The sequence below is a fragment of the Anoplophora glabripennis genome, unplaced genomic scaffold (assembly GCF_000390285.2).
Source record: "Anoplophora glabripennis isolate ALB-LARVAE unplaced genomic scaffold, Agla_2.0 scaffold60, whole genome shotgun sequence".
Taxonomy (NCBI): domain Eukaryota; kingdom Metazoa; phylum Arthropoda; class Insecta; order Coleoptera; family Cerambycidae; genus Anoplophora; species Anoplophora glabripennis.
Window position 1 is genome coordinate 1196425 of NW_019416238.1, and position 72089 is coordinate 1268513.

The 72089-nt window shown below is 32.5% G+C and overlaps 4 non-coding genes across 4 annotated transcripts; 1 reads left to right on the forward strand and 3 right to left on the reverse strand.

Moving 5' to 3' along the window:
* Positions 1-27652: 27652 nt before the first annotated feature.
* Trnan-guu lies at positions 27653-27726 on the reverse strand. Its single transcript has one exon. It is a non-coding gene; the product is annotated as a tRNA-Asn (tRNA).
* Positions 27727-29595: 1869 nt separating this feature from the next.
* Trnan-guu lies at positions 29596-29669 on the reverse strand. Its single transcript has one exon. It is a non-coding gene; the product is annotated as a tRNA-Asn (tRNA).
* A 3004-nt stretch (positions 29670-32673) lies between these two features.
* Trnan-guu lies at positions 32674-32747 on the reverse strand. Its single transcript has one exon. It is a non-coding gene; the product is annotated as a tRNA-Asn (tRNA).
* Positions 32748-35921: 3174 nt separating this feature from the next.
* On the forward strand, positions 35922-35995 carry Trnan-guu. The gene has a single exon. It is a non-coding gene; the product is annotated as a tRNA-Asn (tRNA).
* The last annotated feature ends 36094 nt before the right edge of the window (positions 35996-72089 follow it).

A 72089-nucleotide genomic window follows, 5' to 3' on the forward strand; every position in this document is an offset into this window, starting at 1 on the left:
CTTGATATATCATATGTTGCATATTTCACATGGCCATTACAAAATTTTAAGTATTCAACAAAAATTGCAATTTATATACAGAAACATTTTCCTTTAAAATCAAAAAGTGCACAATTTAACTTTAAATCAAATTTCAAATGGGATAATAAAAATATCGATCGATAAAATTTTTAACAAAATTAGAAATAAAGGGTAGTACTAGATTATAGTAGTAGAAATTGAATTCTTGTTAATTATAAATGAACATTATGTGTAATATATTTTAATTTGTTACAAGTTGAATTTAATGTTTTATTATCCAAATCTAATATCACTTATCAACTAAAATAATGTCCAAAGTGCAAATTTAAAAAAATATATATAGAGTGCTGGAAAATCCCTGAACCGCGTACCCCGAGAAAAAGAAGTCTAGCTCTACAAATTTATTTACATATTGATAAGCATAGCCAGGTAAATATTGCAGTTAATTATTTTTTGTAAAGGCGCCCAAAAATCAGTCATATATTACAAACAAAATATGGTCTTTACTAAACATATTCAATCAAATTTTACATATCAACTAAAATAAGAAAATCAATTACAATTCATCAAATAAATAAACATAGTTAAATATTATAATCACATAAAAAAATTATATAATTCTAACATAACCTAAATTAAAATCAAAAATCACATAACAAAAATAATTTTACATAAAAAATAAAAATTTGTACATTATAAATATGTTTTCTCATATCCCGTCATAAAAATATATATTTTTTAACCCCTTTAAGGTAATTTTTATACCCCTCCGCTGAATAGGCTTGCGTAATCTTAAACAACAGCGTGCGCTGGTTGTTAACCACGAGCAAGCACGCATAGTTGTCAAATCTCTTATATCATAGTTCGTATCTGTTTTTTCATATTACAGAGAATAATGAAGACAAACACATCATCCCTGACTAAATACTGAGATAAGTTGACACTTTAAATACTAAAATCCAACTTAATAAAACACAATATACACTATACAAATTTTATTTCAATTCCAGTAAATGCATATTTCATCCTGAGAGTCGCTAAATTATCTACCGTATTACAAATACTATCTCGTTTTATTAAATTAACGTTGGTCTTTGTTTTTTTGCCAGTATGCAGTTTCCCACCCTGTTCTCATATCATATCAGGTGTAAAGTTATCTTACATAATCTAATCGGGTAAATAATGATCAGGCTTGGCCTGCTGGAAACTATTGGTCGAAGCACGTCGAATGGCAATCCCTGTCAGACAAACTTTCATAGAATCAGACTTCACGGCGTATAATAATTTTCATTTCAGACGTAACATTCGTAGCGTCATTTTGTTGCATTTTTATGTTGCTTTGGATTAATTTAAGGCAAATGTAAACAGATATTGTGTATTTCCGTTAGAATTTCATAACATTTAAATAATACCTGTTATATATTCTTTATACATATATGCATTCTTCTCTATTTATGTGCAGTTGTGTACTTTGTTGAAATATGTATATGTAAAGTGATCATAGTATAGTTTACGTAAGCTAGGTCAATGCCAGAGGTCATTGACACAGATATTCATAAACTAAACACAGGGCTTTAAAAAAATGTAAGAATATCTTTTATTAAAAACTTGTTAAATTATTTTAAATCTAATTATTTTAAAACAAAATACATACAATTAATAACTTTTGACCATACACATACCAATATTAGATATTTTATGAATCATACTAAATCCTACTACAATATTTGAATAGTCGGTGTTTCGTCCGCATTGACATAAAAAAATGTGCTGTTCAGTGGCGGTCTACACAAGAGTTTCAGTGCAGTTTAAAAATTGAATTTTAACTCGTATCTATTTGATTTAAGAGATAATAATTTGAGATTAACATGCTGGGGAACACGTTTCTACTATTACATATACTTACAAATTGTCCCCCAATTAAAGTAACATTCTGTAAAAACTATAAAAAAATTAAATGACTATTTTTATATTTACCCTATTCTGTCTCTAGTTTGAATTCTCTGCATTTTAGCTTATGATTGACTTTATTAATCTTAATGTAACTAACTAATGGCTGAATATCCACCGACATGTTTGTGCAATAGGGTAAAAGATATACGCAATATGCCACTTACGCACTACGTACGATTGTCTCAACAGACTTTACTGTTTGTTATGAAACACCCTGTACAGTATTTCTTAAACGATTAAAATTTGTTTTTTTTTTTTAATACAGCTATGGAAATTTTCTGTCAGTAGGTAGACATTTACGGAAAGGTTGATAATAATTCTAATGAAAAATTATTGACCGCTCTAATGTTGAAATCCACTTTTTTATAATTTTATTTGTTTCTTATTTAATATAATTTCCAGCAATAATTTACGTGTGCTTAGTTCACACGATAAGAGCGTATGCATAAATTTAACTAAAAATTTAGTTTTGTGTTTATACGAACGAAATGATAAAAGAATATCGTGCTATATTCTAAAGAGCATGAAATGAACTTGTACAGCTCGTAGCAACTGTAAATTCAAACATATACTCTACTTTTTATGGTTTCGCCTTTAACAATAATGTACACGTTAAATTACGATTTGTGGAAGTTTGTTGTAGTACTCTTGTCGTAAAAATGTTATTGTATTTTTCTATTTCATTTCACAAAAGCCCGTGCAGAAATAAATTATAATAAATGAGAACAGTTTTTATACAATGCCGGGTAGTGTTATAATAAAAATGTATTTTTTAAATTTTATATGCACTCTAGTTGAAGTAACTACAATAAATTTTTAATTACTTTCAATGCGTTTATTTCCAAATTTATAAAATATTTAAACAGGAAAGTTATTTTTTTATAACTGTAATACAAAACGGTAAATTATTCATTACATGGATTAAGTCACGTTTAAAGTAACAGCGACAAGAGTCGCGTCACACTGCGTCACGCAGTGTCGCAGGGTCCGAAAGAAGCATTCGTAATGGCAGCTTAAATTTAATGAAAAATGAAATAAAATTTTAAAGTAATAACACGACTTGTCACTGCTGGAAATACCGCATTGCAAAACGTTACAGAAATGTTGAAATTCTCTCAGTAAATAAAGATGTTGGATGGAAATTTTTAGCATGTACCTATAAGCAAATATTGCTTTTACAGACCGTCATCGAAAGTGATATTTTTCTGTCAAAATGGTTTAGTGATTTATCATATTCATTACATTTTGTAAGTTACTCTGGATCAATCTAGTGGAACGAAAAAATAATTTATACAATCGTCGACGTTTCGTTGTCTTATTACATCTCTGGGATTCTAAGAATAATTGTTTTTATTACCAACAAACCAACATAATAATTGTAATAGACTATAGTCTGTTTGGAAATGAAAGAGAGTAATAAAACCCCGAGATAAGAACCGGCCATGGGCGTGGTAATATTTCGTTTCAGGTAATTATCTGGTAACACTAATGCTAACAGGTAATGGGTGTACATTAGTATATTTTACTGGATACATCATAGGGCAGGAGCCAGTGTATTGTGACAGATCAATCCAGTCTTAGAGCTGAATATACGAAGACGTGCTAGTGCAGTAGAGTAAAATTCGACTTGTGTTTAGTGACTATTGTGTCAGTGGATATAATATTGTTTGGGTAAAATGTCGAGCTTATCAGATTACGTACCTGCTAAACGCGTGAAAAGATGTGCGCTGTCTCAGAATGAGAAGATTATTATATTAAATGTATTTAATGCATTGAAACACCAAAATCTTACCAACAGTGTTGACGACATCGTGGAAAAGTGTTCCAAAAAGACAAGGTTTGGAAAGTCGACTATCTACAGACTTTTAAAGGAAACCAAAAATGAACAAGATACTGTAAATCCCTTAAAATCATCTACAGGGAGGTCAAAAGTCGTTATAGATGATTTCTTCAAAAATATCATTCGCAGAAAAGTACACTTATTTTATTTTAAAAAAGAAATAGCAACGCTAAACAAAATTTTAAGTGAACTTTCAGAGGACAACGATTTGCCAAAAATCAGTAGAAGCAAATTATGGGCCCTCTTACGAGAGTTGAATTTTTGCTGGGAATAGCAGAACAGGAAGTCAGTTCTTATCGATAAAGATGAAATTATTAGTTGGCGAAAATACTACTTAAGATCAATTAGAAAATTCCGTGACGAAGGGAGGAATATTTATTATTTAGACGAAACTTGGGTCAACGAGGGATATACTGTAACAAAAGTATGGCAAGATAAAAATGTAAAAAGTTTTCGACAAGCATTTTTGGATGGACTTTCAACAGGGTTCAAGGCACCTTCAGGTAAAGGGCGAAGATTAATAGTGACACATATAGGTAGTGCCAGTGGTTTTGTAGATGGCGGTTTACTTTTATTTGAATCTAAAAATACAGGTGACTATCACGAAGACATGAACGCAGATGTTTTCGAAGAGTATTTTACACAGATGTTGGATCTTATTCCTCCGGGGTCTGTAATTGTCATGGATAATGCCAGTTACCATTCACGGCAGACCGAGCGGACGCCTACGACTGCTTGGAGGAAAGCCGATATAATTCAATGGTTATCCGGAAAAAACATTTCTTTTGAAACAAATATGGTGAAAAAGGAACTTTTGACACTTGTCAATCTTAATAAAGATCAGAAAAAATATGTTATCGATGAAATGGCAACAAATCGCCAAATAACGGTACTACGGTTACCACCTTATCACTGTGAACTTAACCCAATCGAATTAGTCTGGGCGCAGGTAAAAGGAGATGTAGCGCGAAATAATACGACGTTTAAATTAAGTGACGTGAAAATTTTGTTAAAAAATTCCTTGGAACGAGTAACTGCAGATAACTGGCAAAGATGTATACATCATGTACAAAAAGAAGAGGAGAAAATGTGGGAACTCGATAATTTAATTGACGTTACTGTGGAACCTATCGTTATCAATCTAGGAGACGAAGATAATTCATCAGAATATTCAGAGGATGAATTTTAATATACCTACTTTTTTATTTTCTTTATTGTACATTTATACAACACTACATTTACTCACCATAATTTGAATTTTCAAAATACATATATTTTTGTGTGGAATAAAAGTCTATTCATTAAATTTAAATAAATATTTTGATAATAATATTGAATAATTTTATTTGAATTACTAAAAACCCTCTTAACCCGGTTATGATGCTTAAAGTAGCCTCATGTTTTGAAATGCTGTTTTTATATTGTTTACTTATAAGAGAAATGGACCGAGAAATTGAAGCGGCATAGACAAAGACGGATTGTCGGGGATTAAATTTTAGCTACCTGCTACAATTTAGTACAGTCCGATCGCACAAAGTTTTTTTAAAAGTACACCTCATCTATACCGATAATACATAATATAAAAATATTGAATATAAGCACCAGTATTACATTTATTTACGATTTGCATACATAATAAGCTTTTATTACTCTCTTTCATTTCTAAACAGACTATAATCTGAACTTAATTAACTAACAATATAAATTTAAGTTGATCAAGATGACAATTTCAGGTGGGTTCTTTTTGTTAATCTTTGCACCTCTGTACCCGGTCGTTGCCTGTTACAGTATTACTTTTCACTTCCTTAGCCTTAACTAGGAATCTTTGAGCTGCCCTTGTTGTTCTTGGGCTAAGTTCTATGGTCCGCCTAGGTCCGCCCTGATGTTCATTTCGGTTTTTGTTGGATCTTAGACCACTACGGACGAAATCGCTCCTCAGTGATCATCTGAGACGTTCCGTAGTGGTTTCTGCAATTGCTCTCAATGCTTCCAATCGTTTAGCAGTTCTTCACTGTAGGCGCCCTCATTGACGCCTCTGCAAATGCTCCACCTAGAGTTTCTAATAACTGATCCGCCCCACAGCGCCTAGCCCGAGAATTACAACGGCAGGTCAAAGATACATAAGTTAGGATAAGGAAGTGAAAGGTAAATCTATATCGTAACTAGCAGCGACTGGGTAGACAGGCTACGGTATAATAACCTGAAAAACCATCGCACTTGTTACTAAATGTTTGTTAAAATTATTTTCACTTACAAACGTACCTACTACTTTTTTATTTATATTTCGTCTATTAGATTGTAAGAGCATGTATTTAAATTTTAAAGTCGTTCTTTCTATTTATACCTAGTTCTTGCGTGTTTTTTATGTTAATGTGTATTTTTTTATCTCTTTGTACCTATTTATTTATCGGGAAACGAAACATCATTTAAAATAATATAGGAATTTAAAATAAATAGAGTTATAGAAATAGAATTTAAAAGAATATTAGTGACAAGTAAATAGATGAAAGTAATCCCTCCAAATATAATGTTTACATCTATGTTATAAATTCATGACAAAAAGATAAAATAGAAAACATTTTCCTGTACTATGTTCTTTTAATATTTAAACGCTTTTTTGTTAGTAAAGACTTTATTTACAACAATTTAAGAAAACAAGAATGCGTTTTAGAGACAGTCGTCCGCTCGGCTTTTGTGTATTCATATAACTAGGAACGTGCTTGTTGCCTATTTGAGCTTTTGTCTCCCTCCATTTAAGGCTTGTTTTTACGGAGATTTTGGCAAGGATTTCTTTTATAAGAAGTGGTGATTAGTACTTTTCCCCGCTTGGCTGGGATCCAGCAACCGAATTCTGATGCAATGGCCAACTCGGAACGGAGAGGATGTATTATTTTGAAGCGGCATCTCCGTTACTTAAGTAAATTTTACATACGTATTTTTTTAATATACTTTTGTTGTTTATATACTTTTTTATTTATATTGAACTTACCCTATAATTTTCACTACTTTGTATATATTTTCACATGTAAAGGAACACCATGAAAAATGATTTTTTAGTGCAACAATATACACAAGTTCGAGATCTTATTTATACTTTGATACCCTAATTTGTGTTTTAACAGCTTCAATATTTTAAATAAAATGTATACATATTTATAGCTAAATATTTCCTGTAAAAATTGATGTCTTGAATTGATTTTTAAGTTATTTGGCTTGAAATAAGGTCAAGTTCAAATCAAGTAACAATAATTAACGTTTAGATTAAGTCAAATAGTTACATAAAATATTAAATAATGACAACAAATTTAAATTTTACGTAAGCTAAATTTTGTAGTTTTACTTAGGTAAGTACTTCAACCAACGACCTCAGAAAGGATAGACAGTGCATTGTCTTGGTTTGTTTTGTTCTACTGTAAATATTTTGAGAACTCAGCCTGCTATTGGCTAAAGACATGTGGTAAGGTGCGCGCGCAGTACCTGCTCGATGCTAGATGTTTATTATTGTTTACGACTGTCGGCCGCCATTAATTCTTTGCGTGCTTACTGAGTTTAACGTTGTGTTTACCGTGGATTATTAGTTTCTTTGGCAGAATTTATTGTTTTTGTGAATAGACAATGGGAAAATATTGTGTTATATGTAGATTTCGCTTTAAAAGTGGAGGCAATCGCTCTTTTCACAGGTAGGTAGATTTACCATGGGCGTAACAGATAACAGACGGTAGTTTAAAACAAAATTTAAAATAGAAAATTTTCAGTGCAATAATATTGAAAATATAAAATATTTTTTTAAAACGTGAATTGTGTGTTAGGTTAAATAAAAAGTAACGTGAATTGCAAAGGCAACATTATTCAAAAGGAAATATACCTAGGTAATTTGATTTTAGGATTCCTTCGAATGTTGAACGCCGAGACGTTTGGCTCTCTCGCATTTTGAGCTGCATAGGAAAGGAAAATAGTCCTAAAGATAGTGTTGTATGTTCAGATCACTTCACATCAAGTGATTTCTTAATAAGACCTGGTGGCCGAGTTTATCTTAAGGACACAGCAGTTCCTGAGTTCCCAAGTTCGTTTAGTCAAAATACAGGACCCCTATTAAAATTGTATAAACAATTTTTTTGGACATAATTCGGGATCATTTTGTAGCAATTCTCACCATAACAAATTAGATCCAACAAATCTGTTTTAAGAATTAAAGAACTTAAAAATATGTGTAATAACCCCATTTACTATTTCTCTTTCATTTATCACTTAATTGTCCTACTTGATATGCACATTATTGTATACAAGTATAGTATAGCTACCATACTATATGCAACTGTAACTGTAACTTTGTGATTCCTATTTGAACTGGTAAAAACTTTTATTAATTAGTATTAATTATCATATTGATGTATTGATAGTATTACTTTTTTCGGCAGTAAATGCCGTTATGGAGTAAAACAAACATGGTTCTATTTATTTAAAAAATAAGTTGTGCAAAACCGTACTTATCTTATCAACTTCCACGTCACCTGCTACATGGGTGTTGTATAACAATGAAAAATATTAACGGTCGATAGAAGGAAGCACAAAAAACAAGCACTTAGGTAGGAAATTCTGGAAGGAAGCCTAAATAGTTAGTTGAAGATAGGTAGTTGAAGTGCGAACAGTGTAGAGATCGGCAGTAAGACGATCGGCGGGCAGTGTGTCAAAATAGTGAAAAGTTAATTGGTTAAAGTGTCATTAGTTAGCAGGTAATATTCTTTAAGTACTTTGTTGTTAATTGTTCTGTGTAATCTTATGATTGTAATGTTTATAGATGTTTCATGATAATAATTCTTTGTATGTTTAGCTTCCGTTGCTTTATGCTCAAGGGCATATATTTTTCTAAGGTAAAATTGTTATACTGTTATATATATTATTAACGATTGCTCATTATTTATTTCATGTTAAAATATGTATATCGTCGTGGGCGCCCCCGACTTTACAATAATGACTCCTTTGTTTTACAGCTAACTTGTTTTTGTAATGATGACGTTGTTCGTAAAATATAGATGTCTCATGATAATAATTCTGTATATGTTTAACCTTCATTGTCTTACGCTTAGGGGCGTATATTTTTCTAATATAAAATTGTTACAATTATTATTTAAGATTGTTCATTATTTATGACATGTTCAAATATGTATTTTGTCGAGACCGCCCAGATAGTACAATAACGACTTCTTTATTTCACATTTAACTTGTTTTAAACAAGATCAGGTTATTCTTTGATTTCTTGTGTCCACTTTATGTCACACGTCTATACGAGCCTTGTTGAGTTTACTAACATTTTCGCCCGTGCGGAACGAATCTGGATTAAGCTCGATTGCCTCCCGTATGGGACTCCAGTGTTATGAAGGATCTTCCGAAATCTCAACTATAGCTGGATTGCCTCCCGTATGGGACTCCAGTACCTTCCGGCTCTGCCGGCTAACTAACACCAAACCTCTTCAGTTTTACTTGGAAGTGTGTATGACTAATATGAGGTAACAGATGACATTTAGTGACACATTAAATGAGACAGGACTTATTTATCATTAGCAAAGGTTCTCAATGTATGCCTTTTGTTAGTGGTTGTTTTGTATTTATCTTTGGGTGGTAAGAGCAACGATCGTGGGTTTCTCTGCCATGCTCTTTCCCCGCAGGAGCTCTAGGTGAGCCTGGCACTCTCATTTTATGTTAAATGATTGTTAATGTTTTTGTTGTTCTTTCTATTTGTCACATGTTTAATTTGAATTGTATGTAAATAAAGGTTAGGTGTATTTACTCTGCTTTTGTTTTATATAATTAAACCATACATCCCCTCTACAAAGTTAGTAGCCAGCGCATTCCGGTAAATTAAAAAAATAGATACCCACAACGTAGGTAGTCCTTATGACGATCACATATTTTTGGCCACAACTACGTTTACTTATTTTTTATCGAACCTAGGGTTGTTATATTACAAAGTCATTAATATTAATTTAAAACCAAATTAGGTGTGGAATCGGTAAGTATATATAAATTAGACAAATATTAAAATGTATCACCCTTTTTAACACACACGCCACTGCTTAAGAGTTCCCTAGTAAACAAAGAACTATCTTCATCCTTGTTTAATAGCAGGATATCTCAAGTTGTGGAAAATCAAAACAATTCCTTTGCAATGCATAGGGAATTACTTGTCTAGTCATTCTGAGGTCTTTGACTTCAACAACTATAAAATGGTAAACACATTGAGGATTGAGGAATTATTTATTTATGTATTTTGGAATACTACTTTTTTCTTTCACATTAAGAGTTTGGCAAATAATAATTCAGTATTTTTCAAACTGCTTGAAGTCATATTGTGTAATAATTGTGGAATAACAGACATATATTTGTTTCTGTTGTTTCTTTAACAATGTCCAATTAACTCATTATTTCTACTACACAGTCATATTAAGTGACATATTAAGTGAACGGGAAAATATCTTATAGAATTTAGAATTATTAAAATGAGTTTTAACACGGAATAGCTTTCAAGCCGATTGATAAACAACAGTTATTTGAAGTTGTTCGTGTTATAATCTTAGTATTTTCTATTTATTCGAGTAATTTTAACCCAAAATAAAATAATCCTTAGCAAAGCAAAAACAATTTTACTAAAATATTCCTTTAGCTCAAGGGTTTGTTTAATTAATTTTTTAATTTGTTTGCACAGCTGGAAAATATTAAATTAAAACATTTTCAAAAAACAAATGCAAGCACGTAGAGAATTGAAAGGTTTATCCGATAATACACCACTCGAACCCTCATCCTATTAGAAAGTTTCAAGGAACTGACAGCCCTAACTAGGAGGTTAAAATGTCAAATTAGTGTCAATACATGTCCGCTTTAAAACAGAATTGACTTGTGTTTGTGTTTTCTCCACTGGTCCCAGTGCAGAAAGTTCGACCTACAAAGCATCTGCTAGATTCGTAACTAAAATTTAACATTTGTTTGCGAAGTCAGTATTGTCAATAAGAAATTTAAATTTAACAATAGTTAACTTTACTAAGTACCTATAGCAAAATAAATGTATGTACTACTATCTCGTTTTATTGGCGTATATCTTGTATATCAGGTAATCAGCGGAAAAACAGATTTGGCTTTATAAGGGGGAAGAATATACCCTGTTTGATCTACAGCTAGCCACATTTTTATTCTACAAAATTCTTGTCTCTCTCTGTATCTCTTTCCCTTTCTTTCATTTTCTTCTTTTATGTGATGCATATGACGATACCGCCGCTTTGGAGATATATGCAAACATATTTTCACTAAAATAATCGAAGACGAAATGTTTATTATCGTATACATACCACAACTATATAGGTATTAGAATATTACATAGACAAAAAATTGAAAATAGAAATTCAGTACTTAGACGAGTAAGGGAGGTCAAGGGTGCAGGGGACAAGATTACATAGGCGTAGGTAGATACTACTAATATCCACAATTGTTGAATGCCATCCTTTCGGACGGCGATAGCCCACCACCACTCACTTACACCTACCTGATGTGCACGCCACGGATATCACACTTTATCACATCAATAATAATATAATAATACACTGAACTATACAGGGTGTCCCACCACGAACTCCGTCGATGGATATCTGGGAAAGCGCTAGAAGGATTTTTTTGAAATTGTGATGGTGTTATACGGACCGTGGGGTCTACCAAGCTAAAATATTTTTAAGATCATCGTGCTTCCGGTTATTCCGGAAGTCGATACCAACTTTCTTATTTTAAATGGACCCCATGTATATTATTACATTTTTGCAAAGAGCATCTATTTCTAAGTTGAAAACATATAGCACACTCCATACTTAGGATTAACCGTTTCCGAGATATTTTGATATTTAAGCAAAAATTGACAGATGCAGACTGACAGTTATCATGTTGATTGTTACTTACTTGTCACGGCCAACTTAAAATGTGCGAAACAAATGGAAACATCATTTTAAGAAAAGGGAAATGTTTATGCGTAAATAAAATGAAAACCACTGGGTTTAGGTATAGGGAAACTTTAATAAAGTTGCACTTAATTTTAGTGCAGAATGCGAATACGTTAAAAATTAGGGGTTTCCATTTAAAAATTTCGAGCTTTCCACAATTTCTGAACTTCATATTCGATATTTTTTTGCGCCCTGTATAAAAACTGGAAAATATTCATGTCAAATTCGATAAATTAGGTCTTGCTCTACAAAATGTCCAATTTGCACAAAAAATGGGGAAAACTAAAGTTTGCTGACAGTCAGCATCTGTCAATTTTTGCTTAAAAATCAAAATATCTCGGAAACGGTCAATCCTAAGTATGGAATGTGCTATATGTTTTCAACTTAAAAATAGATGCTCTTTCCAAAAATTCAATAATATACATGGGGTTCCATTTAAAATAAGAAAGTTGGTATCGACATCCGGTATAACAGGAAGTACGATGACCTTGAAAATATTTTAGCTTGGCAGGCCCCACTGTCCGTATCACACCATCACAATTTCAAAAAAATACTTCTAGCGGTTTCCTAGATATCATCCATCGATGGAGTTCGTGGTGGGACACCCTGTATATACTAGGGTGGTCTGAAAAGTTTCCGACCTAACAAAGATACAAGACATTTTTTCAGAATTTTTTTTTTATTTTTCAACATAGTCTCCTTGTAACTCTACACACTTCTCCCAGCGATGCTCCCATCTCTGTAACCCGTCCAAATAGTACTCGGCGTTTTTCTCTGCAAAATAATTGTTCACGAAGGTGATTGCCTCTTCATTTGAGGAAAATCTCTGTCCTCCGAGCGCAATTTTTAGATGAGGGAACAAAAAAAGTCGCTTGGGGCTAGATCTGGTGAGTAAGGCGGATGGTCAAGCAGTTCAAACCGTAATTCGTGGATTTTCACCATGGCAACCGCTGAGGTGTGAGACGGTGCGTTGTCTAAGTGAAACAGGATTTTCCTTTTCTGCAAATGTGGCCGTTTTTCCGCAAGTTCTGCCTTCAGCTTGTCAAGTAATGATGCGTAGTATGCTCCTGTAATGGTTTTTCCTTTTTGAAGATAATCGATTAAAATAACTCCATGACTATCCCAAAAAAAAGAAAAACGCCATCACTTTCCCAGTCGAAAAAACAGTTTTTGCTTTTTTTGGAGCCGGTTCCCCCTTTGCAGTCCACTGTTTGGACTGTATTTTTGTTTCGGGCGTATAATGGTGTATCCAAGTTTCATCTACAGAATTAATCGGCGCCAAAACTCGGATTTATTGCGCCTAAACTGCGCCAACAGAGCGTTGGAAATGTTCGTTCGAACACGTTTTTGGTCTAACTTGAGCAAACGCGGCACCCAACGCGCGGACAGCTTTCTCATGTTTAAATGTTGATTTAATATGTGACAAACACGTTCTTTTGACATGTTCATAACCTCTGCTATCTCTCTCACTTTAATTCGGCGGTCGTCTAGCACCATTTGGTGAAGTTTGGCGATGTTTTCGTCGGTAGTTGCAGTTTTTGGACATCCCGAACGTTCATCGTCTCCCAAGCTCTTAAGGCCACGTTTAAATTCAGCTACCCAAAATTTCACTGTGGTAAATGATGGTGCAGAGTCCCCATCACAGAATCCAACTCATCTTTGATTTGCGTAGGCGTATTGCCTTTCAAAAACAAATATTTAATGACAGCTCGATACTCGATTTTGTCCATTTTCATAAAAACACTCACATCAACTCACTCAAACGACTGTTACATAACAACTGCGCGTCCAAAATGGCTAATTGTTGAATTAAAATCACAAGTATTTGGTGTTCAGGCACATATATGTCTCTTAAAATTATTTGGATTCTGTTTAGTATAAACTTCCTTTTTTAATCTCTAATAGAATTTGTCGTCACTATGTTAAGTGGCATTTATGGTTTATGCTTTTAAATGTAATTCTTCTTCATTCAACAATAAAGCTATAATGTTAATATAAATTAAATTATTAATGTTATACTTCATTATAAATCGAGCAACCTCAGTCATGGAATGCGGTAAAATATAGCCACCCATTTCCTGTCAGCCTGGGATAAATACAATATCCTTCAACCCTTAAGCTCCAAGAAAACGTAATGCAACTGCAGAGATCGATATTTCAGAGTAATTGGAAATTTTATTTCTATTGGGATGAATGGGAAAAGTATTATGGAAATTTAAGCTAAGTGTAGAAACATTATTAAGTTTAAATATTGTATTTCTACTAAAACATTTTTAGATTTTTAAGAAACGACACGTTGTAATAATTTCTCCAGCAACAATAATAGCAGTGACAAAAAAGTTATAAATTACGAAAATAATATCTTAAAAACTATGTCAGTATTGAAACATTGATTGTAATTTTTCTACTTTCGATATTTAGATATTAACTACATTAAAGCATAGTTAATGTTTTATTGGAATCACTCTTTGTCGTTGTGTTAGAATGAAGAAAATAACATCAATGATTATATTTATTCATTTCCATAAGTTACTTCACGAAAGTAAACGAATTTAACCAAAGTCAACATTAAATTTGTCATTCTAAATATGGTTAATGTTTTAGAGTAGACCATCATATATCTAACTGTTATCTAACTTCGCCTATTTGGCAACTGACGTAACTGATAAGAAAGGTCGCTACCCTGATAGTAGAAGGTCCAGTAATTCATAAAGGGTCAAGTATTGATTAGTAAATATATACCGTTATTTTTCTTTCTTGACACACTTGCACAATGAATAAAATTAAATTATCAGATTTAGAAAATTACTTCATCTGCTTTCCTGCCAACAAATACCACTATTATAATAAATTCATACATTCAGCTCGCGATGGATGCAATGGAATAGCAGGGTTTTGAACGAGCCACACGATTCGGGCTCCCATTTTGCGTTCCAGTTTGTGGAGCAGTAAAACCTGGATTCGTGAAGTTTTTCGCCGCAGAGCGAATTACAAAACGCAGTGAGTCACGCAAATTCCGAAGGGGATCAAAACGGTTTCATAAAAACAGTGACTAATGTTTATATGTGTTAAAGTATAGCACAGTCGTTAAACAGCCAACATCGTTACAAGCTAAAAGATATAAGAATTCAGAAATACGATGTTGTTGGAAATAAAACGCTACCCATATTTATGTATAAACTAAACGATGTAAGTTTTGGGAACCTATTCTCCTATGCGTTTCATATTATTTTCTGTTTCATTAATTAATAACCATTAACTATCATCGTTAACAGTATTATCTAGGGAGAAATAAAAATCAACAATTTAAGATCGCATCCTCTTCTTCATACAATATTGATTTGGATGATCCAGGCTACAATAGTTTTAGCATCAGTAATGTCATAAGATTCGGACACACTTAATTGATCAAATTAGAAAAATATTTGAAATAATAAAATGTCCAGCGACGAGGACGATCAATTGGGTGGGTGCAAGTGCTTTATTTGTATTACTGAGTTTTTTAACTGTAAAAAAAAGAACACGAGTCCAGTGCTTGTGGATCACAATTTAGAAATTAGAGAATGAATCTAGTTTGTTGAATTACCATTGCTTAGTGGCATCAAATATGTAGAATTTGTAAGTCCACTGCGAAATAGAAACCTGACGTGTTATCATTAATTGTAAGAAAAATGTGCACTCTTTTCTTTCATAAAATAATCTTAAACGAATTTCTGTAACATAAGAATTACTGACCATTTAACGCTATAAATATTGTTAATAATGACGTTCAACTTCCACACAATTCAAAATTATGAGCAGTCATTGCGACATATTATTTACATTATATTTTTTTTCAAATATATCTTAACTTCTGCATGTGCATTTGGACGGTAGCTTTGTCATAATAACTTTATCTTTACATTTTCTTTAAGATGCTGCTGGGGGGGTCTTTAGATTCGATGTTAGTATCCATGTCTCTGGTTGACATAAAAAGAAAAAAATAATTCAGCTAATTTTTTTCTTTATTTAGTAAGTCGCTAGTGTTAAAAATATTTGAGTTAAGGACTCCATACACGTTGAAATCTATATCGATGTTGAAAGCATAAGGATAAGGTATCACGATACTAATCTCAACATATATTGACTGCCTCAATATTATTGTATTGGTATCAGCTGGTCTGACTCACTATCAAGAAACCACCATTAAAATAGTATACTAATTTCTCTCTTCTTTTGGAATCTTTAGTCCAATTATTATAATTTGTGAGGAAAGAAGATTCCACAGGCATCTGATGTTTCATGGTTCCGTGTCGATATCATAATAGTATATCTTATTTTTTCCAATTTTACAATACAGCATTTTAAAGTTTTTTAATATATTCAAAAGCAAAAGCTACACTAAAGAGAAAGTTGTGGGTACTTCTTTTTAAATATGGAAGTTGTTAGAAAGCGATATCGTATATTGCTTCGCAAATTATTTACTAGGTTACAATTGCATAATTTTCTGGGAAAAAAGACGCGTTTGTCCTAATACGTATTTCTTTTTATAAATGAGAATATTATTTCTAACAGCCATTGCGTTTCTTTTTGTTTTCAAAAAATGTACGAAATTAAATAGGAAAAAATGTTTGAATCTCAGAATATTTTTTAAATAAATAAACATACACGTACTTAAATGGACACAAAATGTTTGAGAAATCAAATAAATAAGAGTTCGGGCCAGATTGCTTACGAAACTAAAAACTACCAAAATTATAAAAAAAAACAGTATATTATAATGCACGTAATTTAAAAATAATCAACAACAACAAAAATTATTTATTCTCGGTACTAATGTACAAAGTTTGCTGATTATGATCCTTTGCAAAAGAAGGATATACAGGGTGATTTAGAACTTATCCAAAAAATATTTTTCGGACATACAGAGGACTCTTACTAAAAATACAATTTTGTAAAGAAAAAATCAAAAAGGGCAGTTCGAAAATGATTAAAAATACACTTCTGCACGGCACTGGAAACTGGTCCACTGTAAAACCTGTCCTCACACAATGCGACCGGCATGGCGGCAAAGTGTGATAAAAACAGACAAAAACTTTCCCAAGGAAAGAAATAAATAGAATTTTATAGCACCTACCTTATACCAGCACAATCAACTGCTTTTGCCATTATTGTTATTATTAATTAATAAAATTAATTTGTGGTTTTAAATAATAAAACAATTTGACATACCTGATGTTACAACAATTGTTCAAAATTTTATCCAACGACGGGTAAACACAACTCAGTTTCTACGAACTAACACAATTGTTGTCACCATAACACAAATGCTTCACCATAATACAAATGTTGTCTTGCTTCACCATAAATTAAAACGATATCCATCAATTCCGAGTGGCTATACACGCAAGCCATTTTTGAAACTAACTACTAAAAAACTATTGTAAACACCACAGATAACAGGTAAACACTATCGCAAAGACGATTGTAAAATCGGATTTCAGTATTCGGAGTCGCTGAGGCCACGTGCTCCTAACGCGTATTGCGAATGACGCTAGAGACTACAGTTGTTCAGCTATGTAATGGTTGAATGTACTACAACTTCAATAATTTTTTTCTCGGAAACTAAGGATTTTACAAAAAACTTTTTACGATATTGATTACATTTCTCATACTGCGTCTATTCCCAATTTTTTTGATAAGTTGTGAGTCAGCCTGTATTAGTTCTTTAAATCTATAAACGTCTTTTAGGTTAATACTAATTGGAAGTTTCTCTCTAAATGACTTTTTGGCTTATCTCAAGAGATAATAAATATTTTACTACTTTTTTGAGTATTAAGTTATTCCTATAGGACATAACATAGAACTGGATAAAATATATAGTGTAGTGCGTATTTATGTATTCTTTTAGCAACGCCGCTTTGTGATACTGGCGACAATACGTTAATTAATTATTTAATCGAAATGTTTATTAAGAAATTTCGGTAGCGATTCAAGAATTAAGAGCGCAAATCAGCCTGTTATTGTGGTTGCTTATTTACTATTAAGAACAAAATAAATTTTTTAGATAGGGAGAATATAGACAAAACAAAAGATAGGTAAAGGTAACAAAGTAAAAACAAATGTAATACCTAAACATTTTTATTTTTAAAAATAAATGTTCATCTCAGAATTACTAAGGTATGTTAAGTTAATTTTTACTTCGTTGTCTTCTAATAAATATACTATGAAGTTTGGATTAAAATTATTATTAATAAACATTCATTCATATTTGTCATCAGTCTAACCTTTAGTTCCGCTGACCTGAATAAGATGTCGCACCTGTAAAAATGAATACAATAATGGACGGTTAACCTATTTTTCACAAAGAATTAGTTACATAAATATATTATAATATACTAAATTTGGTTCTTGATTGGTACATGATATTTTTTTAACATTTCCTATTTAAAACGCATAACAGTAGAAAAACTAAGTCAATAATTTCATTAAAAATGCAAGATTTTTGCTGTTATTTTCATAGAATTTATTAAAAAATAAATTGAAAGAATATCTAACATGAGATTAATGTGTTCTAACTTATTTTTTATATGAACTGAATTGGAAGAAATACGCAAAAATAACCCGTAATTAATACGTAACTAACGAATCAATTTTTTTCTTATTTTAAAGATATATCTTTAGTCGAATGCACAAGTAGGGATTAATTTATAAGCGAAATTCTTGATAGAATTCCATTTCTTATGCGTACATAAAAATTAAAATTAGATTTATACCTAATTTCAATTTTTAACTTTATAGCTTTCATTACCTCTTCTCTCTTTTCCGTATGCCAGGAGCCCTTCACAAGCTATAAAGTTTTTTGTTCATCTGTTTATGGTGATTAAATCATCATCCTCGTCATAAAGTATCGTAAATTAATATTACAACTTTTAACTCAATAGTGTTTTATGTAGCACCAATTGTACGTAGTACTAGGTTAGAATTTATGTGATTTTTTTCTTAAACGTTTTTAATTTTTCTTAGTTATACCGCCAAAGCAATAGTCACGTGACATATAGTTTTAAGTTGATAAAGATGCTGATTCACTATCATTTTCCTATGTATGTGACGATCGTCCTATAGTTAAATCTACCTATCTAACTAAAATAATATGTACTTTTACAGAAGTGCAAGTATTTTTCCCTAACAGAATAAATAGTTTAGTTGCTTTTACTTGACTCAACCTAACTTGATTTGCATAAATCGTTTTTTTTTTAATTCTGTATATTCTCTCCCTCGCAAACTCCCCTCCAATAAAGGTAGAGTTTAAGTCTATTAAATTATGAATAAAAAAACTGCTGCTGGAAGTACCGAAGGAGTTAATTTCTGGCACGAATAAATTTACATGTAATAAAAAATATATTATTTATAAAGTTATAACATCGTTATTTACAAATGTTTTTTAATTTTTTTCATTTCTAAAGTAAAGTTCTCATCATAAATCACAATCATGAGTCTATCAATGGTGCAAACGTTTTTAGGAAGGCCGAGAAGATGACCCGAGGTCTAGGCACACTAGTACACTCACCCATAACAAAAAGTGAGAAAAGTTAAAGAGATTGAACTTGTTAATCACCATCAGAGGGGTTGGTAGCAAAATCTGTTCCGAAACTGCTGAATTTTCAACAAAAACATCATAACCATCGTTCAACAAATGCTTACTAACGTCACTGATAACCCAGACTTGCTCAAACGTGTTATAATTGGCACCGAAACGTAGATATATGGTTACGAAGTTGAAACGAAGGCTCAGTTGTCTCAATGGAAGTTTTCTGAAGAGCCAACACCAAAAAAAGTCAACGTCAAGTCTGGTCAAATGTGAAGGTCCTTCTAACCGTTTTCTTCGACTACAATTATTGGACAGTTTATCACAATTTTTTACCATCTGGTCGTACAAGGAGTACTACCTACAAGCTTTGCGCAATTTGGGTGAGGCAATCAGGATAAATTGATCCGAATACTGGACAACGCATCTGCGCATACTGTTCTGCTTATCCAACAGTTCTTGGCGAAGCACAACACTGTTGTGATGCTACAACCGCCCTATTCTTCCACCAGTGTTTTCCAAAATGGAAACTACATTGGTATACGAGTATAATATCACAGGAGACTACTTGTATGGGGATATGATAAAAACTGAAAATTAAGTAAATATCTTCTGAGCAATTTAGCAATCCTCGTTACTTTTTGGTCAAACCTCTTACACCTCACATGCTGAGATTGATATCGTTGTGCATCTCATCTCATCGTGAGTGGGTACCTTAATGTTACATTTATAATTGTATATATATGTTTCACTACTGTTACTACTGTTTTATTAACGTAATCTCAATTCAATAATGAAAAGTGCCTAATGATTCCTTGCTAAATGTATTCCCTGTATTGGCTGTATTATGACCATTTCTACTTGTTTGGAAACGCTTTCTAATACCTAACCCTTTTATCGCAGTCGTCTGAGAGATTTTACCCTTGCTCCCCCTTTAACTGCGCCACGTCATTCAGCTCGGTTCACGGTCCTTTGTGGCCCCTTTTATATTGATCGGATTTCCACACTGCCTTCGCTACATTGTCGTCTCTTTATTTATTTTTCCTAATTGGCTCCATCCTGTTTAAATCACCCAAAGTAAGTCTATTGAATTTTAAAATTTCCTTTTATTTTATTATACAATTTCTTTCCTTTCCTATTATCATAAGACTGGCGACTGTGGGATTTTGAGGCAAATAAATCCTCTATCGCTTTTAATTAAGACATTGATGAAATTAAATCTTTTCTAAAAGGTTGAAATCTTCAAATGCATAATTAATACTCTAAAAACGTTACGTTTAAATTTTAATACGTTACCGGTTCTAATCATTTTTAGTACCTACCTTAAAGAGGATATTATTTCCTATAGCTGCTTTCCATTAAAATTTAATATCATTTGTAAGAGATTTGATTAGCTGCTCGCTGTTTATTTTCCAAGTTAACTGATCACTTAGTTCCGCATTTAAGAATACAGAACGAAACTTTTTAATGGGCTAATTGTGCTATACAGACTGGAGGAAAGAGGATATAAAAGTAATTTTACTTTCCATATGTTTAATACTTAACTTAAAATTTTATTATGTTGTTAAATTTGTATGGTAAATGATCTGATTATTAGAAATATTAAATTCATGCACAAATTCATGGAATTTTTAATGGTCATATCAAGAATCCTATGGAAAAAATTGTTTGTTTGTCACAGATACTTCAATATCATATTTTTTGTAATAATAAAAAATATATTAGTTATTACCCACATAAAACTGAAAAAGCAAACTCTTGATTATTAATAAACAAATAGAAGTCATAAGTAGAGCTGTCACAATCGGTCCGCTAGCCATTAGCGCCGTCAGTCAGCCAAGCGAGCTGCCTAGCTATCGGTTTAGTCGCCGATTTCCCTGTAATCGAACGGTTTCTTTTAGGATTTTAGTTGTCTTTTGATGCATAATTGTGTGTAATTTGTCGAGCATAGTTGGTGCTAAAAAATAGCAAACAATTCATACTATACTCACTAAAAAGAAAAAACAAATTTACCGGTAAGTAGCACAAAATTAATATAAAAACTATTCAGGTGGAAAATGAAACAGATATATTTTTTGGAATAGAAAATAATTTTATAATAAAGGAAAACAATTAGTTTTACCTATTTAAGCTGCTTCCTTCGTTTGAAAGTTTGATTTTTTATTTTTTTTTTTTTATAAACTTAATAAAGGAGTAAAAAATTATGTACTCAGGTCAGCATCACAGCTATATTTATAAAAAGTTAAATAACGGACAATACATTCTTTTACTAAAAACATATAAACAATAATGTAATTCAGTATATACATACTTGTACGTGTATAAAAACGGTTAAAATAAATATTAATAAACATAAAGTAATAAGTATTAAACAGTGCACAAACACACGTATAAAAAAAACTGGCGAAAACCAGAAGACTCAATTTATGGTTGATTTGATGTAGTAAATAATAAAACATTTCATTCCTACTGGAGTAAACACAACCCCGAGTGGAAATTACCATGTCGGACCAGCTTGAAAGTAGATTATTTAATTATGCAAATATTACAAGTAGATGTCGAACGGTCATTCTACTCTAGATTAAAAACTTCTAATCACCATCGATAATAAGAAACCTGATGATGCGATCTATAAAGGATCCCATCTAGATTGTTGTAGATGGCAACGATGCGTATAACAATTTACGTGTTTCACAGTGACAAATCTTATAATCATTGTTCACTTTATTTTATGTTGATGATCCACACGCGGCCAATTATGACAGCTAAATTCATAAGTGTTTTCTATTGTACAAACGAAAAAAACCTAAATCGTAAAAATAATTCTATATATGGCCCCCAGACTTACGTACATTGCACTTCCTTAGCTAGGATCCTCGACCTGCCTTTGTTGTTCTTAGACTAGGCTCTGTATGGGTGGACCCGCTGTAAGAACCCCTAGACAACGATGGTGCTCTGAGACGTTCCGCAGCGCACACGCATCTAGGCGCAACGCTACTGACACTATAAGAATGAAACAAGTTTTTGCAGAATCACGTCTCAATGAATCAACATTGTTTGTGGAGCGGTTGCGGCCTTAGCAGCCTTAGAACAGATATGAATATGAAAAAGGGCAGGCCAAAGATTCCTAGCTAAGGCTAAGGAAGTGTAATATATGTATGTAATTGGTGGCGATCAGGTACAAAAGAAACGCGCAGGCGTGCGCGAAAGTGCTATCCGTAGACGCCAGTAAGTTGTCAGACGTCAAATAGAAGCATTTCTATTTCGGGGATAGTAAGTCACGAAAATTATTTTCTTAGTTTAGAAAAGGGCATTGTGACATGAATCATTCTCTAGACTCTAAAAAACTGCAGGTTTTCGTTGAGGATCATGTAAATCCCTTAAGTAGGGCTTAAATGCACAATTTTTTGTGCAACATTTTAGGAAATCTGAGCAAGTTAGAAATTATAAATCTTTCTTCAGGGTCTAAGACAACTAATAATACATTTAAAATAAGAAAAGAAAAAGCATAGTTTTATCTAGTATGTTTATCTTACGTTTCTTGAATTTTGCACCCCTGTTCAACATACAGAATATAGCATACGCGTACGCGTACGCGTATAAACATACACTGCAAAATATTTTTAGGAAACTATTAACACATGTATTAAGCATAATTACTTACAATCTTTACAAATTTCTTAGACAAAACAGGACACTTTCTGATATTTACATATTCTCCGTGATTTTTTAATGCGAAAAATTAAGAAAGTTGTTCTAGTTACGCTTCGTCACTTCCTGAATGGATCTACTTTCATTTTTCATTGTCTTACTAAAATTGCGATTTTGTATATATAAAACGCCAGTCTTTCCATGATGATCTGCAGCAACTAAAGAATTAGCCAATATGTTGATTTGTGATTATGGACAGAAATTGGTGTTACTATTTCTGCATTGTACTTGTGTACATCGTGTTACATCCTACGAATTTTAAAAGCGTAGTTCTCTTACGAGCTTAGTTTTTGATATTTCATTTTGATTATATGATTGTCATCTTTTGAGATATCTGTTAAATAATCTCCAATGCATTAAAAGTGAAACTGAAAAGATGGGTTTATTTTTTTAAGCTATTGAATTTCATTGTTAATAAGGATAATACAAATTTACTCTAGAGTACTTTTCAAATCCCAAATATTTATAGTTGTGGCATTCCCTAAAACTTTACGCTTTCACTAACTTATAACTGTAACTATGGATTCTGCGCAATATTTACTAAGAAAATAGCTAGCTGCTCTGTCTTCTTTGAAATACATATTTTGATATATTTTTAATACAACTTAATTTAGTGATTCGGTTTCAGTTCCATTAATAATGTTTACTTTATGTCTTCACCATTGTGCATACTTTATCGTGTACGCATCGTGTTAACAGGTCTTGCATTTAAAGCATAAGAATTTGTTTACAAAGAAAAAAATTACAGTGCTGTTACATGATTACAATTAAAATTACAGTTTACTATTTTAGTATTATGCCAAAATACTGTTTGTTGAATGAATATCACTCGTTTTAAATAATGTTTCAAAATAGTCTTTCGATAAAATTAGTTTTTGTAAATACTGGTTCTATTTTAGCGTTTCCTAAGTTAGAAATGAAACTCTTGGTATGTTTCCAGAATGATTAAAGAATCATTAGATTTACGGCATCAGCTGTAAAATGTGTCGCACGCACTAGGAAATACTATAAAGACAGTTTTCCTGCTGCCTAAAGTTCTCAAGATTCTTTTCCTGCCTTCGAAAAGGTGCTAAAGGGTATTACGTTTTAGAGGAACGCGCTCACTACAAGAACAGTTTCAAGGCATTTACCCTCCATGTGCAGCTGTGTTAAGGATATTATTCCTTGTTAAGAGAGTGCGCACCAGAGGTGGATGTTCGGTGACTGAATTGTATCTTAATATACTTACAAAAATATTCTTCAATTTGGTGCTGACTATTTAAACGATACATGAGGTATTAAAATTTGTATTCGTTAATACTACTACGCGATTGCTTAACTGTACAAACTACCGGCGAGCTGGTAAATCATAAATCAAAATCAGTGTTATATATACAGGGTGTATCGAAACATCTGTAAGTACACGATACTAAAAGCAAAAGAGTCTTAGTAAACATGGACCCGCAAACGCACCGTTTTTGATGTCAAAAATATTTTTTTTCGGTTTTTTGACGATATGTCAGGAACCGTTTGAGATGCACAACTTAAATTTTGTCCACATATTAACATTAGCTACTTTTGAGAGATAATTCAATTTTTATTCATATGACAGTGACGGAGATTTTAGGATTGTATGAGGTTCTTTTGGCCCTAATTTTGGTAAAATTGGCATTTTGGAAACATATTTTAAAATGTCATTATTTTCTACACATAAATGGTACCTATGATCAAAAGCTCTAACGCGAACCGTTTTCAAGATAAGTGGCGTTTTATGATGAAAAACATGAAATAAAATGGCAACATGAAAAAATATTTCAATACTAAGCAAATGAACAACAAAAATCACAAAAGGCCATGTAACTGATCCCCGCCTACGGCGATGCAGGCATCCAACCTAGGCCTGAACGTTTTCGGATCCATGTTTACTAATACTTTTTTGCTTCTAAAATCGTGTACTTACAACGGTTTCACTTTGCGCTATTAATCATGATTAGACTTAGTGCCCGCGCGGAGTCTAACAGAGCCGGAGCGGGGGTCGTTGGCCTTCACAGCTGACCCGCGTTTTGAACTGCGCTGGTTTGAGATATTTTCAGAATCTTGTAGTAATTGGTATCGCGTCGATACTTTCTCTTCTACGTCTGCTGTAAATTTGATTCGCCCTGTGTATTTAAATAACTATTTATAAATAGTAACATAATTTACATTAACAACTATTAGTTGTGGGGGAAAAGTGGAGTAAAATGCCAAAAGAGAGAAGAAATAGACGGGAATTATTTCAAATGTGGTTTGAGAGTGATCTCGAAGCAACACAAGTATTAAAGGAAATGACCTGTTTTGTACTGTGTGTGAACACATTATAAATTCTTATGACAAAACTAAAGTAACAAGACACTTGAAGAGCCATGTCTCGTCCAGCGCTGAAGACTCTGTATATTCCATTAAGCAAAGTAGATAACTCCAAGTTCCGTTCGTTTTTAGAAAAGTATATGACTGAAATATCCCTCATGAAAGTGCGGTAAGACTAGGATATGTCAATCTTGTTTACAACAATCTAGTGACATCAATACGCGAAGACATTGCGGATAATTTCATTTATTTCATTATAGACGTAGCTACTGATGCTTATGGGCGTTCAGTAGCCAATTTTTTAATTGGTCCATTGTCAACAGTAGACGTTGAACAGTCATTTTCGCTACAAAAGTTAGTATTAAGTAATAAACGTTGCCGTTAGAAAACTTAGAAAAGTAGGTAGTACTATGTTTTAACTTCTTCCAATATACCACGGAAGCCTTGTCTCAACGCTAAGTTTTATTGGGTAAATGGTGTCATTTCTACGTGTTATCTTAAATTTATATAGGTATCCCCTAATTAGCCTTACTCTTTGGTAATAGTACTATGTTGTGACATTTTCTGTAAAAAATATTAATATTTTCATTCGTAATAACGAGCGTTCAAATAAAAACGTGGTCGAAGTTGGCTCTGACACATTGGACGTAGGGAGTAGCTTATAGCGACCAACTTAACCTCATTTCTCAACGAGCTGTATAGCAGCTGTCAGTTTCAATAATGTTAATGACTATATAACTTTATTTTAAAGAATAATCGTGATAACAATAACAAACAATTAAAGGGGGTGCGGAAAGTGTCCCCCATCCTTGTTATAACAATAAATTAAAGCAGCTGCTGAAAGTGTCCCCCTCTTGTTCCAAGCACTTTTCACACCTGTTCCTCAAAGAATTAAAGACATTTTCTAAGATGCTCGGGGTATTGTTAATTTCACGAATCTTGTCTATAAGTCGAGCCTGCAGATGGTTTAAATCAGGAATAGGCAGTTCAAAAATAGTGTTTTTAAGGTAAGGCCACAAAAAGAAATCACACGGCGTAATATCACATGACCTCGGTGGAAATTCATGTTCAGCATTGAGACTTATTAGTCGATTTTGGAAAACTTCCCTCAACATATTCATCGTCTCGCCTGCCGTATGTGCCCTTGCGCCATCTTGTTGAAAGTAAAAGTTTGTAATTTCGTTTTCTTCCAGCTGGTTAACAAAAGGAGCGATAATTTCTTCTCTATACCTTTGCGCAGTAAGAGTACCATTAAAAAAAATAGGTCCATAAATCCTCCTTCGATTGAGAGCACACCAAACTCCAATTTTTTGAGCGTGTAGAGGGCCCTCGACAAAAAAGTTATCTGGTTTTTCAGAAGACCACATTCTCATATTCTGTGAGTTTACGTAACCACTTAAATGAAACCAGGCTTCATCAGAAAAAAAGGTGATATTATGAAGTTCACCGTAGTTGTTTAAAAACCATTCACAAAATACAGCCCGTCGCGGAAAATCAACTTCATGAAGTTCTTGCTGACAAGTTAAACGATAGGAGAACAAACGCAAATCTTTTTTTAACACTGTGTGGCAGGTACCGACTGATACTCCCACCATTTGTGATAAAACACGTACAGAAGTTCTTGGCGCATTTTCCATTATTTGTTGGACATTTTCTTTTAATTCTTCAGTCCGCTTTTTAGGTCGGCCGCTTCCTTCTTTTCTTGTTACACTGCCCGTTTCACGAAAAACATTAACACAACGCTGAACTGCACTTTGAAAAATTTTGTACTCAACAACGCCGGGAAATTGATTTTGAAATTCTATGAAACATTCCTCAATAGAATACTTCCATATTCCATCAATCTTGCGTCCATTTCTAAAGTAGGACTCTATGATAAACACTTTTTGTTCTTGAGAAAACACCATTTTAAACGCTTTTTAAAATGAAAATATTCAAATTGATAGCGGCGATATAGCGCTTTGACAGATGACGTTTAAGTTCATTTGCTATACGCTACGCCCTACGTCCAAATTTTCAGAACCAACTTGACCACGTTTTTATTTGAACGCTCGTTATAAGCCTAATCATGATACACCCTGTATATGCTATTTCATCATTTGAAATCCTGAAACTTTTACGTCGTACCTCTTAGAACTGTGCCAATTCCTGACAAATTTTATATTCCGCTTATTTTCTAATATTCCTTCAACACACCTACAATATTCTTACGACATAGGATATCTAAAATTATTTTTCAAATAATTAAAAATTTTACGCCCCCGGGTGGGCTCGAACCACCAACCTTTCGGTTAACAGCCGAACGCGCTAGCCGATTGCGCCACGGAGGCACTTGTGCTGTTGTCACATAAAGCCGTTGATGGGATATTGTAGATGTAACCAAGTTGTCGATTAATAATGATACATTATAATATTTTTACCGAATATTTTTAGTTATACCTGCGACACCTTGGAATAAATAAATAAATAATTTCCTGCCTTTATAAATAAGCACATCTCACAATTAATGCAGCTACCAAAAAAAGTATACACTTAGGCTCGTTCATCAGGGTCCTCTATGTCCCTATGAAAATTACTTCTCCTTTCCTATGTATTACGGAGATCGTGGATAAATAAGATGATAAAATGAGATAATTTAATGTCGAATTAACCATTTTGATTAATAAATGTTAACAGCAATAATTGTGCGATTCTATTTTTTTTGTAGTATCTTTATCTTGAATATAAATTTCATCAATTCCGATAAAATCGTACTATGTATTTAGCTATAAATAATAAATATCATGTGTGAAGCTAGACAGAAGGCTGTCTCATATATAAATAATATATTTTTTTAAACTGACAACATGATTTCTAAACGTGACTGATAATAAATTTTATTCAGTGTGTAAATATCTATCTGCCCATTAAATATCACAAAACATAATATGCGACTTTCAAAAGCTTCAGTGGCTATGGAATTAGAGAAGACATGAAAATCTACTCAAAACCGTTTCTATAATACAGGGGAGGGTGGATTTAAATAACGTTATGTAGTTCTCTTTTGCAACCTACATATAGACACAAAATAGCGTAAATGTATTTTTTTTTATTTTACATTTTTTATGTTGTGGTCGATAGAGAATTTTTAATAAATACTGTACTAGTGCAAGTTTTACTCGACTAACTCCTGCTATCGTTATGACAAGGGGAGGGCAAAAATAGCTACTCTACAAATTCATATTATGACATTAGTGGATAATATACAGGATGTTAGAAATTTGACTGCCTTAATTTTAACAGACGATAGAATAGAAGATAGAATACATTAAAATAAACAAAAAAACCTTGGACATGAGTCCTAATCTCAACCATTTCCCAGAAAAAAATATCAAAATCTCCAACTTGATGTACAAAAGTTCGATTTATTAAGAAATATTGACAAAACAGCGTGCATAGAATACCATAAAATACAATGGTTATTACTTTTTTTGAACTTCTTTATGCTTAATTCTAAAAAATAATTAGCGTTGTAATAAATTCAAAAATCGACAATGTGACATCGAATGTGACAACGGCGCAGAGGTTAACACGAGGTACTAAGCTGTCCAGCAATACGCAATTCAGTTGGTATTTGGAATTGGACCGTGTCTGAGTGTTTTTTGCGTACCACTATTTCCTTTTCTTGAGGTGTTTTCCAGCGAGTGCGCGAAAATTGGATTCGAAGATGTCGTGCGTACATCGAAAATGGTGGAGGACATTTTGAGCATATGTTGTAGTTTGTTTTGTACTTGTGCGTTTAAAAAAAATTACTGAATTTTGCTTTTTGGTAAGTACCTAAATTATTTTTAATACGTATGATTATTTGGACGACGTTGAGTACTTTAATTACATATTTTTGTCAAATAAAAAAATTAAAATGTGAATTTCAATCTCCTCCTTTAAGAGGGTACCTATATCGCCTCTGGGGTGTAACTTTCATATAAGGTATTTTTACTTCAATTGTCTTATTTTTGGCTCTACATTCACTGGTATCATTTTTACTACCTCATTTAAAAACACCCTGTATACATATGAATATAATAATGAAGTTACAAATTTAAAACTATAGTGTAACTCCTTTCGAAAACTCTGTCAATTGTATGTCAATCAGAATCAACGCTTTATAAAATTGAGTCATAGTTCTTTTCGAAAATAAATTCTATATATTAAAAAATATACGCCCCCGGGTGGGCTCGAACCACCAACCTTTCGGTTAACAGCCGAACGCGATAGCCCATTGCGCCACGGAGGCACATGCATGATTTTCAAATTAGGCGGCCAGCACAGTGAATAAAAAAGTTATCAATTTATATCAGGCGCAAAATTCTAATTGTTCATAAAAATAAAAGCTATTCCAGATAATTTTAGTTACAGAAAAACATAGATCCAAAAATATTAATAAATAGGAATATTGGGCATTCAAATTTCGAAATGGTTTTTGGTCGATATTTTAAAAACTACAAATTATAAATTCGTTATTCTGTATACCAGAAGCATGTGGAAAGATCATTTCATGCCATTTTTTAAAATCTTTTTCTACCTATGAATCTTTTTGAGAAATTAGAACAAGTAAACCTATACAAATATCCGTTATTTCTGTTACATTATATAGGAATAAAATGAATGTGTGAAAACTTATATTTCCACCAATACTGATTTTTAAAGTGGAACACTGAACAGTGACAAATAGTAAAAATATACTAAAGCTGCAGAGATCAAGATATTTAAGCAATCTTTTTGAAGTGAAGATCAAGATATTTAAGCAATGTGGCATTAGTAATAAATTATAGTCAATGACATCTAAAAGAGTAAAAGATTGTTAAAGAGGACACAAAACTAAACAGAAATATAAAACAAAAGGCGGAATTCTTTTATTTATGATAAACATTACCAATTATTATCAAATGTTTCACTTGAACACTTAATAACGCATTTACTTTGCACACTGATCATATTACCATAACGTCTAGTCTGCAATGTCTCTATGGAGCAATCGGTTAAGGATTTAGCTGTTAAGCGAAATGTTGGCGATTTAATCCATCTCGGCAGTTTATGTTGTTTAGCATAACAGAGCCCTGTTTGTTTCAATCTGCAGTTCGGGTGGCGCTTATGGAACACTCAGTTTGCACTTTTTTCTTAGAATTAAAATACAGGGTGTTTGGAAAAGTTGTTACAAAATTTAAGGGGGTGAAAGTAGAGCCAAAAATAGTAAAAAAAAGTTCCTATAAAAATTGAGGGTCTTATCCCCACATATCTCCCATCTCCCCCATATCTCGGTAACGGTGCTCCGGAGGACCAACGTTTATAGGAACTGTTTTTACTCTTTTTGGCTCTACTTTTACCCCTAAAATTTTGTGCCAACTTTTTCAAGCACCCTATATTATTAGAAAAAATCCAAGCACAAAAATCTTCAACCGAAGAAAAGAGTGTTCAAAAATTCGTTTTTTCTGAAAGGTAAAGTCCCATTTTATTGAAATTATAGATATTGTTCTAACTTCAAAATTAATATCTGCAATTGTTTTTAAACAACTAAGATTTATTCTTTCCATATTTGACGATAGGCTAAATCTGCATTATGAGCGTATAGCAATTTTTTGAAATTATTGAACATTTGTTCAGTTTGATACGATAGGGTCATCATCCTCAGAAACGGGGGGGGGAGGGTACGATGGTATTAAACATTGTCATCATGGCATATAGTAAGTGTCCTTTCTACGAATTTATACAGTTTCACCGCCATGCCAGTGTAAAATAGTAAAACAGTTTCCATTCTTTTACTCAACAGAAAAACTGTTAAATAAATTGATAACACTAACCGACAAAATTTTAAACCCAACCATACATTTCTGAAGGTTTTTATTTGAAAAATTGCTTCATCATATCAAGTTTTCGAGATACTCTAACCTAAATGTGCAAAAAACACCGTGTTTGGTTATATTTGAGATGTTACATCACGTCCAAATTTTTCCCTTTAAAACTTGTTACGGATTCTGAAAGTACAATTCTTCCCCTTCAAAATCAATTTAGAATGGTTCGAATATATTCTTTCATATCCAAAATATCGTCTGATTAAATTGATTTGCCATATCCGTTGATACTCGGAAAATGAGTAGCATCAGATGAAGAACCAAAATGAAAGAATCAAATTAAAAATACCTAAATTACCAGTGGTTACATTGGTCAGAAGTCAGAATTACAATAATATTCAAAATGGGGCCAATATGACGGATGGAATAAAAAAATGCCATTTTGAATTTTGTAATTCTGACTTCAGATTTGTAATCAGCGACCATGAAAACCTTAACTCAAGAACCAGTAGGAATTTAAGTTCTGTAATTTGATTCTTCCCTCTTCATGCTACTCAATTTCTGAATATAGACGGGTACGCCATACCAATCATTTCTTCTAGAGAATAAAGGGGTTTTCGAACAATTTAAAATGGATTTTGAAGAAATGCAGTGTCTTTAGATACCACATCGAACTTTGTGAAGAATAAATTACCTCATAGTGTAACATAACGAATACAGCGAAATGCCGTTTTTCCTCACATTCTCTAAAATCTGGTGTGATGAAGCAATACTGAGATCTTATTCAGATTGATGAGATTCAGCGTATCTAAAAGTATAGTATGGTTTCTGTTTTAGAAAGGTACATTTTGTCGACCTGTGCAATTGTTGAATGGCAATAATTGATGATGAAGATGATAACGATTTAAAATCAATATCTAAGGCTTATCAAATTTACAGTAAATTATACTTTTTACGTTACGAAATCTATGAATTATGAAAAATGTATATATGTTAACATTTCTTCTTGGATTAGTCTATGATAATTGTCAAATGAAATATTATGGCTACCGCTATGAGTTATAAAGTATCAGGCACTAGTCTGATACCCGCGTTATTACATGTAGATATCAAGATGTTCTCATCAGTATAAATATGGATAAAAAGACAAAACTGTCAGTTATTCATTTCGAAATTATGAAATATTAAAGCAAATTTCACAGAGACTGATCAGAAAACTTTACTCATAAAATTCAGTCAGTTGCATCAGAAATAGGTCTTACAGAAATTTTAATTTTGAAAAAAGAAAACTGGATGTTTGCATTTTTGTCAACAAGACTCATACACCCTTATCCTTTTTATTGTTCACAGTATAATTCTAGGAAAAGGGAACAATTTCAGCAGTGGATGTGGACATAGACGATTTCTTTTATTTTAATTATTTATTTTTTGTTAATTTTAAAAATTATGCGCCCCCGGGTGGGCTCGAACCACCAACCTTTCAGTTAACAGCCGAACGCGCTAGCCGATTGCGCCACGGAGGCTCATGAAAGGATTTAAAATGGTGGTAAAATGGAGGTAAAAAAATTTTGTGGTAAATTTTAATAATTCAAAAAATATATTCCCATGCTGAATAAAGAGATTTCTTTAAGGCAATTAGCTGGTCATATAACATATACATTTTATTTTTTAATTTTATTTTGGAAATATGTCTTAAACATAAATGTATTTAAAAAATGACGAAGTACATTAGAAAGTTTTGTGTGAAGTCACTCAAAATCTGTGGGCATCAAAATTTACTTTCTGAATAGGTTAAATAATGAAATTATTATAAAATATAATGGTTGTATTTTTAGTTGTTAAATAACTAGGTCAAATTTGTTTAATTGAATAATGTTAGATAATATGTTAAAATAAAATATACTCTTTGTAAATAAATAACATAGGAACAAAAGTTAGGTACCTATCAATTTTTTTCATTTTGGTAATTTGCGTTGATTGAATATTATATAAAATATAGAATTTCATTGTGCGAGTGTTGCATTCGTTAGCGATTGAAAACTAAATGTGAAAATGGTAAAAAGGTTTTCTATCATTATTGTATCAAACTGATAAAATCACTTTATGATTTACGATTTTCATCAACATCAATATCAGAAGGTTTTTTTAATGTACATATAATTTTTCTATATAAAGGATATATTTTTAGAAATTAGAGCTTATCGTTAATATTCATCCTAAATACAAATACACTTTTCTAAGAACAATGAACATCTGTTAATTTATTCATACAACATTCTAGACGCTATATCTTTTTTAACTTTCTATTTGAGTAAACATTAAACCTTTAGAAAATTTTTGCTTGTGATTTCAGAAAAAGACATAAAAAAATTTTGATTTTTATATGGAACACTATGCATATCTATCGCTTTTTTAATTCCTCTCATTGTCCTGATTACAATACAGGTGTGTTTTGAAAATTTGCACAGAACTACGGTTTATTTACCAATCCTGCACACAATCAAGAGTGCCATGGAACAACTACGTGTGTATGTTTCCACAGTTAAATTTACCAAACAAATCTTTAAATTCTTTGTTAAATAAAAATATTATTATAAAAAGTTTTTTATAAAACCCTCTTATTCTTCTACAAAAAAGTACGCGAAGGTCAAGTTAGGACTTTTCACAGATCATAAAATTGTTCCTTCATAAGAAAAATTTATTTCAAGAAAATGTCCTTTATCTAAAACAAAACGGGATTATTACAAAACACTTTTTTAAATAAAATTTTTAAATTTTGTTAAATGAAAGAGACCTGCTTAGTAAATGCAACAGCGGAAACTCATAAATATGCACTAGTTCCGTGAATATTTAACCATTGAGTTGAAGAAGTTGCGTGCCCTCTACCACCCTTTTTAAGAAGCGCACTTATTTGAGAACCACACACCCTGTATTATAACATATGCTAATTGAGTAATAAAAATCATAAATGCATTAAAAGCCAGATTGTAAGTATATTCCAATCAGTTGGCGCTCAAAAAGGGGTTGCCTGTGAAGTTTTAGGGGAGTTTTGAAAATTGGTATATTTATAGATTTTGACGTGCTCTTTACGAATTTTTACTTTGCCACCGCTTTTTCTTTCCGGAAGTAGCCGCCATATTGGAAAAATGGCGCCCCAAAACGGTTTTTCGACGATATTTCCTTTCCGACTCACTTTACGGTGAAAATAGTTATGTAATAAATTAAACTAGAGAATATTTCCAATAATTTATGTAGTAACCTTTTTTCTATGAAATGAATAGTTTCGGAGTACGAGCGCCGCAAAGTCTACTCCAACACGCGTATTGGACAACAAACTCATTTCCACACCTCCATGAGATAGAGTTACTGGCGCGTTTTTTTTTTAGTAATAGCCTCAGGAGGCCTAATCCATATGTGAAGCACTGTTGACTAAATTTAGTGCATTCTCCTTCGCTTCGCTATCCCTGATGGACCAGGTTTTGCGAGTTCTTCGTCTGTAGAACTGAGCAAAACCTCACGGATAGAAAGTTCTTCCGCGATAGGGTTCTCTTCTTCGACTACATCATCTTTTTCCTCGATTTCGTCGAAGGTTTGCTGAAGAACTGTCTCCGTATCTTCCTCTTCATCACTGCCTTGCAGATCAACATCCGAATTGTCGCAGGTACCTACCATTGCAATTCGCGCAGATAACGGAGCACTGTAGTCCAGCCTTTCTGCATCCACAGATTCCCCGACATTCGTTTTTACATTTGCAAGAAATTAGTTTTAGCAAGTTTGCTGGAGCTGGGGGCTCGAGTATGGTGACAGGAATTAGACCATTCCTGCTTCTTTCCTTCCCCACCGCTCTGAATTTTTTCCAACTCCATATCACTGCTGAACCTGATGATAGGAGCGAATGTTGTCGTGCTGCTGCTTTTGTCGGTGACAGCCATGCAATATTAAATTTATTTTTAAATGCTGACTTCGTGAAGCATGTATATTTGTAGGTGTTTAACGACATACTTTTTACGACACTGTAACCGTACAACGCAAGGAGGAAGCGTTCTCCAGCTTCAGCAATGCTATCCGGGTCAGCATTTGGGTTTTTAAATACCCGGACGAGCCCGTTTAAATCTCGGTGGTTCTTTAATAAATTCTTTAAATAAATTTAATATTGCATCGCTGCCACCGACAGAAGCAACATCACGACAACATTCGTTCTGAACCTATCACCAGGTTCAGCAGTGGTATGGAGTTGGAAAAAATGCAAAGCGGTGGGGATTGAAAAAAGCAAGAATGGGCTAATTCCTGTCACCACACTCGAGCCCCCAGCTCCAGCAAACTTGCTAAAATTAATTTCTTGCAAATGTAAAAAAGGATATCGGGGAGCCTGCGGTTGCAGAAAGGCTGCGACAATTCGGATGTTGATCTGCAAGACAATGATGAAGAGGAATATACGGAGACAGTTCTTCAGCAAACCTTCGACGAAATAGAGGAAGAAGGTGGTGAAGTCGGAGAAAGAAAAATTCGGAAAGAACACGTCAAAATATATAAATATACCAATTTTTAAAACTCCCCTAAAACTTCACAGGCAAAACTTCCAACTGATTGGACTAGTAGCAAAACAATTTATTCACTTTGAATATTTACTGATAATACTGATACATAAAACTGATCAGATCGTAAATTTCCATAACCTTTTGAAAATCTCTACCAGTGCCTTCGTAGCGCAATCGGCTAGCGCGTTCGGCTGTTAACCGAAAGGTTGGTGGTTCGAGCCCACCCGAGGGCGTACGTTTTTTTTTTTAAAGCACTAGAAGGGTGTTTTAAAAATTAATATTTAGCATAACTAAGGAGTTCACAATGAATCAGGAAAAAAATTCTTTCGTCTACATTCACCACTGAATGTTAATTGTAGTGCGTACTCTTATGTGCTCCTACCCCTATGTGTCTATTTATTTTTTTTCAAGAACTACAAAAACATAAATGCACATACCTATGACGTTACCGCTTTCTAAAAATATAAATCAAAGAAATACATTTTCTATAGAGAAAAATCATCTAATCAAATTTAATATAATTCTACTAAATTACTGTCTGACGCACTTATCTACATGAAACATGCTGTGAGGGTGAAATGCAATTCGTTAACATCCAGAATGAAGTATTGGACCCTTTGCTACATTGGGGGATTCTTTGGAAAGCAATTCATACTCTAAACCAGGCCCTAGAAAATGACAAATTGGACATTGAGAAAATCCATACAAATCCCCTAATATCTAACGCCATTCTACATCAAAATCTAAGTGTGGGAGCTTCTGTGGCTCTCTGACCGGATTTCAGTTCATAATGGCAACACTTAAAAAGTTTCTGAAGATGATTAAATATTACATTACGGTAACGATATTAAAACATGTTACTAGGTTCGATATTGCTGCATTATATTGTTCGTGATTACAAGAATTTTAAGCAATTTACATGAATTATTTTCTCATAATATTTCCAGTGAGAAAATAAACAAAAAATTAAACAGGACAGCTGATACAAAAAAAAAGATTTTATATATTTTCGTGCTTCTTGAATATTTTTCATAGAACGTTTTAGGAAAAACATTAAGTACTCACTCTATTATTATTTGTTTTAACAATAAGAAAAAGTTCTGGAAATTTGTTGCAACATCGTTGTTACACATTATATGTTAAAATTAAATAAATCTGTTTAAATTTGAAATTTCCGTTATCTAAACATTTATCTGAATATAAAAGCCTACTTAAGAGTTGAACTTATTTACGAATATCTATTTTGAAAATGTATAGTCAATTTTTCTGCACATAAAAATTCTACCAATATTAGTAATACATGAAAAAGATTCTTTAATCTACTTACTGAAGAAAAGTCTAAATGACCTAAGAAAATTCTTCACGGTATAAGTTCATGGAAATCTAACTCAGAATATAGGTATAAATACAAGTCTCAACACGTGAGTTAATGTAGACTAATATGGTTAATCGATACGTAAGTACATTACCTAACCTCAAGTGCCCCTAATACTCTTGAAGGAGGTTTACACTTTATAGGAAGATGTATTCCTTGATGTTGTGCATATACTACAACTTACTACAAACTTGCAAGCTATTTGACGTTATCTTAATCTCACTGCTTCTCAGCTGTGCAGTTATATCTACACTTTGCATGTATGGAATAAAATATTGGATTAAAGCTGTCTTTAAAATTCGAAAGTTATGATGTGCAAAAGTAAATTACCCTGCTGCTCAATTTATACATTTAGACATTTTGTTGTTGTTTCATCACTGTTGTTACTGACAACCCATTATCATTTGCGATGTTTATCTATATTTGTTGCGCTGATACTCAGGTACTTCGTTAATTTTTCTGTTACTTTTCTCTATTTTACTCTCTCTCTCTCAAGGGTGGGCACTTTTTATATGCAATAAGGCAGATTTCTGTTGCAGTTTTGAATAGTGTAAAATTTTATATAAAAACATATTTTATAATTATTGGAGAAGATTGATTTTTATTTATAGGCGTTGAAAATTTACATGAAAAGTTCATAGGAATCGTTTCAATGAGATATTTAATAGGTACCTTTACACTTACACTCAATCCTGAGCGACTGGAGCGCCCCGTTCCAATCACACGCGAAAGCTTGTTAGTGTAAATGTATATAATCGCGCGGTTCTTAGACGTGTCAAATCCTGCGTTACTTCGTTGTTTTCATGCGGAAATTTCACGTAGGGTAAAGTTTACTTCGATTTTCACGCGGTCTTGTGGAGTTTACTCTTAAAAGGCGATAAGTACTTTTTTTAATTTTTTAATATAAACATAGCTACCTAGGATTCGCATATTTGTAAGCGTTTTTGTATTTTTTTATAGACTATAGCAGATGCACGATATTGGTCAAAAAAAAACAATTACAAATTTTATTGAGCTATATAAATCCTATCCATCTTTATGGAAGATTAAATCTAAAGAAAAAAAAATGACACTTTTAATTTTCTTTTTTTGTTTATAATTTGCTCCATTTCAGAACAAACCGTCTATAAAACTGTTGAAATTTTTAACACTCCACGAGCCACGACTATCGCGCGAGAAACTTGACACTTTTCAATTTACACTAGCCGTGTTATCATGTCACATTTCACCGCGCAGGCAATAGCGTGCGATTGGAGCGTGTCAATTTTTAACAACAAAGTTTTAGAACGCGACACTCAGGATTGCGCGAAAATACGCGCGATTGGAACGGGGCGCTCCAGTCGCTCACGATTGAGCGTAAGTGTAAAGGTACCTATTGTCAGTTACATTATCAAATTGGTTTAAGAGAAGATCATGGTAAAAAATTAAAGTAGGTGTCTTAAAGCGATTTGATCAAAGTTTGGCTGCCGGACGGGTGGTGACAGAAAAATCGGACATAAAACATGTTAATGTTAAGAATCGAGTAATATATATAATATACCACAACTCTGCTAAATTTAAAATTGTAGAATGTATTGCCATAAGGACAAAATCTTGCACTTGAAATCAAAATTTTCACAGCGTTACAATGTACAGTGTGGAACAGCCAAATCGTATAAATTCAGTATCTCAATTATTATTGTGCGGATTCATAAAAAAATCCCAAAAACCGGATGATTTTGGATTCTGAAATGACATCGTGCAATGTAAAAATGTTATCCCTAAATTCAAAATCAATCGAGTGGCAGTTGCAATCCCTAAATTTTTAAATAGGAAGTAGGAGATTGTGATACTTCATTTGAAAAATCCTTTCATTCTCTATTCGAAAATACTATGATTTTTATATTTATTGCAAAAATTAATTTATCTGCTTGCCGAAATTCGCTATAGTAAACAAAAAAAAATTAATTTCAAGAAGATGTTCAAAATGAGTTCATTGAACATCTGGGCAGCATCCTAATCGTAAATAAAAATGTCTTCTAACGTTTTTCTATACCTGATGCGTGACCGATCTAACCATAACTGTCGTTTTTCTTCTCAAGTTAGCTAGTTTTGCTAACCATACTACCATACTTTTCATATTCCCCATAGGGTGTGAGATCAGGAGAACGGGCTGGCTATTTAGCGATCCTTACCTTCCTATCCACCGATTTGGAAATGTTAAGTCGAAGTATTGCCAGCCAAAGTTGACACGAAATTATTTTGGAACAGAAGTAAATAGTTATCTAAATTCAAATTGACATCAATAAAAGAAGGACCAATGATATGGTCTCCAATTATCCCCGCCCAAACATTAACTTCTTCAGGATTTTTCGTATGTAATTCCCTCATCCAGTGAGGATTTTCGTTAGCCCAGTAGCGACAGTTTTGACGACTAACATGGTTATGAAGATTAAAAGTAGACTCATAAGAAAACAAAACATTTTCTAGTTGAGTAACATTGTTATTTAAGCTTTGCATCATTTGTTTGTTCTGAGTTGGGATCTTCCTTTTAATACGCGAATAATATACCTTTCACAAACTTTGGCTAACTGTAAGTTGGACAATATTGCAATCCTGTCAGTACTTACTGTCTTGTGGATTATTTAATGCATTGTTATTATAAAACATGATTGCTAGAATTCTAGAATTACTTTTTTTTGTTAGATATGAACATCCAGAATTATCAACTAAATTCAAGGTTCAACAGTGTGAATACACTTTTAATAAACTTCAACCATTCGTATTCATTAGTTTTCCTGTAATATTGTTAACTTTTATTATACATAACATCGTTGTATCTTTTATATTTACTTCGATACTTATCTGGAGATAATGTTTATATTTTTTCGTTTGGTGTTTTTGTAGAGAGGTTAGAACGTACCAATGAAATGTTGATGAATCAGTTGGCAATAAAGATTAGTGGATAACTTTAATAATGCAAAAATTAAATTTACTCCCCTATTTACTAATGAATTTCAATTTAGAAAGTGCTAGTTGTATTTTGAGGAGGCCCACATACAAAACTAGCTTTCATATAAAATCAATTCTAACCTAGTCAAATAATTGTGAGGCAGCCGGTATAACAAGACGAGCTGAGAAATCTAGTAATTTAAAATGTCTCAGCTATACGTCTAGGAATAAAAAGAATTAAGAACATTATTCTCTTCTGAAGACAAGTACCTACTTACAACTTTTACCGAATGATTCGCCCCTATTACATGAGAAAGTGTCTCGAAAACTTTTAGAATTATGTGTTCCCAACACCAACAAAACTCGACCACTAGCTGGACAAAACCAAAAAGTTTATTCTCTAAGCAAGTTAAATCTTGTGTTCAAATCTTTATTTGTGTGATGCAATACAAAATTATATTAGAAGATGTACTTCCAAAAAAAAGAATCGTACTTAATTAGGTACCAAAGTTTAGAGGTCTAACAATTAATAAAAACTGTAATGTAATATGCATTGTCACTGAATTTGTATCTTTAATTAGTTTAATCAATAAGTCTAAGTCTTCATCTGTCAAATATCTCTAAGTTATTAGTTAGATGTGATATTAAAAAATGTCAATGCTCTGAATCTCGAAAAGTAGTCCAGTCATTAGATCATAAACCCTGAAAACTTAAAAAAATATATTAGTAGACGTTTTTTTGCACATTATCACGGTAAAGAGTATGTAGAATGATATCAAAAAACTAATTCGAAAGAAGTGCAGTGAGAAGTTGGCAAATATGTTGCAAAAATTCCTGTTTCTTTTTCCTTTTTTACTGAAAATTTAGATGACCTATCAGAAAATTTGTTATTTTATGTTATACCTAAAATTTAAAGTACCTAAAATCATATTTCACCAATTTGTTAACTGTAAAATAAAGGTAGAACGCGGAAAAAACAGTTTACAAAAATTGTAGATTATTGTAAAAAGCGATGGATATGAAATTTATTGAAAAGATGTTCAATTCAATGACCAACATGTATGACAAAGGCCCATTCGATTGACTGTGCAATTGCTGCTATTTGTTAATTAATTTCGTTCGTTGTTTTGGAACGAATTGTTTAATTACTAAACGTTAATTTTAGAAGTTAATATCGTAAAGATAGATTCTAATTGATCAAAAGATTATGGTGATTAAAAAAAAGAAATCACCTACGCATTTTTGTTCCCAAGACAGCTTTTTTATAACGTTAATCTAACTATCTAACGATTAACTGTTGGACATATCGGACCGGAATTTTAGGGACAATTAACGAAGGGATAAACTTTTATTTTCAAAGATTTTTTCTAATATTTCATTTATTTAACTTCTAAGCTATTTATAATGCTGTTTTGCACACCTACTGTGTTAGTTGTAAAGAATAACTTAATTTCAACTTTTTGGAATTTTTCTTTTTTGATCTGGATCATTAAAACCTATATCTACGATATTAACTACTAAAATTAACGTTTAGTAGTTAAATAATTAATTGCAAATGAACGAAACTAATAACAAATAGCAATAATTTCACGGTCAATCGAATCGGCCTTGAGAACACATGTTGGTCATTATATTGACCGTCTTTTCTATAAATTTCATCAACATCCATCGCTTTTTGCAATAATAATACGCAATTTTCGAAAACAGATTTTTCTGCGTTCAATCTTTATTTCACGGTTAACAAATTGGTGGAATGTGACCTTACGTACCTTAAATTGTAGATAATTTAATTGCCTATAACATAAAGTAACACATTTTCTGAAAGGACCTCTATATTTTCATGAGCAGTAAAAAAATAAAAAAACACGTAGCTTTGCCACTTAGGTATTTGCAGTTTGTTAACTTAGCGTCACTTCTTTCAAATTACTTTTTTGATATTATCATTCAACCTTCACTGTAATGTCCACTAATATTTTTTTATGTTCAAACTCTAATTCGATTGGACTAAAGTAGCTAGTTTGGATCATGTGTTCATAGGAACACTTTTACTTAAAAAAATCAAATGATAGTTTCCTTTGTTATGAAAGAAATTGTTTTAAGAAACTCTCAGGGTTTCTTAATTTATCTTTTAATTTTGTATAATTTTATTGCTATATAAAGTATTTGCCAAATAATACCTGTTTTTAGACGTAATGTATGTGATTTCCGATGCTTATTTTTACTTTATGCTAAAAGTACCACGAAAGTATTGCCAATAAAATATCTCGGCTTGAGAAAATTAAATAACTAAATTTCAAAATGTTATGAAAATTATCTTACGGTTCCAGAAGTCATAAAAGAAGTGGCAAATCTCTCTACGTATCTTTTTGTTTATTTATTTTTTAGCATTTCCTCCCATTTTCTAATGTGGTTTCTCAAATCAGCACAAATCAGATAACCTGGTCCGCATGTCATTATTATATTTGGATACTCATAATTCCAACATGGCAGAGCTAACTTTTAAGTTTAACACCGAACAGTTCTCTAGTCGTAAATTTTTTTCGAAAAGAAATTTAATGACCCAAGAAGTAAGCAAAAAATGTTTGTTATTTTCTGAATAGTCAAATATATTTTTTTTAACTTAAGAGCCTCTAAATAAAAAATCGGTAAAAATTGAGCACAGGTTTATAAGGCAATATTTCTGTTATTTTTGTCTTCCTCTAAATTTGCTTAAATGTACATATAACAAACTTTATATATGTTGGCACAAATAATTAGTACATAATAGCGGAAAGGAAAAGAATGTCAGTTGGAAATAATTAATTCGCGCTGAGATTTGATTGCTCACCTGGGCTAATCCGCACTGCTCAAATTTTAAATTGAATTTAGCAAGGAAGCACCAGAACAAAAAGCAATTACAAAGAAAAGTCGTAAATTCAAGGGTTTTGCATACGCAAGTGTCCGAAAGGTATAAATTAACGTTGGAAAAAAAGCAATTTTGTATTAAGTTTGAGTCATCCAATTTGTTTTAAAAACAATCCAGGGTATGAGAAGGGTGGGAAAGAAAGAACTAAAGAAAAACAAAGTTGTGTAACGACGCGAAAAGAATTGTGTTACTGCGTGAACAATGCGACCAAAGAAACAATAACATTTGAGCCTGGGGGAGGAAACCAATATGTACACTCACGAAACCAATATCCCACCAATGTTTGTATATGGAAATAACAAAGCAGTTTCTGCTATTTATTTTGTACTGATCATTAGTTGGATCATATATTGTGCATCGACGTACGAAAGATATACTAAAGTTATATACTTTCACTTTTGTTGCCTAATTCTTTAGCTCACCTATTAGTACCATCAGTACATATTTGATGCACAGAAAAATTCTTTAGTCAACAATGAAATGGAAAGCAAAATGAAATGATGAACATGTTTTATTACATAGATATATTTGACCACTTACCAGACAATAAAGGATACTTTCAAATTCATGACTAACACGTGACTATATGTATTTCCCCAAGTTAAGGTAATTGTATGAACCAGGATGACAATTATTGCAATACTGATTACCTCTTTTCTACATTATAGAAATACGAAATGTTACTGTGTTTATAAATTTTTTAGGAAATAAGTAATTTATTTCCTTTTTATTTAATTGAATATTACTGTCACTGAAAAGAAAAAGAAAGTTTAAACAAGCAACCTCTAACGCCCCGCCCATCTATTTTTCGTGTGATGGGATTGAAAGGGTACATACAGGGTGTGGCGTGTATAATCTATAAAAATTAAACTACAGCTTCCTGATGATATTTGTAATAGAGAAGTCTTATATGAATTTTATCTTGTAATTCCACGATAGTGACAGTGTAATTTTTACAAATAAGTAAAAAATAAGAATAGCGTGCCGATTACATTAAAAACGAGATTCTCGTCCGTTACTTTGCGGACCCATGTTTATTAAGACTTTTCTGCTTATTTAGGTTCATACTATTACCTCCTGAAATATTTTACACTCTTTTTTTAACACCCTGTATTTTGATCCACAATTGAACTTTAATTTACGAAACAAACCGCAAATTTAGAACTTTTTCGTATAAGACTTTTCTATTACAAATATCATTAGGAAGTTGTAGTTTAATTTTTATAGATTATACATGCCACACCCTGTATAATGTAATAAACTCATTTATGAATATTTGTTTTTTAAGTAACCAGGATATTTTTGCAAAAAATAGAATTTTCGAGACCTACGAGTAGGTAGGTGCTCGGAAAAAAAATGATAATTTTGACACTTCTCGACGCTGCTCATGTGACGTCANGTTCTACATTATAGAAATACGAAATGTTACTGTGGTTATAAATTTTTTAGGAAATAAGTAATTTCTTCCCTTTTTATTTATTTGAATATTTCTGTCCCACTGAAAAGAAAAAGAGAGTTTAAACAAGTAACCTCTAACGCCACGCCCATCTATTTTTCGTGTGATGGGATTGAAAGGGTAGATACAGGGTATGGTGTGTATAATCTATAAAAATTAAACTACAGCTTCCTGATAATATTTGTAATAGAAAAGTCTTATACGAATTTTATCTTGTAATTCCACGATAGTGACAGTGTAATTTTTATAAAGAAGTAAAAAATAAGAAGCGTGCCGATTACATTAAAATGAGATTCTTATTTCTTACACTGCTTAATTTTTTAGTTTGTGCACAAACTAGTTTTACAATGAACCGAGAAAATAATGCACTTACTATTTCCGAACGTTATGGTGTTAATGTATGGCGCAGCCGGAGAAAATGCGCTCGTGGCGACTAGGTTGTACCGGAAACGATGGCCACAACGTCACTCCCCATGTGCAAATACAATCCTACAGTGCGTTCTGCGGCTGCGAGATACGGGAAGTGTTATTCCTCTAGGAGAAAGACGTGGTCAACAAGTGAACCTTAATGTTGAAGATGCAGTGTTGGAAAGTCTTGACGAAGACTCCACAATTAGTACTCGACGACACGCACAGCAAGTAGGAACCCCATCTCTTACCGTACCAGCTGTTGCATCCCTATCATCTGCAACCAGTTCAACAGATTTTACCCCCGGATGAACGAATGCGTTTTTGCAGATGGTTTTTACGGCAATGTGCCCATCAAGTAGACTTTCCTGCTTATGTTTGTATAACAGATGAGGCGACATTTGCCCGTGATGAAGTGAATTTCCATAATATGGACATATTGGAGGCCAAAAAATCCTACGCGATTAGGCAAACTGAGTTTCAACATCGGTTCTCGGTAAATGTTTGGGCTGGCATAATAGGCGATGTACTTGTGGGTCCCAATTTCTTTAAAGGACGACTAAATGGACTAACATATACTGACTTTTTGGAGAATCGGATGCCTGAATTATTGAACGATGTGGCATCATAAGTTCGGGCACGCATGTTTTATCTTTAAGATGGGGCTCATCCAGACAGTACTCGAGACGTAACGACACTTTTGAATGAAATGTTTCCACAGCAATGGATTAGACGCTTTGGTTCTGTGCCCTGGCCACCTCAGTCACCCGATCTAACTCTAATGGATGTCACTTGAAGTCATTGGTTTACAATACTCCAATTGCTACGGTGGAAGAATTACGAAATGGTATACTTGAAGCTGCGGACACAATTAGGGGAATACCAGAAATTTGGGAAAATATTCGCCAAAATTGGGTGCGTGGGTGCCATGCCTGTATCCGCGCTAATGGGGATCAATTTCAACATTTTCTCTAGAAATGATGTTTTATTTTATTTTGTTCCATATTTTAATGGAGTTTGTTTAGTGCACGCAGTTGACAACTACACATGCTTACGGATGTGGTTTTGTTTGCGAACTCTTGCTGTAACAACAATGCATATAAGATAGTAATTACTATTAATTATTATAATAAGAAAATATCAGTTTTTTAAAATATCAATTTTTCTTAGTTTGTACTTTTGCATTGAAAAATTCCCCAAAAATTGAGAAGTATCTCTCTATCGTTCAACGACGATTTATTTACGTAGCTGGTCTACAGCAGGTAACTCATCGAACAGCACACGGACAGAACCGTTCTAGAGAAAATATTTTGATCCATAATTGAACTTTAATTTACGAAAAAAACCGCAAAATTAGAACTTTTTCGTATAAGACTTTTCTATTACACATATCATTAGGAAGCTGTAGTTTAATTTTTATAGATTATACATGCCACGCCATGTATAATGTAAAAAACTCATTTATGAATATTTGTTTTTTAAGTAACCAGAATATTTTTGCAAAAAATAGAATTTTCGAGACCTACGAGAAGGTAGGTGCTTGGAAAAAAAATGATAATTTTGACACTTCTCAACGCTGCTCATGTGACGTCACAACATCCTTACCGGGATCGGTTCATAATGGCTAAGTGGTTTCCGCGTTGTGCAACAGCTCCCTCTACATCGGAACGCTCGAAAAACAACGATCAATTCGGCAACCGACCACGTACAGGGATCTGTGACGTCAAAGGTTGCTTGCGATTTGAAGCTTAATTCAATCTTGTATATTTTGAAAACCGCTGGTTGGATTTATATCAAATTTTTATAGTCACCATAAATTGAGTATTACTTTGTATAAGTAAAAAAACAATTGAAAAATTCAATTCTCAAAATAATAACTGGTCTTTCAATGTCTGACTTTTACCGCTATAATATAGAAATTAAACAATAATCGGATAGCTGAAATTACAAAAGTTCTGCGAGAGTAGTAGACGAATAAAGTTTAGAGATCAAGTGGACAAAGTTTTTTAATATGTTTTTTGGAAGAAAGGGACATCTCCAAAACTTGTTAAAACTGAATGTTATTATTTCCACCTATTAATTCACCTGCAAAGTTAATTATTACTCTACAAAATTCGTGCTGTACCAAAGTTAATAGTTATTTTTGTATCTAGTGCGCGAAATGCTACTTTGGTGATCGAGAATTGAATTTTTTAACGAGGCGAAGCCGAGTTAAAAAATTACTCGAGACCACCAAAGTAGTTCGCGCACGAGATGTAAACAATATTTTTTCTACAAACGTCAAAATCTATCTCTTAAAAATATTATATATAAGTAAAATGCCTTAATTTATTATAGAAAATAGTGTTGAGCTGGCTTAAAATGTCTTTCCTAATCAAATTTTCACTGTTACTATGGAAACAAAGTGGCTGTTGTTGACAACAATAATAATTATTTTAAAGTGACGNGCTTTACAAAGTACATACATACCTATACTGGAGGACTAGCGCGAAATTTCATAGAAGTTTCATTTGCCAAAAGAAAATTATAAGATTAATCTTATCTCTCAATCCGGTACAATCTTGTCGACCATACAAAATAAATTTTTTTCTTTACCTTGCTTATTGATATACGAAGCAGGTGTATTTGTTAAAAGCCATCCTGAATTTTTCAAACAACATAACGATGTGCACGCGTATAACACACGAGGAAACAATATAATTTATTTAAATAATCATAACCTAACAACATACCAGAAGGGACCGCTTTACTTATGTGGAACAATTTTTAATAAATTACCCCGCCACATTAAAAATCATACAAATATTAGGATATTCAAAAAAGAGCTACGTTCTTTCCTTGTCAGCAACTGTTTTTATTCGTTACAGGAATTTTATGACTTTCCTTGTCGAGGTAAATTGTTCGGTTTTTATGTGTATATTCTGTATTATTTTTTTCTAACTTTGGTTTGTCTTATGTATGTTAGAATAATTCATGACTTTTCATATCCTGTGACAGGAATTTCATGAATAAAGATTTATTATTATCATATATTTGAAAAATGCTAATATGCTCAGAAGTTAACATTAACAAAGGAGTTGGGCTCAATATTATGGTACTGATAATTAAATTGTTAGTATAGTTTTGCATGTTCTAAATATAATAGATATTAACTGTACAAAATCTTCTGGACCCACCATTACAAGTTCTTTAAATATTTTAAACGTAGAATACCCTGTCTATTATCACATGTATACAGGGTGTTTATTAAGTACTTGTACAACCATTAAAGGGTGAATCTTTGACTAATTTAAAGATAAAACATATGAACATCCGCAACGGCTTGGTCTTGAGATACAGGGTGCCCAAAAAAAAATTTTGTTTGGTATTTTGATGATATTTTTGTTCAATAGCATGACAATTCGGCGAAATTTGGGAAACTGAGAGTATCGATGATGAGAAACTCAAATATTTACTTAGTCTTTTGTTTAATGTTAGAGGGCGCCACATACAGCGTGGTACCTGGATTTAAATAACCATAACTTTTTTGTGTCGCACTAAAAATATGTCATTTTTGACTAAACACACCTATTTTCCATTCAATTTTACGTACAAAAAGTACTTTTTTATTTGTCGCTGAAAGCAGCCGTTTTGTCAAAAAACGGGTTTAAAGTTACACCTGCGTTGGAATTTTATAAGTTGATTCGTTAAGAGTTTTTGAAAAACAAGTGAAAATGTGTCTTTTATTGATTGTATTGCGATGTGACAAACTTAGATCATTTACAAGTCTAAGACCAAACTCCTACAAATACGTTACAATAATTGCTGAAACAAAAAATTGTTTTGGACGCTCTGTATCTCAAGAACCAAGTCGTTGCGGATTCATGTTCATATGAACATTTTATCTTAAAATTAGTCAAAGATTTTCACCCTTTAAAATTTGTACAAATATCTTGTATATCAGGTATGGGTAACCTTTGCTTATCTGAGGGCGTAATTTCGAGACTTAATCGGGTCGCGGGCCGTAGGCAAGAAATAAGTAGATAATAGTGAATAAAAAAGCAACAACAATTCACACATTTTTTTATTTATTATTTATAATAGCATAATCAAACATATAAAAAGCAAATTAATAAAAAAAGGATAGAAAAATCAAATGAAAATTAATGAGATACTTGAGTTTGAAGCAGAGAAACAAGATGATCAATATTAGGGTCAATGTCAGTAGTAAAGTGTTTTCTAAATTAACATCTGTAAGCCGAGTACGATGCTTATTTTTATTAATTTTCATGATTGAAAAAAGCTGTTCACATTTATACGTGCTTCCGAATGTGCAAATTATTTTTCGTGCGAAAACTCTCAGCTGTGGATACTTTTCTTCAAAAAGGTATGTTCTGTAAAATTCGCTTAGTTCTACGTCATCAAATTTAGACTTCAAATATGAGTCTTCTTGAAGCTTGATCAACTCCATTTGTAGGTGAAGCGGAGCATCTTCCACATTACACTTACAAGGATATGCAAAAATATTAAAAGTGCTATCCATATTCTTAAAATCGGAAAATTGGTCAGTGAATTGCTTTGACATTAATTCCAGTTCTTCAGTATAGCGACCGTATTCAATGTTTTCGTGACTGGATAATGTTAAAAAATGAAAACAGTTTTTACTTCTTATTTATTTTGTGTTTCCCACAAGCGAATTTTGTTTTAAAAAGCTTTAAGATGACTGAACAGCTGATTTACTAATTGCCCTTGTTTTTGAAACTTCAAGTTCAGGTCGTTTAAGTGTCCTGTGATGTCTACCAGGAATGCCAAGTCACAAAGCCAACTTGGATCACAAATTTGCAGCAAGGTTTTCTCTTTCATTTCCATAAAATCAGCTAGCTATTTCTTTTCTAAGATCATAAAACCTTTTTAGCATTTTACTTTTGCTTAGTCACCTTACTTCTCAATAATATCATCGTGTTCTAAAGAGAGTTCATCCAAAAATGCTTGAAACTGGCGATGGTTAAGACCGCGGGATCTAATGAAATTAATGGTATTTACTACCACATCCATAATATTCTTCAGTCGAATGGACTTAGAATACAAGTTTTGTTGGTGAATAATGTAATGCAGAATTATTAAATTACATTCTTGCACATTCATAGCGGTTGCTCTTTTCTTCAGAATTCCGATAAAACCTTTTCGTGAACCGACGATTGAAGTCGCACCATCTGTGCACACTCCAACTAATTTACACCACTGTAAACTCTATTGCTCAAAAGTACTTTGCATCTCGGCAAAAATATCTTTTCCAGTAGTGGTCCCTTGTAGCTGCCGTAAAGCTAGTAATTCCTGTCACTGCAAATTCTTCATCAATACCTCGTATAAAAATAGCTAACTGGGCTGTATCAGATAAATCTGTACTCTCATTCAAAGCAATCGAAAATGCTTGAAAACCAGCCAATCTATCGGTCAATGTTTTTTTGATATCACTAGCCATCATATCTATACATCGAACAACAGTACGTCGCGATAAGCTCACTTTCCCAAATTCTCTTCTTTTCTGGGCACAAAAGTTCTGCAACTTCTACTAGGCACTCTTTAACAAACTGTCTCTCAGAAAATGACTTCGATGTTTTCGCTATTTTGGAATTATAAAACCAGCTATAACAACACTGTCTAGATTTTATTTTTGTGAATGGAACATTTGTTGCTGTTTCCCTAAATCGGTAATGAGTTCTTTAATTTTGTCCTTTCTTAACTGGCCCCTGAGTAAATTATATTGAGCGAAATGCTTGCTGGAGTAATGCCGCTTTATATTGTATTCTTTTAAAACAGAAATTGTTTCATTGCACAACAAACACATAGGTTTACCACTGTGCAAGATAAAAAAGTATTCATCAGTCCATGTGTCTTGGAATTGACGACATTTTTAAACCAGACATGGTGATAGAATTTGCTGAAATATTTCCCGCGTCGTACTCTTGACCGTACGCGAATATGCGAACTTTATCAGTTGTTAAGAAGTAATGAGATGACACGCGCGCTGAGCGGTTTATATATTACCCCCAATAAGCAACTAGAATACTCTTGATCATACGAGAGTGCTTCAAGCGCATCGGGCGGCTTCCCGAGTGTTCATCTGTTTGTCTCTTTCTAACGACTATTTCTGACTCGATCTGTGGCGTTCCACTACGTACGCTTAATAATATTATTTATCGATTTGAATTGATATCGTTATTTGAATTTTCTGAATCTCTCGCGGGCAATGTAAAATATTAATACTATATAGAGCATAAGATGCTGACTTTTCTTACCCGACTATACCTACAATCGTCTCTACGATGACAAATATAACAGTAAAATGTGTATTGAGGGAATATCGCTAGCTCAAAGCTCCACTTACAGGACCCATATATCCTTAGTCTTTATATTTGAAGATATGATAGCTTCAAGTAACTCCCACAACGTATTCACTATATGTAAGCTTTTAAAACACAATACATGTAAATTTTGTAATATATATTTTTCCCAAAGTTGTGGCAGATGTTTTTTTCTTTCAGATATAGATGCGTTGCGGAATATATTACATCGCATCAGAAATTTAGTTTTGTCGTCATGCCATGCACCATTCAAGAAATATGTTCATTACACAGATTATACAGATATGCTATATGCGTTTAGTTTATTCTGGTATGAAATTTTCTCTTGCTCTTAACACTTCTACACATTCCTCATAAAATTTCCTACCTTCATAGATTAATATAATGACAAGATATCAAATGAATGTAACTGTATCTACTAATTTATAGCGATATCAGCTCCAGTTGGATTTAATACACGGTACCACTACGGTACCACGGTACATATTGATAGGTGTTAGTTCGGTTTGCATAACAATTTGTTTGACATAAATAATATAAAAACATAACAATATATACGTAAAATATAAAGGTTACGCGGCAAATTATGTTTTATAAAGACAACATTGATAAATGGAAAATCATGTAATACCTAATTAATGAATTGCAGTAAGCTAGCTAATACACTGCAATTTTTTTTATCTAAACTAAATGATGCAACAAGGAGAGGCATCATAATAATTATATCTTAGTAAAAAAACACATCTCATAAGCATTGTATTTCATAATAATCTGAACTACATTCACAAAAAATCACGAAGCGTACCCCATACCAGCCCGACTTATGACGCGAACAAAAAATTATGTTCATGATGTATGTCATCGGAACACTTCGTGTTTGTTCGTGACATGAATGGCGAGAAAAAAGAGCGAATTCGCTTATCACAGCAACATGTTTAATTAAAGAAGTTATCTACACCACTGTGTACAGTAATACGTTTATTTGTGACAATAATATTCAATAATATTTACTAATAATAACGAATAATCTAATAACTTACTACAAATGAATTTTAAAATGCAATAAAACACTCTAGGAATCACAAGTGATATAATGAATAATCAGGGATTCGTATATGAGAAATATTTTTTCACTTACGGGTAAAATTCAAGACCCTCCGACAATTAAAACAGTATTTACGATAATTTATTTTTTGAGCAACATAGTTCAGTTGGAGGTTTTTTCTCTGTGGATTTAAGGATTCAAGGCTTTTAACGATGTTATCTCTTACAAATATAAAAATCAATTCAAAGCGACATGCTTATGCTAAGTAATCTGTTGCTTTCTTTCTTTATTTATTTACTTTTTTATTTAGTTATTTATTGAATTAGATACAACTGTCCAACAGAAACCAATTACAGGGTGAGAAAATAGAAAATACATATAGAAACAAAATTGTTTTCTGTCTGTTTTGCCAATTTGTTTTAGTGTTGAAATATTATTATGTGGTTATATTTTTCACTCACAAGCCATAGACATCTTGTAATACGGGTGATATAGCCAAAATAGTCTGCTATAAGTTCAGTGTGTGAAAAAGAGCCTCACAGACAATCAAATATTTCCGAACAGTGAGATATAACAACAAAATGTACTACACTTTAAATGATAGATAGTAATGATGTTCTGGGAAATAACTACTCTCAGACCAGCATTTCTCATTAAACCAATTTCTAATTTACTGGTTCTCATCAGTATTTAATGTATATCTACTTTGGTGTGAATATGAATGAAATATAACAAAGTATGCGTTTCGTTGAAAGATATGAAAATTTATACATACCTACTTTCTAAAACATTTTCCTTTTTTAAGAGCAAATGTAAAAGCGATGAGAGGGTAGAATATTACGTTTGTATGTATTTATTTACCTTCTAAGGTACTGATATCTGTTATATAGCTGTAACTATATTACGCCACTTGTGACAGAGTTTAGATAAAATCCGTTATTACACTCCACGTATATGTTAACAAGAAGACCTTCTTAAGGAACGTCAGATAAAGAAACGGATTAGTGTAGCTCACTCCTTGATGATTTACGTTTCCCCTCCCGATAAGAAATAGTAACTATATTTTAACAGCTTGATTAACTTGAGGAAGAATTTCAAGGAAACAGGAAACGGTATCGTAGAAGGGAATACTATCGGAACTGTTTTTGTTCATTTTTACTATAACGGCTCGGAAAAGTCATTCTAAATAAATTACGTTGTAGAGACTGTCCTTTTATGATTAAATAACATACAACAGTAATTTTTTTTGGGGCACTTTAACAGAATTAAATAATTCAATTAATTCCTGACCCACAAGGATCTTTTAAAGATTGATTTCAATAAAGGTATTTTTCTCTATTTTGAAATTTTGCAGTTATGAAATCTCTTCAACATAATAAACTTCATCTTGGATTTCTACTGCAATTAGTTAACGTAAAAATTATATACAGGGTGTTCCAATTAAAACTTCCAATTATCGTAATTTAAAAAATACAAAAAAAAAACGTGAAACTTGTCGATTTTCTCTTCAAGGGGGACAAGTTTTGGCGTAAGTTTTGGAACCTCGGAAGCTATCCCTTAGGCAGGGGCGTAAATACCCTTAAAATTTAAATGCCACACTATGTTAAGTGACACCTGATTTTAAAGCTTTTTTAGTTCCACTCACAAGGACATACGACTTCTTAAATTTTGGTTTGGATATGACAGTAAAATCATCACTTAAAGAATAAGACAAAATATCAGTGATTGAAAGAATGTTATTTTATTAAATGTTCCATACAATAATAAAATCGTTGCTCCACTTCCGAACGAACATTTCGCAACATTTCGGGTGTTATTTGACGACAGTCTTCAACAATTTACCGATGAAGCTCCTCAATTGAGTTTGGTCGTGTTGCATAAATTTTCGGCTTAAAGTGTCCCATAGAAAAAAGTCTAAGGGCGTTAGATCTAGCGATCTGGGAGGCCACTCAGTTGACACTATGTGTCCTATCCAGTGATTTGGAAAATTCTGATTAAGAAAATCACGCACAGCTACGGTATAATGTGATGGAGCACCATCCTGCTGAAACCTCACTTCCTCTTTTGGCAAAGCGTTGTCATTTTCTAATACTTTCTCAATCATCGAGAAGATATTCGTTTCCAGTATATTCAGTTTCCATCCAGACTTCCCGGTAGGAAAAAAGGCTCTATGAGTTGGTCTCCCAGCATGACCGCCCAAACATTCAATTTCTTCGGATGCTGCGTATGAGTTTAATGAAAAATGCGTGGATTTTCATCACCCAGTAGAGGCAATTATGGCGGTTAATTCGACCATCCAATTGGGACGTACATTCATCAGAAAAACAGATTGAGTACAAAAAAATCGGATTTTTCCAACACGATCACTTATTTCTTCACAGAACTGCAATCTGCGATCAAATTAATTTTGTATGAGTAATACTTATGAATTTTTAAAATTCGACGGCAACTAGGTACAGAAATTCCTGAAGTACTTGCAAGTTTCCTGAGACTCAAATTTGTTTCCATTGCATGTGACCCAGGACAGCTACCTGATTGCCCTCATTACGTACGACCTGTTCACGTTACTGCTTTTTGTTTGCAACCGATCCAGTTTCTGAAAATGTGTTTTTGTCAGAATGTCGGCCATTAAAAATTTGTGCTGCCTGCCGTGCACAGTTATTATTCTTGTAGAACAAACTAATTATTTCCACTTTTTCCGCCCATTTTCACGAATTTGAATCCAATCGACTTTGTGATGATTTTACGGGATGTTGTCTCGACAAGACAAGACGAGACAATATTGTCTCGTTTATAGTAAAACAAGTAAAACAGTTGAACTGATAGAGTATAAAGTTTTTGTATTGATAGATAAACAAAAAATCAAAATAATTTTTTTTTATCGAGAAATTGTTGAAGGATGTCGTCCGAAATGCTTAGAAATGTTCGTTCAGAAGTGGAGCAAAGATTTTATTACTGTGTGGAAGAGGAGGGAAACCAGTTTGAACATTTAATAAAATAACATTCTTTCATTTATTGATATTTTGTGTTATTCTGTAAGTGATAATTTTATTGTCATACCCAAACCAAAATTTAAAAAGTCGTATATCATCATGAAAAAGCTTTAAAATAAGATGTCACTCATCTAGGGTGCCATTTAAAGACACCAAAACTTATGCCATCACGAGTCCCCCTTGAAAAGAAAATTGACGCGTCTCAGTTTTTTTTTTGTTTTTTTTAACTCCGATATTTTCCAGGTGGGACGCTTTAATTGGAACGCCCTGTAGAATATGACATAATGAATTGTTCAAAATTCCTAGTCCGAATTCGGGAACATTCTCTTACATACCTGAACAACCGTCCCAACCCAATTTTTGAGATACAGGGGACTAAAATGAAATATTTTATTGATAGAATAAATTTACTAATATAAAATTTTATATTACAGAATAGCAGTCACCTGTCAAGTGATATGTGTATTACAGGATACTGATAATTTTTTAATACCAATAATAGAATTTTCATTCCAAAAATTATAAAAACATCATCATCATCATTCTGGTGTTTTGCCTTATCATCTATGGTACGTACCTACTACTTAAAACTGAGACTTATTGTCTTACGTTGAATATAATTTTATTTATGTTTTGCTCACGTTAGATTTAGTTTAACATATTCATGAGTGTTCAAAATATATTTAGAAGTAGGTATAAAATTTTTTTTGAAAATTGATGAGTATACCATAAAATACGGTTTCAAAGATTTCTCAAATTCGGATGATTGCTTCGCCTTTAACATTCTCATATTATATAAAATAATCAAAAACAAAGTAAGTAATAAATAAAATATTTTATTTACAAATATTTTGTAATGCTTACTTCAGAATTCGTTGAGTTTGGATTTCACTTTTAATATTTGGTATTAATTGTTTCTCGTCTTTAACAGGGACTTTATTGATTAGACAAAATATAATTATGTATGTATATTGTGTATTCACTTTATTTATTAATGCCCTAAATAAATTCTACGTCAGTTCTGCAACTGGTAGTACAAGGTTCTACGTAAATTAGAGAAGACAAATTACATTCAAAATTTTAAGTGGCTATTTAAATTCAACAAATCTCATTTCCATAATTCTAACTGTTAGTTTTATACCACTAATTGCTGCAATAAAAAGACATTTTACGTTTTGTTCGTTCTAAAATCTGATTTTACGATTACTTAAGGATTAAGGGGATTATCTAGAGGAGGACTTTAGCCGAGTTTCATCATTAAATTTATATTAACCAATTTTTGTAATCATTAAGTGAGTTGATTAATCTTTGAAACATAGATGGAAAAATTCAAATATACTACAACAAATAAGCCACACTCTTTTCTCTGTTCAGGCTTTCGAAACTTTATTGTTTCTACCTCAGGAACAAATTCAATAAACAAAAAGAAAGGAAAAATGAAATAAATTCCATTTATTCACACAATAAGTGAGGTTATGTTTAAGGTTGCCAAATACTTTCGAAATTTTCTTATCAATGAAAACTAAATTGTACTAAAGTTATTGAAACATTCAATAAAATAGTCAATATGTTAAAATTGTTAAAAATCTTATACATCATTTCTTACTTATTTTCAACTTTTCTTGCCATGAAGCAATATGTTGCTATTACAAATGAACCATAAAACACAAAACGATCGAAAACCAGAATGTTACACTCAATTCTTACCAACTTTCAGTACTACCAACCAATTATTCTAACTTTTGACCCAATGAATAAGTATGAAATCTAATAATTGAACTGAAGATGAACCATTATTATTATTATCAATTTACAAAATAACACTAAAGTTGTCGATGTCAGACCTTTTGTTCATGACATTGGACGCTGAAAAAATATTTGACATTTATAAAAAGGTACTCTGCTGATAGTGATTTTCACTACATAAAATTCTTTCAATTTTGTAACCTGAGGGGTTATTTCTTTAATTATATACCTTTAATTAATTATCTATTTAATTCTCGAAAGGGAATTTATTATCATTATACTTTAATTAACACGTGGGAACTTAGAAATGTTGTATGTTCAGAGAATGAATTTTCAGGCACTTACCCTTTATTGCTCACGTATGGTAATCCAGTGGTTGGCTATACAGGGTGACACTGAAGTTCGAAGAAACAAAAAAGAAACACCAAAACTTCCAGGAAGGGTTTTATTAACAATAAACAAAACGAACAAACAAAATGACAGCACAACGGATCGAACGACATTATTAATTAATTTATTTACACACGCGACAGCGTACCGAGATTCAGGGAATGCGCGGTTCATACAAAATTTGGAAAAACTATTAAATTTAATTAATTAGCCCGAGACTCTAAAGTTAATAATTAGTCTGCTCAATGTGAAACCCAAGGAAGAACTGACTTTTTCTCCTAGATTTCTCCTGAATTCCACACTTCGCTTTGACACGCCCATTTCTTGGGTCCAGAAGTTTCTGTTCTTAACTTATTGGCGAGAACCCTGAATGTCGGGATGCTTTAATAATTAGGTTAATAATTATCTAATTGACTGAATTTACATTTATATCAATAATCATGTGACTTACTAGTAACCCTAGCCTTCCTCTAATGACTCCGCGTAGCAATTACGGGGCGGATTAGTCAATGTCATTTAATATCCTAATAGCTTGAAAAATCCGCCAAAAAAACAGCCATGACTCTCTTTTCGAATTACTATCAATTTAAAATTTTTTAATTTGATTCTACTTGGAATCCCTACGCTCTTCTCGCGGTTCCGCGCGTTATTAAAAATATGGGTTTTTACGCTGGCGTCTCCCAGACGCAACAGATGACTACCATATGGCCCCTGACTCTAAGTGAACTTGTTAAAAATATTGCTAAATTCCGTGAAGCCTTCCCCGATGGACGGTCTTGGCGACCTACTACTTGAAAGCCATTAACCCTCCGATAAATTGTGATGACTGAAATATTCTAGTTGGCCCATCCGAGAACTAATAAATAAATGACTACGAGTCCCGGCTTTTGTTACAATTTACTCGCAATATTATTATTATAAAAATGTGTTTCTCAGGATCATATCATACAAAGTGTTAATTAAATTTGAAGGACGACTCCTTGAGAGATTTCAAAAAATTCATTTATAAAATATCTCCAAAGTTGTTTCATAGAAATTGACGAAACTTATTGATTTACCTAATTAAAGATAAAAATCCACTAAATTCGAGTATACATGTACATGTACCAATAGTGGAGGTATCGAAAGTCGCTGTCACTGAAAACCACATAAATTTTGCGCCACTGGATTACCTGAAAATTTGATTACTAAACTAGCTCCATCCAGGTTAATACCTAACTACGTCTATTCTATGTCCTTTATCTGAACTTTATTTCGTAGCTTCTAATTTTTAAGTTGTTATTGTAGGTACTGCCATTAACCTTTATTATGCATTTTCATCATTTATTAGGAAATAAATGAAACATAAACTGTGTTTCAGTTAACATAGGATGTATCCCAACAACTGTAATTTAAAACTATATGACGCCCCTTCCACCTGAAAGTTAACATTATATAAAGTGCAGTGAAACAAAATTATTATCAACAAAATTGGAAATTCATGCAAGTTCAATCCCACAAATTTATTGAGCAATTTTTATTTCTGGAACAGTGCTACTGATGTCCCTTATAGTGATCTGCTGTCTCGGAATCTTCTTCCTTACTTACATATTATGTTAGCAACAAGTACTGCTAAAAAAATGAAGTTTAATTGCAAATGTTAATTTAAATAAACTGGTATGAAATTTATACAAACACTTTGGTGTAAAAAAAAACATTTTTTCTACTTAGCAAAAAGTAGCTTTTCAAGATTTGTAAACAAGCAAAAATGAATCAAGTGAAGTAATCTGAGTCGGCCAGTGAAGACTTCCTTCCCAAACCTTATGAAAACTTCCTTCAATAAGGCCCAAAGAAGACCTGTCCTACTAGATCCAGTGAACGTGAGTGTGATCAACAAGTGTTTGTGATTATTGTCCTCCAAAAAATTTTTGTAAATTGTATTCTGTTTAAGTAAATTAATGTTCAGTTACAATAACTTGATAATTTATGTCTACTTATCAATCTTTATTAATCATATTAGAATAAATCGAATGTATTAATCATAAAAAAAGGACCTAAAATAATATATAAAGAATCGAGTTTTGTAGAAAAACTAGTTCAAATAAAGCATTTCCAGCAAACATTTATTAACATAATATTTCCCAAAGAGAAACTGCTAACCTTGATGATAAATCACTGATTAGTGATATGGAAATTAATTTACAACATTAGTAAATCACTAAACCTACCAAATTAATAATTTGTTCGACATTTCTCTTAAAGACCCTAGTTTTCAAAATATATCTAAAAAATTGGTTACCAAAATGAATTTGACTTTGCCATAGCAGATTTTCCAACTGAAAGTCACTAAGGCTCAAAACCAGTTTCCCTCTACGCATCTGAAATAGAAGCTTCTATTGCTATCTAATTAAAATAAATATATTTTAAAATAATAAGTCATTGGTACTGACTCCCGTGAACAAATATTATAATTAAATGACCAATAAGCGTTAAATTTTTTAAAATAGTGTCAACAAAGTGCAGTAGTTTTGGCATCAAGAGTAAAAATAGTTGATGATGAAGCATGTGAGAAGCTGAAATTTCTCAGTCAATCCTCCTCAAAATTCAGAAAACGTGATCAAACAGAAACATTAACCGCAATATAAGAGATATTCCAGATAGACCAGGTACATATTATACTAAGTATACATCATATTCAAAATAACAAGAATTTCAACAATTATCCTTAATAGTGCTATAGTCAATAATTTCGAGGACATATAAATCGCCTTAGGGGTAGAATTTTTTATCGTTGGCAACATCTACATGGTCGGCGCCCTTGCCAATGAAATACTGGTTACATATACAGTAATATACACACAAAACGCCAGATTGGCGGGTAACTATCAGGACCAACTCTCTCAAACAAATCAGAGAAGTGTGGGGGAGTTGGATATAACAGAAAATTAATATTCCAATTACCGATAATACAAATTATATCGAATTATTATGTGAAACGACAGGCAGACTAATAGTCTTTCTAATTGACACCGAAGTAGAACTCCCTTATATAAATCATGATCTATTGTATAACCATAAAAGGAAATGTCCGATAACAAGAAATAACAAAAAAATAAAATTGACTAACATGTATATCATTTAGAAAGCTGTGATTTTCAAATTTTGCATAATTCTTCTAATCGTTAAAAAAAAACTAGTGCAGGAAAACCCGACTGGCGATTGGTAGTACATTTAAAACAATTAAATTAAAAAAAAATAATTCAATATAAATTCCCCTTCTCGAATATTGATGACATTTTAGATTAATTAGACAGAGCTTAGACAGAACATTTTACTTCAATAGATTTAGCTAGTTATTTTCATCACAAAGAATTGCAAAAAGAAAGTCATCTACTCACGACATTTCCTACAAATTGAGGAAATTACCTATACAAAAGATTACCAATTGAATTCAATATTTCCACTCATGTTTTTTTCTGCAACACCACAATAGAAATGTCTGGCTTACAATTAGATACATCATCATTATATTTGGTTGCAGTCATAAATATAATTTAAAATTAAATCAAACAAGAACGAGAAGTAAATTATTTAGTACTTCTAATTTCTGACAAAGGAATTAGTCCAGATCCAAGAAAATGTGAAGCTGTAAAAAACTACGATTTATAGGTTATTAAACTATTGTTATAGGTTAATACCATATTTTGCTGATATTGCATATCCGTTAAATAAGTTATTTAAAAAAATTGAGACATTTCTTTGGTCCTCCGAATGCGACAAAGAATTTAATATTTTAATGAAAAAATTATTTGAACCACCTTTATTGCAAAATTCTGATTTCTCAAAACTAAAAAAAATACTGATGCCTTAAATTTCACGTCAGGATGTGTATTGTCTCAAGGTAATATACGAAAATATCGTCCAATAATATTATGCAAGTAGATATTCAACAAAATAAGAAGTAAATAAATCCGTTATTCAAAAGACTTGTTAACAATATACTGAGGAACACAACACATTTCCATATCTGCACAATGCTAATAAAAAATTTATTCTAGACCATTAACTGGAATTTTTACTGAAATCTCCGTCTTCAAAATTAATTCTAATGACAAAAATCTGGATAATACCACTAAAAAAACATCTCATAATTTGGGATGTTATGTCTCTAAAGGAAATGAATATAACGAGCACGTTATTGTTCAAAATATATGACACAAAAAAAAAGTTCACAATTCAAGAAAACAAAATTTGCAATTCATTGCGATAAAGTTAAAAAATTACATACAAGCGATAATATAGAACAACTTAGATTTTTAGACATTTAATAATAATAGTAGCACTCTCTCTAGCAAATTCACAGCTAGAAGCATATAGCCTGCAAAGTAGTTATTTCTTGCAATATAATCACTTAATTAATATTGTATTTCCTTTAAATAAAGCCTATCTTGTTAATGCATCGTTTTGTATAGAGCAGTTAGGTCGTTGCTCGATATTCTTCTTTTTTTCCTTTGAACCTACACTTTTGATGGCTTGTTCTATATTCCTTTTCGTGAATCCATTTCCTTTAAGGGCAGATCATAGGTGATGTAGTTCCTCGTCGAAGTGGTCCGGTTCGTAAACCGCATTTATTCGATGTACTAATCTGTTTGCGGCAAGGCTGGTTATTAATGAGACTGTGGGTATTTGTGGATTGCCTTTTTGTAAAAGCTATGCTCTCCTGTTTTTACTTAATAAGAACATTTAGACATCATAGGGTTCCATTTTCCATTTTTATAGTGAAACTGATGCTCCTATGTATTCCACTGATATGATACAGAAATCCTTCTGTCGTTATATATCTACGGTCAGATGGGATAATAAAGGTTTCGTCGACATATCTGAATCAGTACCTGACTTTGGAGTTTGAGTTTTTGGCTTCAGGATTTTGATCTCGAAAGCTTCCATGTAGAGCTGTGGATAAGGGTGCACAATTTTGCCAAATATACTAAATTCTTATACCTGTCTTGTGCAATGAGCAATCGATGAAGTTCTTCCAAAGCTTCTTTAATTGTCACTTTTGTGAACAATGACGTCGTTTCAGATGAACTTTTGAAAAAAAAATAAAGCTCTCATGTGGTACGGTACCATCCTTGTGCCTTAAGAGTTTTTATAGATATACTGTTCTTTTCAGTAAGTAGAGTAGACAGAATTGTAAACTTAATCATATTGGCAAAAAAGGATAAAAATTAAAAATATTACATTGGCAATACTTGTTTGGCAATAATTCGTATTCAAATTGGTCTGCATCAAAGGTGATGTATAATTCGTTCTATAAGAATTAGGTTTCATACAAATTTTATTAAATGGTAAAAAGTAATTACTTGTTGCTGTTGCCTTAGTCAAACTTAAACTGTATTAACCAAATCATGGAAGACATCGATAAGTATCTATTTTGCAGCAGTTAAAAACTGTATTATGAAATTTTCAGAAATATTTGACAGATAACTTAACTGTTCAAATATTTCTGAAGACTTGAACATGGTCTGTGGCTGATACCAAAACAATTCTAAATAATATAGAAATATTCTGCGTTGAAAGTAAAAATAAGGAAATAAATAATTTGCCTGCTTTCCAGTTATCGTGACATGGTATCGAATAAAGACAAAATCTAAATGAAGTCTCAGAAATAAGATTAATTACGCTGAACCATTATAAGCAAATTCAAAGTAAATAAGAATACAACGCGCCTAATTTCCGAGAATGATAATAAAGCACTTTAAAATTATTCACTTCATTTCACAAACAACTTGACAACTGATTTCGAATTTACCACAAACAGATTTCTTCAGTAACGAAATAACGATTTTGTTTTCCTCTGTAAATTTGGAATAATTTAAATTTGTTTTAATGATGTAAAGCGAGGCTTTGCAAACAAAATTTCAGAGTCAGAATAACTTTTAAAACGTGTAGCATTTAGAAAACCTGCACACCAAAGGAAGAATTTTATAGCAGGCAACGCAATGGTAATACTTAATAAATATTAAACAGGTCAAAGTTTTATCACATTTTATTTCTAGCCAGTTTAAATCAGTTTAAACCATTTTGAGGATTCTGTAGGAATCCTTAACAAGTTTACTAGGTGCAGCATTTGTAAAATATATCGACTACAACTTCCGCATACGTTATCACTAAATTCACATTAATTCTATATTTTTTCAACGATATAAGAGATACATTTAACAACATTGATTAAATATATTAAAATGCAAAATATTATTTCTTTGTAGAGAACACTTTGGCTCACTTAAAATAATATTTTCCGCATTCTAACAGACGCGTTTTTTTTTTTTAATAGAAATGACTTTTCTCATAAAATGGAGAATAAAACATTTTACCTCCTTTGAACTCCATCCGTGGACAGATATATATTATTACTAGCAGTAATATTAATTTATCCAATCATAAATAAAAACAGAATTGATATTTATTGGATTAAATTACCTCTGCATTAAAATTGTTTCCTTTCTTGGAGTCTGCCCACATTTTTCCATACCTAGCTAGTTTTACACCTACGTGTGTAGCTTTTAAAGCTGATGCCAATAATTATTAACATACCTACATTATCTAGAAAAAAATTTCTAAATCGTACTGTGCGTAACCTAACCTATCCTAACCTTAATTCATATTCAAATGTTTATTTCACTATTTCCTGACTTCCATACAATAAATGAGATTTTTCAGAAACAAAATTTTCAGTAGCCTAAAATAAACAATTTTTACTGTAAGTCACATTAAAGCTATATATTAAAATTTCAACTTCGATGTTTGCAAAAATGTATTTCCTTCCATATTGGTGCATTACTTCCAACTTAATCTCATCTTCAAGTCAGTTTTGTATTTACATATGCTCTAGACATCATCTGTGTCATATTAAGTTGACAGTTAAGAGTGAGGTTAAAAGCCAAGTATAATAATGTATAAGAAATGTATTCTTATACAGAATTGTTGTGTTAGATCATATAAATACTTTTTCAATTTAAATTGCTATTCCAAGATTGTAGAAACAATGTTCTTCATATTCATGTTGTATATACCAACTTAAAAAAAAAGAAATTGTGTTAAGCTGAAAAGAACTGTCCTTGGATTTCTTTTGTTAGTATTTATGAATACTCATTACGTAATAAGTAGGTATCCACATAAAGAGTGTTCCAAAATTCACGCAAGAAGTAATTTTAATAGAATAAAACAGATTTTTAATTAAAAATTGTAATTCTTAAAGTATACAGTTTAGGGTTATGTATAGAATAGCATATCGGCTTTGCTGGCACATACATACTCATTTGTCGAAATTTTCCATGACCGTTTTGCATGTGGCTGAATTTTGTTAATGCAGGTCTCAATTTCCTATTTCGAGACGTGGGTGGTCATGGGCTTGTTGGCATAAACCTTATACTTCAAAAAACCCAAAAGAAAAAAGTTTAACGGTGTTGTATCACATAATCTGGGCAGCCAATTCTGATCATCAAAACGAGAAATTACATGACCAGGAAGTAACTCATGCGGCAATTGAATTGTTTCTAGGTCTGAATGACATTGGCATCGTCTTGTTGAAACCACATATCGTCTACATCCATATCTTGCAATTTAAACACTCAAAACTGAATTATCATGTCCTTTCTGATAGCGAGTACCATTAACTGTTATTGCCCGACAGCCTCGTTTTCGAAGAAGAATGATTCGACGATGCCTCCAGCCCAAAATCCGCACCAAACGGTGACACGTTGCGGATGCATTTGCTTGTCAACGATCAGACGTGGATTTTCTGAACCACAAATGCGACAATTTTGTCGATTAACGAAGCCGTCAAACTGAAAATGATCCTCAACGCTGAAGACGATTTTGTTCGAAAAATCGGCATCCACTTGTTCCATTATATCCATTCAACCAACTCTCTTCGGTCTGCGTGGTCAGTAGGCTTCAGTTCTTGAGTCGATTGAACTTTGTAAGCATGAAGATATAAATATTTCGCGAGAATTCTCTGGAAATGCCCAATTCCTGACCACGGTGCCGAATTGATGTTCCTAGACTCTCAGCAACACTCTCACGAACTACTTTGATGTTTTGTGATTCCGATCGTATTTTGTACGAAAATTGCGAAGTGTAGCTGCCAAACCTTCCTTATTTTTAAAATATTTCTCATAAATGAAAACACGTTGTTGCTTCGTGTAGCGCTTCATTTTTAACAACCTTGACCAGTCAGCGCAATTTTTTTTCGTTGGCAACCCTTTACCGCAGAGATGGCACAAAATTCAAATCTTGCGTGAATTTTGGGACACCCGATATTAAATACAAATTGACCTGTATTTACCATCAAATAATTTTAGACATTCCAATAAACCTCTATGAGCAGTGTACTCATTATATTCTTGATGTTTCTGAAACTATTATAGTACTTGGGTGAACTATTTTAACACTGTTTTTAATTTGGATGACACATCTACACGTGCTGTTAGCGAGTAGTGAGAATGGGAACACTTGGGAACGGAAACTTGACGTTCATCATGTTTGGTGATATTAAAAGAGAACAATACTCATTATAAACAGGATTATTAACATAACATTACATTTCATAAGTATAAGTATAAGAGTAAATGGTAAATAGTAATGATCATTAATAACACAGCCACACAAAAAAAAGTTGTCTGTACTTTTCATGCGACATATGTTATCTGTAGTATTTTTGCCTCCTGATCACGAATCCGGTGTCAGAATTGAGCACATCACAGTAACTTCCTAACCTCAAAAAACAGGTCAAAAATAGCAAAAATTCACGAAAAAGTGCTAGGAAAAATACAAAAAAATTGTTTTTCTGTATTCAAATGTTCATTTATATGATACAGACCCCGCCGAACGTGAATCCGCAGTCAGAATTGATGTGTCACGTCTAACCTCAAAAAAGCTGGTCAATTAAGGTCAGATCACGAATTTTCAAAAAATAACAGATTCACGCCAAATTTGGTATACGAGGGTTTTCGGGGTCGCTGATCACGCATTCGAGGTCAATTTTGCAAAATTCAAGTTGGCCAACCAAATTTTCAAAAAATTACAGATTCGCGCCAAATTTGGTACACAGGGGTTTTCGGGGTCGCTAATCACGAATTGCGAAATTCATTTTGTAATATAATTTTTTACTTTATAACCTGAGTACCCAATCATGTTTTAAGTCACCAAGATTTTTTGGGAAATCATCAATATGAGAATCTAGAAAATGAAGTTTTAGGTTTATTAAATAGCCTAATTTTCTAAAATTTCGAACCATTTACAGACAATTTCCTTGTACTTGGAGCTTTTATGATTTCCCAAAAAATTCGTTGCCACTTCTTTAATCCAAGCAGCTTTTTCAGTCTCATTCGTTTTTGTAATAAACACTGTATCTTGGAATAGTTGTCTAATTAGGGGGCCATCAGAAACTCCTTCCTTAATTTTAGCATCTGAATATTTAGGAAAAAAAAGGCCGTTTTATATGAATAGGAGGAATAAGAATTTTACCAGGATCCACTAAGGGCTCACGTTCAACATTATTAGTACCAGCAATGAAATACTCTCTTGCCGGCCAAATCTTCTTTACGCAATGATTTTTTCTATCCCTACTATTCCACAAACATAAATAGCAGGGATGACGGTGAATACAGATTGTAGTCCCAGCAAGATTGTCAAAATTTTGAGATCACCACAAAGCTCCCACATATGGTCAGTATATTTTATTTTTTCCAAAAGTATTTTAATTTTTTCATATTGCTCTTCCATAACTGTTGAATGAGCGATTGGAATAGGAGAATAAATATTAGTGTTTTGCAGCAAAACTGCTTTTATGCTGCGTTTTGACGAATCGATGAACAATCTGCATTCTTCAGGCTTATACAGATCTTTAACGTATTCATCTATTAAGTCTTTTACATATGTACAATATGCTAGTCATTATCCATTGTAAAATATTTCCGGAACTTTTCATCTCTATTTCTATAAAATGAAACCCTCGCTTCAGGCTGCTTTTTAAAAATGATGCTAGATGCTATGAACCATATTTTGGTAACCCTAAATCTAGAACAAGATCATCAAGTTCCTGTCGTGATATTAAATTTGGTTGTGAATCAGCATCATATGCGAGGAATTCTGAGTCTGTGTCGCTATCAGAATTGAAAGATTCTTCATCCTCCATATTTTTCTGATTGTGTCTCGATACCTTGTTCATACAAAAATAGCAATCATTTTCACTCTTTGGCCTATTCCATAATGCTGGAGTTGTGTATTTAATAACTGCTTTATTTTCTTCATTATTCCAACGATACAACATTGTTTTGCAAGAACCACAAATGATACTTGGAATCGACTTTTTATCCAGTTGAAGTAACTCAAAGTCAAAACATTTTTTATAAATGTTTATGTGTCCGTTATAGTCACTCTCATTTTACTTACAACAAGTATTGCAAAACATATCACAGTTTTTATCACAATCATAAAACTTAGGAGCATTTCTAAGTGCATTTCTTGTAGCTGCGGTCACAGGATGACGACGATTGCGGGCTCGCTTTCCCACCCTTACCAATCGCCGATACTGGGTTTCCGAGTCCCTGCTTCGTAATTTTCCTTCTTCTACCCGCCATGACGGCATGAAAACCATTATCCAGGGACTCTTCCGGATAGTGGAACAACTCCATTGCCCACCGTCACCACGTGGAGGTACCCTAGACAGAAAAAAGAACAAGATATAGCCAAAAGAAAGAATGTTAAAACATGATTGGATACTCAGGTTATAAAGTAAACAAAAATATTACAAAATGAATTTCGCAATTCTAACCTCGAATTCGTGATCAGCGACCCCGAAAACGCCCGTATACCAAATTTGGCGCGAATGTGTGATTTTTTGAAAATTTGGTCGGTCATCTTGGATCCACCACCTTGAATTTTGCAAAATTGACCTCGAATCCGTAATCAGCGACCCCGAAAACCCTCGTATACCAAATTTGGTACGAATTTGTTATTTTTTGAAAATTCGTGATATCCGACATTAATTGGCCCATTTTTTTTTAGGTTAGATGTGACACAGCAATTATGACCGCGAATTCACGTTCGGCGGGGTCTTTACCATATAAATGAATATTTGGATACAGAAAAACAAATATTTTATAATTTTCCTAGCACTTTTGCGTGAATTTTTGCTATTTTCGACCTGTTTTTTGAGGTTAGGAAATTCCTGTGATGTGATAGCTCAATTCTGACATCGATCAGGAGGCAAAAATACTACGGATAACATATGTCGCATGAAAAGTACAGACAACTTTTTTTTGTGTGGCTGTGTTACGGAAAACAAAAATTTGTAGTGCCCCCACTTTTCTTAAAATAATAATTATGTATTTGCTTTATTAATATAAGAACCGAAATCAATCCGTTTATAAAACATCCAATAAAATTAAAAAATATTCTTCGCCTTAGGTATATTTTAATTGCATCTTATTCTGAAATAACCTATCTGCGACGCAGTGTTATTTATTCTAGTATAGTTTTTTGTGTTTGAAAAATGAATAAACTGACGCGTTAGAAGAATCCGAAACCACTTTTTATAAATAATTTAATATTTCGTTGAGTTATGCATACTAAAAAATCCAATTTGGTACAACATTAAAAAGTCATAGCTTATCAAATGCACGTGACCAACATTCGATAATAATATCGCCAGTATGGTGTTCTTGGTTCCAGACATTTCTTTATTGAGAAAGCAAAAGTAACGTATTTCAATCCGTTTGGAGAATATGCATCTCACTCAAATTCAAGATATATGCAGCTTCATGGGGATCAGATATAAACGTATCATTCTATTCTTGGCAGTTTCCTTTCATACATGTCACTGGCTACTTTCGACAATATCCGTCTGAGAAAGGATATTATTCAAACTTGGACATGAATATTTTAGATTCTTTATATATCTTTGATACATAAAACATTGAACGTCACGTTGTAATTCAATAATATCTTTTCCAACGTCTCTTGATGCACGTATTTTTCACATTTTAACACATTTTAAATAAAAGGTGGTTAGTTGCCCGTCTTCATATCATGTAACATTATTAGGAACCCTTCTGTAAAAGTTTATTGTAAAAAATTAAAATTTATTATGGGAGAAATTAATTGTGTTATACTAATATTGAAATGTTGCTGTAGATATCTAATATTAGGTTTGTTGTAAAAAAGTGAATGCCGTTTTCAATTTCAATTTTAAAAATTGAATCCGGCAATTTATAACAACTTTTTATATTTTTCTCACACATACTTGATACAAAAAAGTATAACGTACAAATAGATGAGGTAAAAATAATATTTGCTCTTCATATAAATTTTTTCCATACGGGCCTTCGTTAACAAGTTACGGGCCCTCAAAGGTGAAAATTAAACATTTATTTTTATTTAAAGTTTCTAAACTATTAACTTCAGCATGATGCTTTGGTGATCTGTAACGCATGCATCCATCTTGTTTTTGACGTAAGTGAAACCTTATTATGCCCAGATCGCCAGAGACGGACTATACCCAATAGTTAACAACCGACAATCAAATGTTTAGGTATCAAAAATAAGTTCCTTGAAGAATTTGCCAAAGGTACCTAATACCCTCTTGGTTCAACTCGATAAAATTAATAGTTTAGAAAATATTTGTGATTGTATGTCACAACGCACATCGAGTGGAGCCTCCACTATTTTCTGTGTTCAATTTTTAATTGGACATAATTACTATGTTAGAACCGTACATATTTGCTAATGTGATTTTCACTAACAAAATTTGACAAACACACTTTACATATAACACAAAATAGAAAAACGAAACAAGAATAAGTTGAAGTAAGTTAAGTATTCAACTCCAAATATCGATGTCCATTCAGATGTATCTCAAAAACGTATAGACCTATTAAATTATTACCTACTATTCCTGCCCATGCATTAATCATGAATCGGTGCTTGTCTTTTGTTAGCACAGTACCGTGCGTATTCTCTTCATCCCATAAATGTAAGTAATGAGACTTAAGAATGTCATTTCTTGTAAAACCAGATTAATCGGTAAATAGTATCCTTAATCATTTTTGTTTTTAATTTTTAATAGATTCATTTAGTGTGACGTCACATATTTGGGCAACCCGCAGCAAATTGTCATAGCTGAAATTGTACAGACCGAATCTGGCCGTTGTGTACTATTTACATAGATACTATAGAAATGAACAACTTAAAATTGATTTATTTTTACAAGGATTTAGAAGTATTTAAGAAAACCCAACACGTGTTTCGTAAAATAAATACTAATGTGCTTAAAACTTACAAAAATCGTTATAAAAGAATATTCCTTTATTTAATTAAAGTAAAAATCTAACATTAGCCGTGTTATTCCTAGTGCGCATGCTCGGGAAGAATAGCCTCATACGCAGGTGAGATTTTGTCGCTGTCATCATTATCATATTTTCTCTTCTTTTGTTTAATCTTGGCATTTTCTAGTTCTACCAAGTATTTTTGATTGTTTTTCTTGGTGCTCTGCTGTGTCAGTCTGTTTAACGAGTTTTTTTTTTTCTTCAAGTAGTTAACCAGAACCAAACTTTTCTTGAATGGTATCCTGTTGCCAGGCTACTTTGCTTATATGAAATAATCTAATAATGCGTATGCTCAGTAACATTGATATAATTTTAATTTATTAATTACTATAAAAGTCAATATTGTTCTATAAATTTAAAAATATAGATTCTATAATTCTTTTAGTTTGTCACTTGGGGTTTGAAACTTCTTAAATATTTCTAATATTGCCCGAAAATCGCGCTATTTAAGGTCATGACAAAGGAGAAATTTTTTTGGCACTTATGTCCAAAGTACATAAGGTCGAAAATCGATCTTAAAAACAGTGACAAATAGGGCTGCCTATTATTTGGCGTACGTGACGTCACTACTAAAAAGGTATATTGAAAATTAGGTTTAGTAAAATAAACAAGTTTGGTGGTACAAAGTTGTTTTCATAGATCCAAATCAAATTAGAGGGCGAACTCAATTTCGTTCCATAATTCTATTTTTTCTAATAATATTATCTTATATATGCATTATACAGGGTGATTCAGTCATAACATCATCAATTTTAAGGGAAGATAAGAAAAATTAGTAGAATACGAATACGCCATTAAGAAAATTTTAAAATGCATATTTCGGCTGAAAAAAAAAATAATTTTGAAATCATTATTTAAACTTCTTTTCGGGTCACTCCTGATCGCTGACCTACAAAGGTTTATCGAGAGTGACCTACCGCATTCGGTCACTAACCTAGCTTTTATTGTGTTTTTAATTTGTAGTGAACGATAAAACGATAACGTTTTTAATATGTTTTATAATTGGATATGAGTTTTAGTTTTATGTTCAATTAATTATTCAGTTTGTAGTACGTAGTGACTTAATGCTTTTCAAAGAGTAGTAAACTAGCTACCTATTTACAATGCCAGTACAGCTAAAATAAACTCTTATGCGTTCATAGCACTTTATTAATAAAGTTCAGATCTGCTGCACTCTAATTTAGAAATCAATTGCAAAATTTCAGACGACTGGGGAAATCTGCTGTTTCGCTCCAACGTTCGAAGGCTTTGCAGTCCGTCGACCGGCGCGTTTCTTGTTGTGAAGTAGGGCACCTAGCGATATAATGAGCATAATACAGTAACGAGAATTACTGTATTATGCTCATTATATTGTTAGAAACTCT